Source organism: Mesoplodon bidens, assembly GCF_964165515.1.
Source record: "Mesoplodon bidens genome assembly, contig: HAP1_SCAFFOLD_367, whole genome shotgun sequence".
Lineage (NCBI taxonomy): Eukaryota > Metazoa > Chordata > Mammalia > Artiodactyla > Ziphiidae > Mesoplodon > Mesoplodon bidens.
The window spans coordinates 270,878-342,966 of record NW_027671720.1 but is presented as its reverse complement, the minus strand read 5'-3'; the positions used below and the strand labels follow the sequence as shown (position 1 = coordinate 342,966).

The 72,089-nt window shown below is 42.8% G+C and overlaps 2 protein-coding genes across 2 annotated transcripts; one reads left to right on the top strand and one right to left on the bottom strand.

The window, feature by feature from the left end:
- Positions 1 to 15,403: 15,403 nt before the first annotated feature.
- Positions 15,404 to 28,964, bottom strand: LOC308611121 (U3 small nucleolar RNA-associated protein 25 homolog). Its single transcript, XM_081260029.1, has 5 exons — positions 25,726 to 28,964; positions 24,358 to 24,540; positions 24,109 to 24,221; positions 23,142 to 23,387; positions 15,404 to 16,924 (listed from the first exon to the last, which is right to left on the bottom strand). The coding sequence occupies exons 1-5, from the start codon at positions 25,747 to 25,749 to the stop codon at positions 16,681 to 16,683; spliced, it is 810 nt and encodes a 269-aa protein (XP_081116155.1). The 5' UTR covers positions 25,750 to 28,964; the 3' UTR covers positions 15,404 to 16,680.
- A 5,921-nt stretch (positions 28,965 to 34,885) lies between these two features.
- LOC308611120 (U3 small nucleolar RNA-associated protein 25 homolog) lies at positions 34,886 to 64,382 on the top strand. Its single transcript, XM_081260028.1, is given in 15 exon segments — positions 34,886 to 35,064; positions 36,182 to 36,221; positions 36,926 to 36,946; positions 36,948 to 36,965; positions 36,969 to 37,158; positions 39,284 to 39,454; positions 41,818 to 41,906; positions 43,576 to 43,986; positions 45,951 to 46,170; positions 53,858 to 53,883; positions 53,887 to 54,060; positions 55,246 to 55,428; positions 55,565 to 55,677; positions 56,399 to 56,644; positions 62,862 to 64,382. Coding segments are annotated over 15 exon segments (2,259 nt in total). The 5' UTR covers positions 34,886 to 34,951; the 3' UTR covers positions 63,106 to 64,382.
- The last annotated feature ends 7,707 nt before the right edge of the window (positions 64,383 to 72,089 follow it).

The following is a 72,089-nucleotide window of genomic DNA, read 5'->3' as shown; positions in this document are numbered from 1 at the left end:
GCATGAGACCATTCAGATTCTCCACGGCTCCAGAGATCACTTGACTGGGAGCATCCCTGTGATGTGGCGGGGGGACTCCTACCTTAACAGGACCTGGCTGGGCATCTGGGGAAGGCGGAATAAATGGTTTTATTAATTTACGAGAGCGAGAGACTCACAAAAGCACTGAAAAAGACTTGTACCTGGATTCTTGAGCCAACCCTAAGAAAACTTATCTAGATCTGGAGTAGGGCTCTGGAGGCTGCACTTTTAAGCTTCCTGGGCAGTCCCACCACAGTGCTCCATGGATAGAGTGACCAAATTATTGTGTGTTCTCGGTTGCTTTGGGGAGTCAAAGTGGGCAATATTAAAAACTGCAGCAGGCATACGTATAAACGGAATATTCAAGGCAAACAGAGGTGTATAGTTATTCTATGCATGAATCAGGTTTGGGAAAAGCTAGCCTGGTGGTTAAAAAACACAACCCTTACGACAGGCAGACCAGATTCTGTCCTACTTGCTTGTGTGATTTTGACCCAGTTCTTTTATCTTTCTGACTGTTTCTTCATATGGAAAAGAGCTATGGCTGTACATTTAGCACAATATTCTCTTTTGGCAAAAGTTGCTCTGGGTCCATTTGTGTTCTCTGCAACTGAATCCTTTCCAGTGTGCAAGCATTTTTAAGTTGTTTGGTGAAGTATTACATTTGACTTTCAACTGTTCATTACTTTGGGCAAAGCTTATGTAGTGCTGCAGAGACTAGAACCTATGCAGAGATAGTGAGAGGATGTTATAAGCTTATTCTGCCGGTTGATACAAAAGTTTAACCTTTTCTCCTCTTCCTCCACCTGCCGCTAAGACATGAGAAAGAAGGCAGAGCCTGGAAATGCACACCAGGCAATACTTCTGTGTCAGTTTGCCTTTTATTCCTCTGCCAGTACTTCCCAGAGAGATTTCACCAAAAGTGCCTAAGCTTGCCATGGCCATTGTTGGGAAGAAAGTTTCTCTCTATTGCTAGTCACATCCCCTTTTCCTTCTTCTGGGGGCTTAATGGATGTTTGGGGGCAGGAACTAAAATTTAAACTAAACGGTAAAAAAACAAAGAAACAAAAAACAAAACAAAAAACATGTGTTCTTTTTTTTAACATCTTTATTGGAGTATAGTGGCTTTACAATGGTGTGTTAGTTTCTGCTTTATACCAAAGTGAATCAGTTATACATAAGTTCCCATAACTCTTCCCTCTTGCGTCTCCCTCCCTCCCACCCTCCCTATCCCACCCCTCTAGGTGGTCACAAAGCACCGAGCTGATCTCTCTGTGCTATGCGGCTGCTTCCCACTAGCTATCTATTTTACGTTTGGTAGTGTGTATATGTCCATGCCACTCTCTCACTTTGTCATGGCTTACCCTTCGCCCTCCCCATATCCTCAAGTCCATTCTCTAGTAGGTCTGTGTCTTTATTCCTGTCTTACCCCTAGGTTCTTCATGACATTTTTTTCTTAAATTCCATATATATATATGTGTGTTAGCATACGGTATTTGTCTTTCTCTTTCTGACTTCCTTCACTCTGTATGACGGACTCTAGGTCCATCCACCTCATTACAAATAGCTCAATTTCGTTTCTTTTTATGGCTGAGTAATATTCCACTGTGTATCTGTGCCACATCTTCTTTATCCATTCATCCGACGATGGACACTGAGGTTGTTTCCATCTCCTGGCTATTGTAAATAGAGCTGCAATGAACATTTTGGTACATGACTCCTTTTGAATTACGGTTTTCTCAGCGTATAGGCCCAGTAGTGGGATTGCTGGGTCATATGGTAGTTCTATTTGTAGTTTTTTTTTAAGGAACCTCCATACTGCTCTCCCTAGTGGCTGTACCAATTTACACTCCCACTAACAGTATAGGAGCGTTCCGTTTTCTCCACATCCTCTCCAGCATTTATTGTTTGTAGATTTTTTGATGATGGCCATTCTGACCGGTGTGAGGTGATACCTCCTTGTAGTGTTGATTTGCATTTCTCTCATAATTCGTGCTGTTGAGCATCTTTTCATGTGTTTGTTGGCCATCTTTGGAGAAATGTCTATTTAGGTCTTCTGTCCATTGTTTCATTGGGTTGTTTTTTTGATATTGATCTGCATGAGTTGCTTATCTAGTTTACAAATTTATTTATGTTTATATTTTTTGGAGATGAATCCCTTGTCAGTTGCTTCGTTTGCAACTATTTTCTCCCATTCTGAGGGTTGTCAGAGTCCAGAGTCTTCAGTGTTCCCCCAGTATCCAACTTGGACAAGTGTACAAATAGTGGTGGTCTAAATGATGTAGAGAGATGAATAGCGGAAGTAAGTATTGAAGGTAAAATTAATCGTTCAGTAACATCACATAATTAATTTTAAGTGTCCGTGTTATATTTGGGCAGAGTTGTTCAGTTGGCAATTAGTTAAGTTTGTAAGAGACTCAGGAGAGAGAGATGTACGTTTTAGGTCAAGATCTGTGATATATATGGTGGCTGGAATCACAAGAGTAGATGAGACCATCTATCAAGGGCAGAAGAGAGCTTCTGAGAAATACACATCTCTTGGCAGAGGGCAAAGTGAGAGTGCCCAATGAAAGAGATAAGGATGTCCAGAGGCAGGAGGAAGAAGTAGCAGGTTAAGATGCTACTGTTGTTAAGGTGAAAGATTTTTCTGAGATGACAAGTTTGATCAACAAAATCAAATATTGCTGAAAGGTGACAGAAGGACCAAACAACATTCACTCAATTTAATCACAAATTAAATGTTGGTGAATGCAATTCCAGTGCAGATAAGTAAGAAGAAAAGAGCAAAATTGTGTGAGTCACGAGGTACATAAAGATAAGAAAATACAGACAGTGAGAATAAATACAATTTTTGATAAACTGCACTGTGAAATTAGGAAGAGAGAAAAGGTAACTAGAGAATTACTTGGCATCAAGCAAGAGTAATTTTTAATGGGAGGGGGGCAGCTTTTTAATGGGAGGGGCCCAAAATAAAATCGCTAAAGAGGAAAACCTTAAGAATCCCAATGAGGTGGGAAAATGAATGGAAGATACTGAGGAAGTGAGAATAGGTATTTATAAACTATGTCGAAAAGCTATTCTTGGACGTAAAGAGAAGAAGGTAGTTTGGGGTGTTTTTGCTTTATAGTCTGTGTTTTCTCTGTGAAATAAAAGTTTGATGGGAGGTGATGTCACCTCGAGATAGCACTCATCAAATATCCTATGTGCTTATCTACATTTTTCATCCTCCTTTGTAGTTCAACTGTTTTCCTTTGATTCGTTGTGGCCAGTGGCAAAGAAGCAGAATCAAGTGTATCACTTCTGAGCTGAGGTCATTAGGAGCCAGTGTCCCTCTTGTCTGGTCCTCTGCTATTGTGACATGGGAGGTCAGATAGTCCAGATGACGTGGCTGCAAGATGGATCAGGACCATGTGATCTGTAAGGGCTTTACTCAGTAGAGAAATAACGTACTCGTATTTTCCACTGAGATTCCTGTGTTCAATAGATCTGCCTGTGAGAGCTCAGAGAGCATAGCGAAGGCTGAAATGACAAAGACAGAGGGAGAGATGTTGGTAACAGATGGAAGGCGCCTGGCAGATAATATATTAAATGGTAAACAAAGCTGCTGGAGTAAGAGAGAGAGTATATAAGAGATGAGAAGAAGGCCAACTGTCTGTAGTATCTAACGCTAAGGAGTGAGGAGAGAAACAACTGAAAAATAAAAATAAAAAGAATGATGAGAAAGGAGCTAGGTGGTATGCCAACAGAAATCATAAGATTGCTATAAAACATAAAGGAAGGTAGTTTTCAAAGAAGCACCATTTAACGGAGTCAGTTGTTTCCCAAAGGCAAAATGCTATGGGAACTGAAAATAAAGCATCTGATTGGATGGCTAAACTTTTATGAACAAAAGTGGAACCATTTCAGGAAAGTCATGGGAGAAGATGCTGTGTTACAGTGGGGAGAGTAATCAATGTATTGTGAGGAAAGTTGCCTTCATTTGCAAGAAATGCCAATTAAGAAGTGAAGAGAGCATTTAAAGGGAAGGGATAATGTAAGAAAATTAAAAAAAAATTAAGGAAACTTGAATAATTGGTAGACAAAGAGGGAGGTATTAGTGAAAGACTGAAAATCAGAGAAAGCTATCTTAAGTTGTTGTTATGGACTGAATTGTGTCCCCCGAAAAATTATATGTTGAAGCCCCTCCTAATTTGACTGTAGAAGATAGGAGATAGGTCCTTTAGGGAGGTAACTGAAGTTAACTGAAGTCATAAGGGTGAGGTAATAATCTGACAGGGACTGATGGTGTCCTTATAAGAAGGGGAATAGATTCCAGAGATCTCTCTCCCTCTGCTCGTAGAGGAAAGGCCGTGTGAGGACACTGCAAGAAGACGGCCGTCAGCACGCCAGGAAGATTGTTCTCACCAGAAACCAATTCTTATGGTATTCAATACCTTAATCTTGGACTTCCACCCTCCAGAACTGTGAGAAAATAAATTTCTGCTGTTTAAGTCATTCAGTCTATAGTATTTCACTATAACAGCCCAACCAGACTAATAGAGACCTTCATGTACACTGCAATATACAGAAGCTAAACAATGATTGTGAGCCTGAGATTCCATCTTGAACAGAAGTGTAATGACGCTTGTGGTACTCACAACTTCTCGAATTTTGTCAGAAAGATGTGAAAAAAGTCAGTCAACCAACGGTTCTGATAGTGGATATTTTCTTTATGTGTTTGACATAAAGCAGTGTCTGACAGCCTCCCTGATACCCATCAGTATCACAGTTTTGATTCTGTGGCTCCAGTTCCACATGGCACCAAGGTGCTGTGTACTGTCCATTCTTGGGTTTTTGGGTGCTGTACCTATTGCCAATAGGTGGGTCAAACCACTGGGGCTCTTCTGAAGTCCTCCCTAAATTTGGACCCAGCTTCAGCTCCAAATCCGAGTCTTCAGAGAGCCCAGGCTGAGGCTCGCCTGCCACAGTAGACACATTGGCTAATGGGTTGCACTGCAGCACCCACTCGGACAAGGGCACCATCAGGATGCCACCGTTCTTCTTCTGCAGGGGTGGACCCGTGGACAGTCAGCTTGGCCCCCAGCACAACCAGCTGCCTGTTCACTCTCTCGGCCCCTGTGAGGAAGGTGTTCAGCCCTGGCTTTGAGGTCAGAGTCATGTCCTCTCTGGGTTTGTGTGAATGGAGGAGCCGCAGCCCTGGTCTGGGTGGTGTGTTGGCCCTGGGTTTCCGGGTTTGGAGGAGTCTCTTACCACCTAGACCCCCACCTAGGGCTGAAGAGTTCAGGGGCTGTGGACCGTGGGTTTTGGGGGCAGAGGATATTTAACCTGGCGTTTGAGGAAATGGAGGGAGAAGAGGCTCAGGTTCAAGGGCTCCTGGTTTGAATCTCTTGCTTTAGGTTTGAGGGCCAGGGCAGTCTCTCACCAGAAGCTGCAGGATATCATCAGGAACATTGCGAGTGTTCTTGCACATACCCCGGGCAGCTGAGTGGGAGAAGATGACCGGTGCCTGTGACACTTGTAGGGCTCGCCGTGTCACAGCATCCGAGACATGGGCCAAGTCCACCATCATGCCCAGGCGGTTCATTTCTGCCACCACCTTCTGCCGGGACAGGATGGGGAGAGGGCATGAGGGCTGCTGCATTTATCTTGTGTGTATTTATCTGTAGGGAACAGGCGGGGCTGTACATCCATGTGGGGCAGGGTATGGAAGCCGGGTCCTTACCTCGCCAAAGCCGGTGAGCCGACTGACATTGCTGTAGAAGGGGTGGATACCTTTACTGAGCTCTGTGCCCTGCAGGATAGCCAGGATGCAGTCTGACTGGTGGCCATGACTTGGCTACAAGAGCCTAGAAAGTGGTTCTGTCGAACCGTCTACACCTGCAGCCGTCTACACCTACCACCCGCCCTGGTGGCCAGCAGGCCCGGGGAAGCGGCCCCGGCCCCCGCTCCCACTCCCGCCCCCGGCCATGGCGAAACGGCGGAGGGGGGCCTTCATCCGGAGGGAGCTGTGGAGAGCCACACCGGCGGACAGGTGGCGGCGCCGGGGCAGGGAGCCGGAGGGGGCGGCCAGGTGCAGGTCGAGGGGCTCGCGGGCCGCACGGACGGCACCCGGGCCCGCGGCGGAGTCTGGGTCCGGGTCAGCCACCCCGGGAGCGTCTGGGGTGCGGCCGCCTTTCAGGGCCGCCTTCTGGCCGCATAGAGCGCCCCCTCTGGCGCGCTGTGGTGGGAGGGGCCGGAGGAAGTGGGGCCTGCAGCGGTGCCCGTCGGGGGGGCGGAGCTGGCGGCCACCGCCACGGGCGACTAAAGGAGAAGGCGGAGCCGCAGCGGGAGGCAAAATGCCTATGGCACCCGGTGTTCCCAGGCGGTCTCCCATCCAAGTACTAACCGGGCCCGACCCTGCTTAGCTTCCGAGATCAGACGAGATCGGGCGCGTTCAGGGTGGTATGGCCGTAGACGGGGGCGGGGGATCATTTGAAGGGGGTCTTGAAAGGTAGGAGTTCCACAGTGGCGACAGGGCATTCTGTGCAGAGGAAACAAGACAGACAAAGATCTCTATCCATTGACCTTGCTCTATTTTCTTCCAGCATTTAGCACCATCTGAAATTATATTTTTGTCTAGCTTCTCGTTGTTTATTTTCTGTCTCCCCCATGCACTCTAATTCTCCGAGTGCAGGAAGCAGGTCTATCCTATGTGCCCAAAAGAATTCCTGGCACATGGTGGGTGCACAGTACATATTTGTAGCATGGATGAATCAGTAGGCAGTCCAAGCAAAAGGGAGAGAACGGGATTTGATGAGATCTATAAGTACTTATGTGGTTTCATTTCAACCTCACAATTCTCCTTCCTAAGAAAGATGTCATTATCTCCGTCTTACAAATAAGGAAACTGAGGTAAGACAAAGGCAAGCAACTTGACAAAGGTCACACACCCAGTAAAAGGTAAAGCTGGCATTGAAGCCTAAGCTAGCAGGTTCCAAAGTCTGGACTGTACCACAGGAAGAGGCTAACAAAGGCCTGAACTAAGTAAAGCCGTGGGAAGGGAGTCAGAGAGAAGAGTTCATGCTTAAGAGTTGCTGGGCTTAATAAAATGGACCAGACGTGGCCACAGACTGAAAGAATCCCCTGCAGATTCATCTCCATCTGAGCCGCTAGTCCTGACCTCCTTCTCAATCTCATGGGGATGACAGAAAAAACATGCAGCATTGGCCGCTAACTAGCTGTTTAACTTTGGAAGCCTTAGATATCTAATTTCTCCAAGCATGTTTCCCCCACATGAAAAAAATGGTGACAGATACTAGGTTTACGGTTGTTATGAGATGATGCAGATGAAGCACCCAGGACAGTTCCTGGCCCATAGTAGGTGTTCAATAAATATTAACTTACTTCTCTTTCCCCATGGCCTCCTGCTATCTTTTGGTCTGGGAAATACTATTCCCAAGAGGAGGACCAAAGAGGGAGGAAGTGTTAGGAGGGCATCTGCTCTGGGGCAGGTATGGAAATGGATAGTCTCAAGAAGGTAGTGAGTGACAAGCCAGGCCTGGAAGAGGTGGGTGGATAAGAGGCTAGGAAAGTACCCAGCAGTTTTCTCTATGAGGAAAACTCTGACCCCCCCCCCCTATAATGAAGGTTCAGACAAGCAACCAGAATTCCAAGTCATGTGCCCAGTCTTTTCTCTGCACAAAAGGTGTAGCCAGAGCTTGGTGAAGGGGAAGCAGGGGACCATTTGACTTGGGCCTCATACGTACAAATTTGGTTGGATTCCCAAAGGAAGTTATTCATCAAGTTATTATAATTTGGGGTGTTTAAAATGTTAATTTTTAACAGTTATCTGTGAGTTTAATTATGGATTGCACCTAGTAGTGATTTTCCATTTCTTAAAACATAATGTACACTGCTCTATACAAACTGTTTCCTGAAATAAACATGTTATTTGTGGACTCATTTTTAAAAGGGGTTAACTTATAAACAATTAAATTATACCACAAGTTTTTGTAACTGTCTTTGAATTTTCACATTTCCTATGTGTTGGAATTGTTTCAAAAAGAAGAAGAAGAGAAAAAGAGGCTTGGGTTTCTGGGTCTCTTCAGCTCAAGAGGGCACAGGGCAGTGGCAGCCCAGAGGCAGCCAGAGGGGAGGTGAAGAGCCTGTTACTGAGCTTGTTTACAGCACCACCTGGTGTTTATAACTCATTAAAATGTCACACTTCCTTGTCCTTAAGCCCTGGAATTTGCTGAGTAAAATCCCCACAGCTATTTTCTGAAGCCCTCTCTCTCAAAATTTCTTTTTCACTCACTTAAAAAGAATAAGGCTTATAGACAAGAATAACCCAAAACAGAAGTTGATGCCCCACGACTTTCCTTTGTTTTCTTTTAGCTTTGTGCTGTGGGACGGAAGGTCTGTATGTAATACTAGTTCAGACTGACTGAGCAGTGACTATGTGCCAAGCAGTTCTAAGTACCCTGCATGGATTAAGTAACTTAATTATTATAACAACTCTAGAGACAGGTATTACTATTACCATAAGCCCATTTTACAGATGTGGCTGCTGAGACACAGAGAGTTAAAGGAATTTCATAAAAATCACTAGAAAGTAGCAAAGCAAAGATTTGAACCCAGGCCTGAAGCCTTGCTTCAGTGTCCATGATTTTAAACACTGTTATGCTGCTTTTCCGTGTAGGTGCATGTTTCAAGAAAAGGTATCTTCTTAATTTTTATTTGGCCTGATATTAAGAATTTAATTTCCCTGGGTAAAGCTCGATGGACCAAGGATAAACAGAGCAGCAAACAAGTTAAAAATATGCCTTCAATAATCATCTGCTATATGAGGCATTAAGCTTCTCAGAAGCCTAGACCGCCCTTTAGAATGTCATACAATCCAGAAGGATGGCATACAAAACAACTTAGTGTTTGTTTATAACAAGGCTACCACCACCAAGAAAGCATTATAATCCTCTGTCTTTTTAAGAGTTCAACAATTTCAGATCTCTCCTTTTAAAGGGGTAGTAATAATAATGGCTACAATCTATTGAGTGCTTTTTTGTTTTTGTTTTAGAGAAGCATCAACTAGTGAAAAACAATGTGGGTTTGGGGGAATCATACTACCTGGGTTCAGATCCTGTTATTTTTTTTAATGAATTTTTATTGGCATATAGTTGCTTTACAATGTTGTGTTAGTATCTGCTGTACAGCAAAGTGAATCGGCTATACATGTACATATATCTCCTTTTTTGGATTTTCTTCCCATTTAGGTCACCACACAGCAATGAGTAGAGTTCCTTGTGCTATACAGTATGTTCTCATTAGTTATCTATTTTATACATAGTATTAATAGTGTATATATGTCCAATGGAATATTACTCAGCCATAAAAAGAAACGAAACTGAGTTATTTGTAGTGAGGTGGATGGACCTAGAGACTCATACAGAGTGAAGTAAGTCAGAAAGAGTAAAACAAATACCGTATGCTAACACATATATATGGAATCTAGAAAAAAAATTTTTTTAAATGGTTCTGAAGAACCTAGGGGCAGGACAGGAATAAAGACACAGGCATAGAGAATGGACTTGAGGACATGGGGAGGGGGAAGGGTAAGCTGGGATGAAGTGAGAGAGTGGCATGGACATATATACACTACCAAGTGTAAAACAGATAGCTAGTGGGAAGCAGCCGCATAGCACAGGGACATCAGCTCGGTGCTTCGAGACCACCTAGAGGGGTGGGATAGGGAGGGTGGGAGGGAGACGCAAGAGGGAGGAGCTATGGGGATATATGTATACATACAGCTGATTCACTTTGTTATACAGCAGAAACTAACACACCATTGTAAAGCAATTATACTCCAATAAAGATGTTTAAAAAAGTATTAAAAAAATAGTGTATATATGTCAATCCCAATCTCCCAATTCATCCCACCACCACCCCTTCTCCCTTGGAACCATACATTTGTTCTCTACATCCGTGTCTCTATTTCTGCTTTGCACATAAGATCATCTATACCATTTTTCTAGATTCCACATATGTTAATATATATTTGTTTTTCTCTTTCTGACTTACTTCACTCTGTATGATAGTCCTGTTTTTATTTTTAACATCTTTATTGGAGTACAATTGCTTTACAATGTTGTTAGTTTCTGCTGTATGACAAAGTGAATTAGCTATTCATATACATATATCCCCATATCCCCTCCCTCTTGCTTCTCCCTCCCACCCCTCTAGGTGGTCACGACGCACTGAGCTGATCTCCCTCTCAGAGACAACCTATAGGCGACTCAGGGGTCAAGCAGCAGATTGGACCACAAGACCTCTAAGTTGCTGCCAAACTGGGGATCTGGACCCATTTCCTAGTTTTGCTTTGAAATACACCTGAAGAAATGAAAAACAGGTGGTCGCCAACTTTCAGAGAATTGAAGTCTGTTTTCTTGCCAGTTATTTTTCTGCCACCATCAGTTTCCATAAACCCTATGAGGAGACATATGTCCTCCCTCATTCTTACAGATCCAGTTGGGTTGGAGATGACGGAAGTGATGGCACAAAGCCAGACACGTCTTAGCGCTCACTCCGCACTGTCACCAAATGGCCAGGCGTCAACCTTGAAGCACAGTCTCTATGCTGGTTCCTGCAGAGACAAGAAGAAAGAAGAAAGAATAGGCAGAGCCTTTGGACTTCAGGACTTGTGATCCCATTTTTGTCCTCTGTAGCCGTTAGGACTTGGCAATACAGCCTGAGGCCAACAATACTGCCTGGCCTCAGTGGCTGAAACAAATGAGGGATTTAGGTTTTCACAGAAAAGTGTGAAGAGAGACCATGCAGAGCTGGGATGCAGCTTCAGGATATGACCTGAGAGCCAGGCTCCTTCTGCCCTTTGGCTCCACCATCACTTCTGTGTTGCAGGCAGGAAAAAGGGAAGAACAAGAGGAAAAAGTGGTGTTCCTACCAGTTTCAAAGAGCTCTCCTAAGAGTCTGCCCCAGGGTTAGTGCTCTTTTCCCTGGCCACACCCTACCGCAAGGGGGACTGGGCACTTTGTCACCCAATAAAATCCAGGGTCCTCTTACTAGGGAAGTAGGAGGCGAGTACAGGGCAAACAACAGCAGTCTCTTCTACTTTCTCTCATGTCCCTCTGTCAGGATAGTGGAGATTGTACCCCGCTTTCTAAAGATGAGAAAGCTGAGAGGTGGCCAGGAGGACCTGCACAGAGCCACAGTGGGTTGGTGGTAATGTTGGTGTCAGCACCCAGCTCAGGGCCGGTTTTGAAAAATGATGAACACAAAAGGCAGAAATCCATGAACCTCTGTGGGCAAACAGCAGCTGTGAGCCCAGGGCCATCTCTGTGGGGAGTCAAACTGACAGATGAGAGGGGCTGCAGGGTGCAGTGAGAATGAGGGCTGCAGGACACAGGGCTCCATGTCATTCCCTGGGTTGGCAAGAGCTAGACAGCTTTGGCCTTGGCTCAGTTGGGAGAACAGATGGGCAGGAATTCGGCACAGCTTCCAAATCAGCCAAGCAGCAAAGACTGCCTTCTTTGCCCTTGTCAGCTGAGGCTACAGCTCCCACCAGTCCCAGCCAGCTGCAGAGGCCCAAGCCTGAAGACCATGACAACTTGGCCCGGCCTGTGCCATGCCCCGCCCACTGTGGGAGCCAGGAGGACAAGCAAGTGCAGGTGTTCCACCCAGCAGTGAGGGTGACACCTAGGTGGAGCTGCCCACCAGGTTCAGATTTCTCTGTGCAGGGCGAGCAAGCCTTGTAGCAATCCAGTCTCAGCCCTGACTCCTTTGGCGCATAGGACTCTTAACTATTGAGACAGCCAGCCCGTTTGATTGACGTCCAGACCTCTGTTCTTTCTCATGCTCTCACCTCCCACAGGAATGGTGGCAACGTGGCCAGAGGTGAAAGGCAAATCCAGGAATTATACCGAAATGCAAGCAATGCAGAGAGAACTCCTTCCCACATCTGAAGAAAGGAGGGTCCTCACAGAAACAAGGCAATCGATGAGGGGATAGGAACGCGTGTTCAGCTCAGAAACAGGACATAAAATACATAGAATTTTACTGCAGCTCTGGCTAGAGCATATGGTATAAGAGGAAGAAATACAAGTCTTTAGAAAGAAATGCACCTTGTGCTGTCAGCTAGACGTGGTAGGTTCATTCTCTCTTTCTCCCTCCAAAGACTACATGAATCTTGGATTATCTGTGTATCTACTCCCAATTCACTGACTCTGGTATTAAAAGCAGACTGAAATTTGTTTAGAATTCTACTTAGCTAGAAAAGTTCTTTTTTTGAATGAGACTGAAATTTGTTTAGAATTGTTTAGCTAGAAAAGCCAGAAAAGCTTTTTGTGAATGGTGCAAGGATGACTACCATGACTCCTTTAAAGAGAGAAGCTGGGAAAGAGATGGGAAGGAGAGGCCGGGCCGGCTGTGAGGGCCCCACCCCCAGGAGGATGCTCCCTGAAAGCAGCAGTCTGTGCAGTGCCCACCACACCCCTCCTCCGTGAGGCTCTGGCGCCCTGCAGCCACCTGCAGGTTACACGATGAGGCTCTTCCAATGAGTATAAAGAACCCCCAACCCTGCTCCCTTACCCCAGGACTTCTATAATCTTGAGACCCTAGACTCATCAAAGCTACACTCTGCAGCCTGAAGATCTGTCCACACAGCCAAGGGAAGGCTGGGCAGGAGGCAGCCAGCAGGCTCTCACACCACCTGCCTCCCCTCCTTCCTCAGTGGCTCCCACGAGGGCACAATCAGGGCGGGGAGGCTTCATGAGCCCCCCTTGGCCCTCTGGGATGTGAGGAGTCAGCAGGGATTCATACCCATCCTGCCGGGACCATCTGCACTCAATTATAAGCCCTTTGGAAGCCAGCAGAGGGCTGTTAAGCTGCCGCTGGTTCTCTATGATTAGCTAGTTCTTGTCTTTTGAATACTGCATATGGTGCAGCCAGCTGCAGAAAGCATTCATGACTCAAAGCTTTTTTCCCCTCAAAGAGAAAAGTGCTAAGTTGTTATTACTATGGGAAGAAAAAAAAAAGTTTAAAACTCTTACTTTCTGGTTAAGTTCCTCTTCCTACCTTAAAATTCTACCTCTTCCCAGGATTGGGACCATTCCTTTGTCTGTTTTCTACCAGCACTATATAGGTACTTGCTTGCTGAAGATGAGCCTTGCTAAGAAATATCAAGATTGTGTATAATTCCAGCTCAGGTGTTGTTATCCGTGGTCCAGTAGACCCTCTTCTCTCCCTTATTTTGTGTGAGAGACCTGACGTTAAGGCATGCTTTTGATGAAACCACTCCAAAAAGTCAACTCTTTGCAATCAACTCAGGAGCCAGCGCCACTGCTGAGGCTTACCTTCTTTCCCAGGTGCTGAGCCAGGAACAGAAGCAATACTGCTTGGTTCGCACTTGAAACCCTCAGTGTTCTCTGTAGGCGAGAAGCAGTTAGCTGGCTACAAGCTAGCATTAAAATCAGTAGGGATGCTTAAAAAAAAAACATGTATTTCTGGGGCTATACATAGACTTGAAATCCAGGCTCACATGTGAGTGGAGGTCCAGAGAAGATGGAGATTTGAGAGTCTTGTGAATAGTGATAATGAAAGCCATGAATTAGCTACAATTCACAGGGAAAAGAATATGGAAATAGAAGATGGGGGTAATCAGAGTCCCTTCTTCCTCATATCTCTGAACTAGGCAAATAACTCGTTTCTTTTCTCATAATACACAGGCTCTATGGTAAACACAGCACAAATATGCCAATAACCACAGGGCACTCTATGGATAAGACAATTCTTTGTAGAGTGGATACATGTATAACTGATTTGCTTTGCTGTACACCTGAAACTAATGCAACATTGTAAATCAACTATACTCCATTTTAAAAATATATATTTAAGAAAATGTTCTTTGTACCATGAGTTTGGCTGGCTTAAGCCTATAAATTTGCAAAACTTTAGGAACCCATCTATATATGGAATGAATAGTTCTACTCTCCATGTTGAGAGACAAATAAAAATGCCTATTTAAATATCTAGCAGGAAAAGTACCCCAAAAGTGATTTCACTTTTTTTTTTTTTGATGAGCAATTTTAAGCATGTCCAAGAGGAAGAAAATCTGTACCAATATGGGTTGTTCCACTGAGCCTAATGGGAGCCACATGTCTATCTGACAAGGGAGTTACAAGTTTGGAAAGGGAGAAAACAAAAGGAACCCTGTGTTGTTAGTCTGAAATTGGAGGTAAGGTATAAATTCATGGTTTTCAATATATGGATACAGAAATAAATTTAGATGTCATGGGCACATAGGTATGTGTATACATATACACACATGCAGATATTCCCAAACTCTGACCACTGAGATGGCCTGGGACCAGTGGCTCCACAACAGTACTGGGTACACTTAGCACTCAAATCTTCGCTTTAAGATAATTTTCCACTAAAGCAAGCAGGGCTGGAATAGGGAAAGTACAAGACAAACTTGGAATGTCTTATAGTGTCAGAAAATAAAGAAATGCCCAAGTTAAAGGGGGATGTGTCAAGACGACACAGGAGCCAGCTTGAAGGTGTTCCTGCTGGCCACATCTGAGACCATTTAAGCATCTAAAGGAATAACGATAATAACCAATTACAACCCACTGAATAAAAACTGAAGAATCCATACTTGTAATATTAATATAAATTAATAAAGGGGGAATAAGTGATTCTATAGTGGAAAAGTCTGGCAAGCACCACCTTAAACAAGTGGTCAGTTAGTGTCATAACGATGGGACAGGTGGAAATCATGCACCGCTTGAAGAGATGCAGCGAGGAAGACGCAGCATTGCTTCTATGCTGCTCCTGCCAAAGATGCATAAACTAAACCTAACCTAACCTAATCTGACAGGAAACACCACCCAAAGTAACTGGCCTGTAATCTTCTAAAGTGTCAACGTCCATTACTCAGCCATGAAAAGAAATGAAATTGAATTATTTGTAGTGAGGTGGATGGACATAGAGACTGTCATACAGAGTGAAGTAAGTCAGAGAAAAATACCGTATGCTAATGCATATATATGGAATCTGAAAAAAAAAAGGTTCTGAAGAACCTAGGGGCAGGCTAGGTAGACGGAGGCATAGAGAATGGACTTGAGGACACGGGGAGGGGGAAGGATAAGCTGGGACGAAGTGAGAGAGTACCATGGATTTATAATACACTACCAAGTGTAAAATAGATAGCTAGTGGGAAGCAGCCGCATAGCACAGGGAGATCAGCTCGGTGCTTTGTGACCACCTAGACGGGTGGGATAGGGAAGGTGGGAGGGAGACGCAAGAGGGAGGAGATACGGGGATATATGTATAGCTGATTCACTTTGTTATAAAGCAGAAACACACCATTGTAAAGCCATTATACTCCAATAAAGATGTTTAAAAATTTTTTTTAATTTAAAAATTAAAAAAAAGGTCAAGAAAGCCAAGAAAAAGCTGAGGTACCATTCAGAATAAAGGCCACTACAGAGATATGACAACTCAAAGCAGTATGTAACTCTGAACTGCATCCTTTTGCTATAAAGGTTATTATTGGGACATTTGGCAAAATCTGAATGGGGCCCAAGGATTAGTGGCAATTTCCTGATTTGACGGTTGTTTTGAGGTTACATAGAAAAATGTCCTTGTTTACATGAAATACATACTAAATTCAGGAGTGATTTTTAGGAGTGACAGGCCCAGCAACTTGGCAATTTATTTTCAGATGATTCAGGTTCTGAATTGGTAATTTTTCTGTCTGAGAATAGTTCAATTTTTTTTTTTTTTTGGCCACGCTGTGCAGCTTGCAGGATCTTTGTTCCCTGACCAGGAACTGAAACTGGGCCTCGGCAGTGAAAGCGCCGAGCCCAAACCACTGGACCGCCAGGGAACTCCCTAAAAATGTTTTTAAAAGTGTAACTTCTTTTCCTTTTTATGTTATATGACTTAAAAAATGACTATAGCAATGAAGACAGTGGTGTTGACGATGAATTTGCGACATCAAGAATTTCATAAAATTATTTCTTGAAATAAGGTAGAAATTCATGTTATTTTATATAATGTGACTTTTAAGTATATATTTTCATTAAAACATTTAGGAGTTAAAAAAAGATCAGTGAACGAATGTGCTCTTCTAGGTTGAATTAAAATAGAATATTTAAGGTTTAAAAAAGTTTGGCTGGGGAAAAATAACAGTTTTGCAAAACCTTTGCGATCCAAAACTAAGATGATATTCAACAGCAAGAAGTATTCCAATTTCTCATAACCAGTTCTCACAAGCAAAGAAATGCATGCTTCACTTTAAGAAGGTGTCAAATAGAAACAGGCAAATCTGAAAGAGTTCACCAAGTGTAATAAATTAGAGGTGAAATCACAACAAAAGAATTTATGGTGTACAAAAAAATTCACAAGTAGAAGATTCCTTCTATCAACTTCTCAGAGTTCCATGAGCTCTCCCCTGACCTCTGAAAGATGGGTTTTACCAAAATCTGGTTTACACGGAACTTTTCAGGTATATATGGTCTGAAAAGAAAGGAGTATCTGCTAAGAACCTGCCTGGTGCTCCTTCCTTGTTGCAGCCCTTCTTTGTGTAAGTGATCAGAATCAGGTCCAAGAGACACAGAATCAAGCATGACATATCACACCAAACACCATTTCCTGTCCAACCAATTCTCATCTCTCTCCAGTAATGAAAAGGTGGACGTTCTTCTTGGACTGCAGCATCTGTGCAGCCTGCTCCACCCCGACCACAGCAGACAGCCTCTGGGCATCGTACTTGGAGTAGGGGACAGTGCAGGTCCAGGCAGCTTCCTCTCCTCTGGTGGTGGCTTGCAGCATGTTACAGACTTCACTGTAGAAGTGGGGATATGTTGGCAGTTCATAGAAAATTAGGTTCCTGATGCCTTTTATTGTGTATCTGTTAGAAGGAGAAAGAGAGGCTATGTCTACATGAGAAAGTTTATGGAAAAGCCACCGAAGAGTTTTACAGGGACATAGTCACTCTCGCTGTTTCATGCAAGGAGAAAGACCATGGCACAAATAACACACAGACCAAAAGTTACTCTAATTTGAGCTGGAGGGGCTCATTTTTTGTGACAGTGTATTTGAATTCCTAATGTTTGGCTTAAGATAATGATAAAATGAATTTGCACTTCTTGAGCCTAATCTGAGCAGACTGAGGTAGGGTGGGGAAGAATAGTAGACAAGGATTAGAAATCTGTCGCAGAAAATTTGAAAAGCAGGCATTTCCAATTTAACATTATCCTAATTATAATCAGGCAAAACAGTGTTCTGTAATGGAGCTGAGGTCAGACCAGACCCAGTACATAAAATAAACAGCATAAACTGTAAATGCACTCCCATTAGTCTTTTCTTGTCATTCTGTAGACATGTTAACTCCATGGCAGATGTCCCAAGTTCACCCATTTACAAAATCCTGCCCGAGGACCCATTAGGCATTATGGGAAGGCAATTAATTTCAACAGCTTCCTCGCTTCTTTCCCTGCTGCACAGGGCTGCATGGTGTGGGGGGTTGCAGACCCTAGGGACGCGCCTTACGGTTCGGGTTGAGGTCAATCATTCCCTCTTGGGCTCCATGACCAAAGATTTTATACGTTGACAAGTTTCTGATTTTTCCTGTTAAGACTCTCATACAGGGCTGATGTCAGACTCCCTCGGGAATTTTATTTTATTCATGGACGGTAAGTTTTCCTTGTCTTTTTATCCCTTGGCTCATCCTGATCTCTCTGGAGACCCTCCTCTCCCAAAATATAACTGCAGTCCATTACTTGGATCAGCTTTCCACATCCTCTTTCCATAAAGGAATTTTAATGGCTAATGATGTTGAAAAAACACAGTTCTGCCTCAGTAGTTATCAAAACAGACACAGAGTTCCATTTCTGCTTAGTATGTAGAAAACTCAAGAGAATACTGCTCCCATGCTAACAAGAAAAAGATAATCTACAACAGTGTTCCTTTTCCTGAGCCTAGACAGCTGATGTCACAGGGCAACCAAGTGAACTGATTCAACGGTGCCCTGGTGTGTGTTTAACAACTGATTCTCAGTGGGGGAGGATAGGTGCTGATTTGAAGCATTTGCCAATTTCTGTGGTGTAAATACTCCATTTCAAGCTACCAGTGTCATGTTGCTGAACTTGGAACTGGGAAGAGATGTGCAACCATACCTTAAGAGCTGGTATGAGCCAGCTTCAGCCCATCACTGACTGAATTCCAAAGAGTGACACGATGGTCTGAAGAAAGACAGGACATATGAACCACTTCACCTTCGGCAGAGCACAGTGGGGAAGAGGGCAGCTGCTAAGAAAGTGGGTAGGAAGAAAAAAGCTACACTTTTAACAAGTTCTTAAAGGGCAATTATGGGCTTGCATGACAGTTCAGAATCCCTGGGATTCCCGGACACTCCTTTACTTCACAGTCATGATGGCTTTTCCAAAGGTCTCCACTGGGAGCCCTGGAAAGACTGGACGCAAGGCAGAAGACCTGAGAGACCCCGATGGTGGTGCAGACATGAAAACTCACTCTCTTCCCAGAGCCATGTTGTATATGAAGCTAAAGCCTGAAGCCAGTGAGGGGGCAAAGGTCAACTGCCAGGGTGGAGTCAGAAGCAGCAAAACTGTGTGCCCTAAGGGAGGAGCATTAACCCCTCACCCCATCCCTCCCCACCACAGGACTTACATCCAGTAGAAAGAGCAGTCTGGGGAAAGGGGAAAGGGCATGAAGACTGGGGAAAGGGCGTGAAGCCTGTTCAGCCCAAGATCCTGCACTGATGTAAGCAGATGTTTGCCACCACTGCAGAGATGCAGGGAACTCTTTCCCACCAAGACCCCTCGTAGAACAAGGCAGAGGCTGGCCACCATGGAGGGTGGTGCAGAAGCCCTGAGAAAGCGCCAGCTCCAAAGCCCAGGATGGACAGAACCTGCCTGCATCTGAGCTGGACCAGGAGGAGAACAACTGCCCCACTTCAAGCCTTAGGGGAGGAGCGAGCAGGAGCAGCCTGCTACTGGGGGAGGGGCCGGAGCATGGGAGAGGCTCTCCCTCGGCACAGGGGTGCAGGGCATGGTGAAAGCTGAGAGGGGAGCAGGACACTGAGACAAGGCCCTCCAGCACTGGGCCCCACAGTGGGCCACTGTCTGCTGGAGGAACTGGCAGTTTGTGGTAACTAGAAGGCAACGACGGTAACAACCAAATCCTAACTAGATTCACAACTGCCACGCTAGTGGCCTGACAGAAGAGGCGTCCAGGCCAGCTACTTACTCAGGCACTACGTTCAACTGACAATTACAAAAAACACAGAAAAGCAAGAAGAAGACATTAAAACCATGAGGTATCATTTTGACTATCAAGTCACTGGAAAAAAGGAGAATTTACAGAAATATTTACAGAATTTACAGAAATAGGCTAATGGAGTATAAATTATTGTGAGTGTGTATTTCACCGGGGAGGGGAGAAGATGGGAGTGGCAACACACAGCAAATTTTAAACTGGGTACAGCTTTTGAACAAATAAGTTTTCCTTTCCAAATTTATCCTAAGGAAATGCCTAGGCAACTATGCCATCAACTACGCATATGGATGCTCTTGGCATTATTGTATATAATAACAGAAAACAACAAATCAATATGCCCATTAAAAGGAAACTGGGTTAATTATATACCCATACAATGTAACACTATGCAACCATTAAAAAGGATGCTATACACACCTTAAAAGATTACTTATAATTACACAGAAAAGGTATTTTTACAATGTAAAGATTTAGCAGACCTACCTTGACCAAGTGATTACATTTAGTATCACCAAAAACGGGACAAACTGACACCCTGGGCCTCTTGAGGAGATGCAGGGGGAAGTACACAATATCCTCTATGTAGAATTCTTACTAAAATAATGTTTAAATCTTTGGTCCCCGAACTCTAATGCTCACTGAATCACCTATTTGTTTTTTAAACATACCTGTAATTGGTCCCCATCCCCAAACACCATGATTTAATTGATACTGGGGTATGACCAGGGCATTCAGATTTTTAAAAGCTCCCCAAGGGGATTCTAATATGTAGCAAAGTTTGGGAACACTGATCTAAATAATAAGAAAACAGCCAAATCCAGATGTGGGACATTCTACAGGAAACTGGACTGGACTCTTCAAAACATATCAGTATCACAGCAAGAAACAAAGGCAGAGACTTATTCTAGATCAGGGTTTCTTAACCCTGGCACTACTGCCATTTTAAGCCAGGTAATTCTTTGTTGTAAGGGCTGTCCTGTGCACTGTAGGACGTCTAGCAGCACCCAGGCCTTGACCCGCTTGAACCACTAGACCACTAGAATAACCCTCCAACTGTACCAACCAAAAATGTCTCCAGATATTTCCAAATGTCCCTTGGGGAGCAAAACTGCTCCTGCTTGAGAACTGCTAAAATAGACTAAAGAAACATGTCACGCAAATGCAATGTAGGATTCTTAACTAAATCCTGGATTGGGGTGGGGGGGGTGGTGAGAAACAGCTGTAATAGTCATTTTGGGAACAACTAGGAAAATTTGCATACAGACTAAATACTAGATGGTATTACTGCAGTAATGTCAAGTGGTATGTTAATGGTGTTGTGGTTAGATAAAAGAATGTTGTTTTTAAGCTCTACAGGCTGAAAGATTTAGGAGTTAAGTGTCATGAAGCCTCCCATAATTTACTCTCAAATGGTTCAGGAAGAAAAAATAAGAGATGTGAGTGGAAAGAGAGAAGGAGAGACAGAGAATGTGGGTGCATGAGAATGTGGCAAAATGCTAACAGCTGGTGAAGCCTAAGTGGAAGGAGTTAGAGATGTTCACTGGGATAGTCTTACAATGTCTTTTGAAATGAAATCTTCCCAAATAGAAAGTTGGAGCGGGGGCAGGATATAGTAGAACTATATATATATATAAACTAAAAAATACATCCATAACATACAAGTATATACCAAAATGCTAACTTATTTAAGCTTTTTTTCAATAAGCACATAAAACATTCAAGATAAAAGAAAAAAAAATCCAAATGTGTACACTGTGATCCCAATGTTGGTGTCGTTTTTAAAATGCCTGTGTCTGTGTGTGTGTGCACGTGCACATGTTTTTTACATCAAAGAGACAGGAAAGAAATACACCAAAATGGGTGTTTATATCAGTAAGATGACAGGTGATCCCATTTTTTTAACCTAGATTTTCTAGGTTCTCTACAATAATTGTGTAATACTCTTATAATGAGAGTATTTTTAAAGCAAAATAAAACAACAAAACCAATTCCAATAGGTATTATATTTAAAACCCAAGAAAATCTCTCTTAGTACCAATTCGTGCACAGTAGAGACTAGGCATCTCCTGGAAATAAGAGCACGTGACCAGAACCTCTTCAGAGGGGCAGTTAGTAACAATTCCCATGGTCTTCTGCACCTCTTCCCCTGCCTTCCTCCTCTCCTGTATGTGCTTTGGGTCTTCGGTGACCCCTACAAATATGGCGTAACACTGTGACAGGACCCAAAACTAAGGACATTCCCGATGTCTATGTTACCTGACAACTGTTAAAGATAAATGAGGCAACCACAACTGACTTGCAAGGCTGGCTCCTGCATACAGTCTATAAAGACGAGGTCTGTTACTTCTATAACTGGGGTTCTCCCTGGGGCAGGGAGCACTCAGAAACACCCCACTAGCGTTTCCCACCTCCAGAAATCCTACCTCCAGAGTTTCTGATTGCCCCCTGCTTAAGAATCCTTCCTGTGCTAACCCACTGATGATGCTCAGAGAAAGAACTGTGAACTGTCCTCCCCTCAGGAGGGCCATCATGACCAAATGCCCATCCCATCCTAAGATTCTACTGGTTTCATCCCCCCAAAGAAAACAAATCCTCAGGATGAAAGTTTTTTGCTAGCTCACAAATGAACTGCAATATGTCTAACACGGCCTACTTCCATAGAGAATATAAATACAGAATTTTAAAGCTGGATACTAAAGTGTAAAATACATGTACTTTTCCCAAGGTCAAATGAAAAAATCAAATCACAAAGACACTGCAGATCAAAATACCCATCATCACCTTGGTGACCTCTCAAGCAAAAAAATCTATAGCTGGGAACCTTGAGATAATTGGCAGTTGCAGATTATCTCCATTCAACTTAAACACCCACTAACCTGGTCCAGGGTACAAAGCTAATGGCACGTGTTCGGTTTGTCTTTATAGTGACTTTGGGGACAAAACAGTTTGGTCAATAAATGAACAGTGTAAGACAGAAGACTGTCCTGCCTACTTAAGAGAAAGGGCTCCTTTGACATCATGCCCTCTCCTTGAAAAGCTGCTACTTGAGAGCAGTCCTCATCCCAGCTTAGTTCACACTTGCTACAGACAATCACGCTGGGAAGTTTTCCAATCCATCCACTTCATTTAAAGGACTTGCTTTGACGTATCAAGCTTTTGGAAAACTAAGGGCTCTTTAGACCTGCTGAGTGCAAACTCCCCCAAAATACCATTTCCAACATGAATGAAAACAACAACTCACTGGAACAAAGCAAATAATGATGCCAGCAAGAAGCAAACCCTGAAGCCCTTAAATATTCACCTCTAAGCCCCTCACCTTTTGCTTCTCCTAAACTTCAAGGAGCCCCTTAGTCCTGGTTCTCCTTGGTGCAGAAGTGTGTGTGCACTGCCTCAGGACAAATGAGAGCTTTCTGAACACTGACCCTGTACTCAACTTCCATCTCCACAGACCACACAGTCCCCAGGTGTTTCATCTGTGCTTCTACGACAGGTTCCTCCCTTTCCTGTATTCAGTTGAGAGCTGCTCAGCTCTGTAATGTCCTTCTTGAGGGGTATACCCACAGCTACAGGAGGTACCCTAAGTATGGACCCACTCCAGATCTATATACAGGTTATGCTGTAGTCACTCATTCGTTTCTACCACCTTTTCCAACAATGCCCATTTTGAAAGAAAACCAACCAACCAATCAACAAAAGTCTGTCCAGCCCCCCAAACTCTGGCTTGTCTGCAGGAGGTGAAGCAAGGGAGGACCTTATAACACAGCAAAGCCCACCATGCACTTGGAAGCAGACCCTCCAGAGAGGACACTTGAAACCTGGCCCTATTTTACCTTTTGTAGAAATGGAAGCGCTCTGTGAGGAGCAGGAACTGCTTCTCTCCTTGAAGGAAGAAGCGTCTGGCCCTGGAGACACCAGACTTCTGGGTGTACTCGCAGATATGAGTGAAGTTCAGTTCCTCCTTCTTGAGGTAATTTCGGAGACGCACGAAGTCAAAGTAGGAGGGGACATAGATAAGCGTGTGAGACATGACTGCATCACGATACTGAGGCAAAATCTTGTTGACGAAAAAGTCAAACCTGATTCGGAAAGGCGAAGGGCAGAGTCAGTGGTCTAGAGGTGAGCCATAGTGTCACTGCCAACTGCATGACCCTGGGCAAGTCACAATCTCCTTCTACCTCCCCTAAGAGGCCAATTTGGCCTACCTCATTGCAAAGAGATTCTGTAGGGATAAAACTTGTTAAGCGCATCAAAAAGTAAGTGCCAACACTATTCATCATAAAGAATAGATGTGATGCTGGTATATCCCAGAGAATTATTCTAGGAAGTACGTAACTGTATCATTCATTCATTCAGTTGTCAGTCAGTCAGTCAACAAATAATTACTGAACACCTACCACGTGTTAAGCACCATTCTGCTACCATGGGTCCCCTGACTAAACACAAGGAGAAGACGGGGAAATTACATAGAGAATTAGGAAAACAGTTCTTGCCCTGAAGGGCTTAGAATTAAGTTGTTGACATGAGGCATTAAAAAATTAATGTAATTAAAAAATGCCACAGTCTAGGGGAAAGTACCCTTGATTTACTAACCCTGGCACTATTGGAACTAGGACAACACACCATTTCTCTGGCCTTCAGTGTCCTCCTCTGTCAATGGCATGATTGGATTCAGTTATCTCATTTCATTTCGTAAATGGTAACTAAGAAAGCCAACGTGGAATACAATTCTAAATTTGAATGCCCAAGTAAAATCCCTCTCTGTGACCCCCAGGGATCCAATGGGACAGGGGAGGGTACCTGGCATCAATCACTGAAGCTAGGTTTTCAGGTTCCATCCTCGGGAAGACATGTGGGAGCTGCACCAGGACATGACTGATGCAGCCTGTCATCGGGACGTTCCTCACAGCCACCTGCCAGGTGTCAGTGAGAACATTAGGAAGTGAGCTATCCCCATTGTTGACCAAATGCTGTCCTCTCCTTCTGCCTCATGACCCAAACAATACACAATACTTCATGAAAATTCAGAGAAAGAAGGAGAGAACCCACCTGGCCTTGCACATTGACGCAGTACTTGTTGAACACAGAGTTGATCTGGGCATCCTGCAGGGCCCCAAACAGCAGCGTCTGACGATAGTACTTGGACCGATTATTGAGGTTCCACATGCGCACTCGAGAAAAGTCCACCCCATGTGAGTCCAAGGGCAGTAGGTTCATGTGGCTCATCAAATGCTTTGAGCAGAAGTAATACTCCATTAATACTTATTGAACACTTACCTGCTGGGCGTTGCTAACCTCTCTATAAGCCCATCATCTTATTTAACCCCATGAAGTAGATACTATCATCTCCCAAATTACAGCAAGAAAACAGGCTCAGATGGGTGAGTGACTTGCCCAGAGTCAAGCGAACAAGAAGAAAAGCTCAAACTGGCCACCTTGTGGATCTCTCAAAAAGGATCAAGATGCGACCTATACAGAGTATTTCTTTTCAAGGAAATTCTGAAATGCCACTCTGGTCACTCTGTAAGCAACTCAGTTCCAGACTTGGACAAGAAGGGAAATGACACGGAAAACAGAGCTGCTGTCCTTCCATGACTTGGTTCCCAAAACGTTAGAAAATTCCCTGAGTGACTACATGTGCCTTTTGCTCAAAATAAAGATGACTCAACCATCGACATGCCTGTTCTATTTTAATCATATTTTTACCTTGTAATGTATATTGAAGGGTCACAAGTACCATAAGTTTATTCCCTACTTTATAAATAAGTACTCCCCTTTATCTGTCCCAAACTTACTCCAAGTCCTGGGGTTGTAGAAAAGGTAAATGCTCACATGCCTTATAAAAATAAACCTATAGTTCTGTGATGAGGATTGTTCCAAAGCACAATCCTAAACCCCAAAACATTGCAGAGTATGTTGAGAGGGAGAAAAAAAATTATAGTACAAATTACAGTAGGGGGACAAAAACATCTTACGTTTCTCTGTAAAACATCACAAATTAAGAAATCATGAGCAATGTTTTCCCATCTCCACTGAAGACCAAACAAAAGAGAACGAGCATAAATAGGAGGAACTATTTTAGATAAAAACATTCCTGGTGAGGAGGGATTTCAGTCAGTCAACCAACCAACCAACCAACCAACCAACCAACCACACTAAACTGGTCTATTACTAGAAGCAACTTTTAAGGGGAAGAAATCTTTTCTGGAGATTTGAAAATGTTGACAAGAATTTTAATCTTTCTGGATACTTTACTGACCAACTTGTGGGTAGAAGAGGGGACAACATTTCCCGTTTTCAAATTGGAAAATGTGGAATATTTCCATTTCCAAGCTGAGTTTTAATCTGGACTTTAATAACCATTTCAGACTCAAACCACTGAGCTTCTTGTCTCTAAATGTTAATGACCAGCATTACCAAGACATGCTCCCAGTTCTGCATCAGGTAAATGTCAGCTTGATCAATGATGAGAAGCTCAATACAAGACAAAAAGTCAAAATCTCTCTTCTTCTCTCCTTCTCCACCAATGATGGTCCTCAAGCCCAGGGGGGAGGCAATGAGGATGTCTGACGAATAGAAGGGGGCATAAAGTCAGATGCTTCTCTGCAGTATTGCCACCCCTATACACAAAACAGCCAAGCACACATCAGTTCATGAGTCACCACCAAGCCATTAGCTTCCACCCTCTCCAACTGCAGCCTCCCCTTGTACCTTCCACATCTTCCCCTTTGCATGTAATTGTGCTCAAACTGCTTTAATTATTAAAATCATCATCGTCATCATCATCATCCCTCCTTTGCATCTACGGTCCCTTCTAGCTCCCACCCTCTTCTTTTCCTTCACTGGCAAACCTTCCAAAAAATTATCTCTACTTTAAAATCCCCCACTGACTCCTTAATGTACTGCAATCTGCCTCTGAGTCTCAGGACACCACTGAAATGACTCTTGCCAAGGTCACCAACAGCTCTCAGTTACCAATTCAATGGCACTTTAGTGTTTCTTGTCACGAATGCATAAGCACACCCTCCTTGAAATGTTCTTTTCCTTACTGGTGGTTTCTATCACTTTAACACTTACTTCTATTACTGACCTGGTTCTTATCTATTTTTCCATATTCAAAGAGCTCTTCAACAAATCCCTGGATTCACCCACAAGTTCTCTTTCACTCTACATAAAGCTTTGGATAAATATATTCACTAATTATGGCTTTAACATTATCATCACAAAAATTTATATTTCCTGCCCACATCTCTTTCCTAAGCAACAAGTAGCAGTCTGTAAAGAGCCCAGATCATATGTGAAGGAGATTCACTTGCTAATCTTAAAGCATCTACCAGAGGGGCAGAAGTTGGCTGGGACTCTCTCTGGGGACAGAATGCTGGCAGATGCCATTTTTACAAATTCCCTCTACCTTGATGGCACTGGTGGGTGCCACTTTTTTGCACTCTCACTCTAAGTTGCTAACAGTGGTGGTGGGTGAGTACCCCCTACCCCACGGCCCTGCACTGCCTGTGTGCAGCACTGACAAACATGGACAACGAGCAGCCACGCCTACCCCATCTCATGCCACTCGCGGGACATGACCTGAGGCAACAATCGCATGTAGCCCACACAGGGGACACTCCTTGAGCACCAGGCTCAGGCAGATGGGGGTGGGACTGCATTTCTAGACTCCATGGGAGTGAAACAAACAGAGAGAGTTTATAAGATGACCAAGAACTAGGAAAAAGTTAAAAATACAGTTCATCTCCCACACAGGGCCACTCCTTCAAGACGGGGCAGTAACTGTTTTGCATAATACACAGAAACAAAGACGGAGAGTCAAGCAAAATGAGGAAGCAGAGGAACATGTTCCAAATGAAGGAACAAGATAAAACCCCAGAAAAAATATTTAATGAAACAGATGTAAGTGATTTATCCGATAAAGAATTCAAAGTCATAGTCCTAAAGATGCTCACCAAACTTGGAAGATGAATGAACGAACACAGTGAGAAACTCAAGAAAGAGACAGAATATAAGCAAGTTCTAAACAGAACTCACACAGCTGAAGATTATAATAATTGAACTGAAAAATACACTAGAGGGAATCAACAGCAGACTAGATGGTAGAAAAGAACAGATCAGTGACCTGGCAGACAAGGTAGCAGAAATCACCCCAACAGAACAGCAAAGAGAAAAAATATTTTTAAAATATGAGGACAGTTTAAGGGAACTGTGGGACAACATCAAGTGTACTATCATCGGTGTTAAGGGGTCGCAGAAGAAGAGAGAGAAAGGGGCACTAACACCCACATTATAGGGGTCCCAGAAGGAGGACAGAGAAAGAAAGGGGCAGAAAACTTATCTGAAGAAATAATGGCTAAAAATGTCCCTAACCTGGTGAAGGAAACAGACATTCAGGTCCAGCAAGAACCAAGAGTCCCAAACAAAATGAACCCAAGGAGATTCATACCAAGACACATTATAATTAATACGTTAAAAGTCAAAGGTAAAGAGGGAATCTTAAGCAGCAAGAGAAAAACAACTAATTACAGACAAGGGAATCCCCATAAGAATATCAGCTGATTTTTCATCAGAAACTTTGTGGTCCAGAAGGAGATGGCATGATATGTTCAAATATGCTGAAAGGAAAAAACTTCCAACAAAGAAGGAAGGAAATAATAGAAGTCAGATGAGAAATACTGAATAAATGAAATGGAGACAAAAAAAAAGATCAATGAAACTAAGAGCTGGTTCTGTGAAAAGATAAACAAAATTAACAAACCTTTAGTCAGACTCAATAAGAAAAAAAGAGAAGGGGCCCAAATAAAATCAGAAATGAAAGAGAACCTATAACTGACACTACAGAAATACAAAGTATCATAAGAGACTACTACGAACAATTATACACCAACAAGTCAGATAACCTAGAAGAAATACATAAATTCCGAGAAACACACAATCTTCTAAAACTGAATCATGAAGAAAAAATGTGAATAGATCAATTACTAGTAATGTGATTGAATCAGTAATCAAAAAGCTCCCCAAAAACAAAAGACCAGGACCAGAGAGCTTCATGGTGAATTCTACGAAATACTTAAAGAAGATTTAATACCTATCCTTCTCAAACATATTTCAAAAAACTGAAGAGGCGGAAACACTTCCAAACTCATTTTATGAGGCCAACATAACCCTGATACTGAAACACCACAAAAAAAGAAATGTACAGGCTACTATGCCTGATAAACACAGATGCAAAAATCCTTGACAAATTATTAGCAAACTGAATCCAACAATACATTAAAAGGACCATACACTATAATCAAGTAGAATTTATTCCAGGGATGCAAGGATGGGTTGACAAAGTGGGTATAGAGGGAACGTATCTCAACCTAGCAAAGGCATATACGATAAACCCACAGCTAACATCATATTCAGTGGTGAAAAGCTGAAAGCATTTCCTCTAAAATCAGGAAGAAGACAAGGATGCACACTTCTGCCACTTTTATTCAACATATTATTGGAAATCCTAGCCACAGCAACTAGGCAAGAAAAAGAAATAAAGGATACCCAAATTGGAAAGGAGGAAGTAAAACTGACTATTTGCAGATGACATGATACTTTATGGAGAAAACCCTAAAGACTCCACCAAAAAACTGTCAGAACTAATAAATAAATTTAGTAATGTTGCAGGATACAAAATTAACAAAAATCTGTTGTGTTTATATACATTAATAAGGAACTATTAGAAATTAAGAAAACAATCCATTTACAATAGCATCAAAAAGAATAAACTACCTAGAAAAAATCTAACCAAGAAGGTAAAAAACTTGTACTTGGAAAACTACAAGGTATTGATGAAAGAAATTAAAGATGACAGAAACATGAAAAAATACACCATGCTCATAGATGGGAAGACTTAGTACTGTTAAAATGTCCATACTGGACACCAAGGGGGGAAAGTGGGGGTGGGGGTGGGGGTGTGATGAATTGGGAGATTGGGACTGACATGTATATACTAATATGTATTAAATGGATAACTAATAAGAACCTGCTGTATAAAGAAATAAATAAAATTCAAAAACAAAGTCCATACTACCCAAAGAAATCTACAGATTTAATGCAATCCTTATCAAAATACCCATGACATTTTTCATAAAACTAGAATAATCCTAAAATTTGTACAGAGGATCCTGGGGATTTGTGCAAAGGATCCTGAATAGCCAAACTGATTATGAGAAAGAAGAACAAAGCTGAAGGTATAACACTCCCTGATTTTAAACTACACTACAAGTCTACAGTAATCAAAATTGTACGGTAATAGCACAAAAACAGACACAGATCAACAGAACAGAGAGCCCAGAAATAAATCCATATTTATATGGTCACTTCATCTATGACAAAGGAGACAAGAATATACAATGCAGAAAAGACAGTCTCATCAACAAATGGTGATGGGAAAACTAGACAGCTACATGCAAAAGAATGAAACTGGACCACTAGCTTACACCATCTACAAAAATCAACTCAAAATGGATTAAAGACTTGAACATAAGACCTGAAAACCACAGAACTCCCAGAAGAAAACATAGGCAGTAACTTCCCTGACAACAGTCTCAGCAATATTTTTTTGGATCTGACTCCACAGGCAAGGGCAATGAAACCAAAAATAAACAAATGGGACTACATCAAACTAAAAAGCTTGTGCACAGCGATGGAAACCATCAATGAAACAAAAAGGCAATCTACTGAATGGGAGAGGATATTTGCAAATCTAGTAAGGGGTTAAGATCCAAAATATATAAAGAACTCATGTAACTCATTATCAAAAAACCCCAAACAGGGCTTCCCTGGTGGCACAGTGGTTGAGAGTCCGCCTGCCGATGCAGGGGATATGGGTTCGTGCCCTGGTCCGGAAAGATCCCACGTGCCGCGGAGCGGCTAGGCCCGTGAATGGCCTGGGGAGGGAGACACGATAAAACACATTTGGTCAATCAGTCTTACTGAACAGAAGTCCAGTTTTTCGTCTCACTGACACCCAATGATCCTGTATCCCCAGATAACTCATTTTTCTGAAGTCAACACATTCTCCATTGCTCGTGGAGATCGCCCTGCCCCTAGCCCTGTGCCAGGAGCTCCTGACTTACAGGAGTTCCTGTCTGGCCTGCGCCTTGCTGCCCTCAAGGACTTGACTGAGGCCTGGAGAGAATGATTTACAGGAGGAAACAAAAAGCCGATAATAGCAGTGAGAAGCCCTCCCATCCACACAGCACTTGTCCAATTTCAGAGAGCTTTCATATCCACGATCTCATATCATAGCCATAGATAATCAAAGGATAGGTAGTTTGGTGCTGACCAAAGTCAAAATCAGGACACTGCTCTGTCCCAACAGGGAAACATATTTGAAATCAGGACTATGAACCCTCACGCTCATGGTACTTGTAACTTCTTGTTTGTCTCTTTTATCTGCAGGTCCAGTGACAACTTTCTTTGCCAGGGGAGATGGAAGTGGGCTGTTAGATTGGTGCTGAAGGGAAGAAGTTTGGAGGGAGGGCCCCAGGTGGGCAGCGTACTTCCAAGGGAGTTAGTGAGCCTTCTTTTTCCTCCTCCTCCTCTTATACAGATCCAAGTTTGGAATAAAGAAAGCTGCTTCTCTGAGAACACTTACCAGTGCTCAGCTTGGTCCAAGGATAAGAAGAGAGTCAGAAACAAGTAATTCTGAACATGTTAGTGGAGAATTCTCCTAAAGTCCCAAGCCAAAGTCTGTTTCATTGTCTGGGTTGGAAAGTGAGATAGATTCATTTATGGATTTCTGCCAGCACTCTCAGGAAGAGGCTGGATGGCTTTGGGGTGTATACAGACATGTATGCATACATGTGGTGGAGGAGACTGTCTGATTTGAGGCATCTAGGAGGAGACAGATGTGTGGGTGCACACACACCTTCCCCAGAATCTTCCCAAATCAGTAGCTGAGGTGTCGGAGCTTTCATAATTAGAGAGTCATACCTTTGGATTATTTATGGCTCCCTGTCAACATATCTTGAATACATGTGCCCTTGTTACCACGTATATTATCACATAAATTTCAAAACTCAAACTTCCCCAGCATCTGATCTGTATCCTCAAATTGTGCTCCTTCCCCACCTTCCCATTCCTGCTCTGTTGAGAATCTCAGATAGACTCCCGTTTACTTTCTGTGGTTTGTATTAGGACATAGTTTGTCTTTTCAAATACATCACTATATGTCAAATAAGCTCTTTCCAATCATGTACACCATAATATTTGCAAGGGATTAAAACACATCAATTTGTGTAATTCCATGAGTTCATAATGATACTAAAAATTAAAAAAAAGTTGATTGGTCAACATTAGAAGATCCAGTGAATTGACTCCTTGTGTTGAAAATTAGTAAATGAAGGGAGAGAATCAAGCATTTCTTCTGCTTTTCCTATACAAACAGTACCACTGGGTAAGCAAAATTTAGGGGAAGGAAAAGCTTGCTTTCATAGAAATAGTCCAGCAAGTAAGTGAAGAAGAAATGATAGAATTAGAATATCACCTCATGATAGAATTAGAATGTGACCTCTAATGAATTAACGAATTTAGACATTGACTACCAATGACTGGTAACATCACAAAATGAAAGGCAACCAGATGGTATACGCCTCCTGATGGAAGTATAAAATATCAGCTATCATGAAATCTGATCAAAGTTCTAAATCCCACAATGTATTCGCGAGAAACACAGAGAATAGCAGAACATGTTCAACTAACAGTGTAAAAAAAAAAAGACGACATTTATGAGACAATCAGAAATCTGAATACTGACTGGTTACATGATGATATTAAATAATTGTTATCATCTTTTTTTTAGGTGAAATAGTGCCATTGTAGCTATGTTAAAGAAAGAACCCTTATCTTTTAGATATTTAGAAATAAGTATTTACAGATAAAATAATACAATGTCTGGGATTTGCTTCAAAAATAATACAGGGGCGGGAGTTAGGGGTAGTGGGTGGGCATATAAATGAAACAAGATGGCCTTGCATTGAAGCCAAGGGATGGGAACATGGGAGTGCATTATACTCTTTTGTCTACTTTTGTATATACTTGAAATTTTCCAAAGAAAAAGTTTTTAATAAAGAAAAACTAACACTTTTCTGAATATTCTGACCATCTTGTCTTAAGGGACAGCCACCGCCCTCCCACCCCTTGAGATCGTTATCCTAGGGAGTCTCCCTGAATTGAAATACCCAAGTAACATTAATTCATCAGCCTCTCTTTACAAACTAGTATAAAAGATTATTTCCTGGATTGTTTTTACCCCTGAAAATACTGAGTCCCTGAGGGCAAAGGGCAAAGAAAACCCTGCAGGATGGAAAAGGAAGGGCTGAGCATGGGAAGAAGAAAGGGAAGAACAAATTTTGCCTTTATTACAATTTTCCCAGGGCCTTCACTAGTTGGCACATGCATCTTCTTTGTGTGGGTTTTACTAAGAGAACTTTCACTGGAGGCATGAAAAATATGTTTAAATTGCGAAGTCTCAGGTTAAAATTTCACAAAGCATCCCCTTTTATGTTGTCAAAGGCTAATATAAATATTTTCAGAAGCGGGCTCAGTGAGCCAATGATGAGACCACTTGGGTGGAGCTAGGGCACAGTTGTGTCTGAACCTGGGAACAGTCTAGACCTGTCCATAGGACTACAATGACATGGAAAGCAGGAGAGAGTAAAGAGTCACATCAAGTGCTCATGAGTATAGCTTTTTATAGCAGATCTCTGGAAGAACACCAAGAAACTGGTTGCCTCTGGGGAGGGAAGCTGGGGCACTTGGAATAGGGTGGGAGGAGAAAAAACATTGTAGGACTTTATTGTCATAGCCAGGTTATACTGTGGTTAGTGCCTTAGTATGTATGATGAGATTTGCAAGCAGCCTTTTGTTTACGTAAGTGACTGTACTTTTTATGTTGAAATGAGACAGAAGACAGATGTGTGTTTGTTTCTGGGTTCCTTGGCTGGGCCATCAGCTGGCACTACCTGCTGTTTGCATATTTTCTTGATCCTCCCTCCCCCTTGCCTCCCTCCCCCACCCTAAGCTCCCAGAATCTAATTAGGAGTAGATGGTCCCCAGAAGGAGAAAACTAGGATTTGAATAGTTGTAGTGTGACTTGTATAGGTGTGACATGGTATTGGACAAAGGTCCAGTTCTCTCACAGACGCTCGTCTAATAGCAGAGGCAGTGAACACTATCTTTGATGGCTCCTATTTTACCTTAAATATTCAGGTGAATTCTGTGGTTTATGATTGACATTGTAAGTTACTATTAGAAACAAAGTGCCTCTGTGTTTATGCTGTGGTTTTTGTTTTGTTTTGTTTTTTCGGTACGCGGGCCTCTCACTGTTGTGGCCTCTCCAGTTGCGGAGCCTTGCGGAGCCCAGGCTCCGGACGCACAGGCTCAGCGGCCATGGCTCACGGGCTTAGCCGCTCCGCGGCATGTGGGATCTTCCCAGACCTGGGGCACGAACCCGGGTCCCCTGCATCGGCAGGCGGACTCTCAACCACTGCGCCACCAGGGAAGCCCTATCCTGTGGTTTTTAAGTATCCCTGCACACTCTGCCTGTCTCTAGAGTATTAAGTCCAGTTGCGCTGTTTTTTCCCTCTTTTGTTTATTGAGGTTATTATTTACTTGCATTAAAATGTACCAATTTTAAAGGTACAGTTTGATTAATTTCGGTAATTGTATACAAGGTGTAACCACCACCACGACCCAGATATAGAAAAGTTACTTACCCTTTAAAAGTTTTCCATCCCAATTTGCCCCAATTCAGTTTTGAGACACTTTATTGAGTTTTACTGCTTTCTGTAACATCGACTCTCCAGGTGATTTAGGAAAGTCACTTTACCTCTCTGGATGTGTTTTTGCTTTTATAACATGAAAAGTGCCAGAACAAATTTGTTACCAAGGGCCCTTGCAATCCTTTCAGAAAGTGAGGGGGTAGGGTAAAGGGCGGGAATCTCAGCCTTGCGTCCTCATTCTTCACATGGCACACGCATGTGGCAGATCCTAGTGGGAAAAGCCTGTGCTCGCATCAGAGAGAATTAGGTTTCCATCTCCTCTCTTGCTAGTGTGTATGTAACCTTTTGTAAGCATCAGCTTTCTCATCTCCAATATCAGGCTTATTAACAAGGCCTATTTGTTTACTGTTGTTGTGAGGATGAACTGAGATGCACCGGCAGCCTTAAATGTTAGTTGGTATTTGTATTATGGCATAATATAAAGGCACTGCATTCAACCATCTCAGTCACTACACGTTTATGCAGGCTGATTCTCACAGCCAAAACAGACGCACAAAGTACACCCACCCATTTACCCACCTGGGGAAGCCCGAAGCCTCCCTGCCTGCCTGCCTGCCTGCCTTCCTTACGGGGCTCAGAGAAAAGCTGCGCATGCGTGCACGTGCTTCCAAAGAGCCTCGCTAGGGGGCGGAATGGGAAACAGGAAGTTCTAACGCCTGTCGTACAAGCGCGACGTAAAGCGGGTCTGCTTTATGGCACCCTGCTTCCGCCGTAAAGCGCCGTTGGCAAGCCCGCGTGAGTGGGTTGACGAGACTACTTCCGGGTGCAAAACGCGATTCTTGGAGGTTGGCTGAATTGCCGTCTTCCCCATGGGCAAACGCGGGAGCCGGAGCCGGAGCCAGAGCCAGCTGCTCAGCTCCCTAACTAAAAAGCAGAAGAAGCATCTAAGGGATTTCGGCGAGGAGCATCCCTTCTATGACACGTATGGAGAGGCAAGGCTGGGACCGGCGCTGCCGGCGTCCTTTCCCGGTGGGAGCCCGCGTGTCCCCGCGTTTGGTCCACCGGTGCCCCGGGGGTAGTGACAGGGCAGCTCCCGCCGCGTCCCACGCTGCCCCGGCGCCGGCCTAGCTCGCCCGGGGATCCTGACGGCTTCCCGCCTGAGATGGGGTTCTTCACCGGACTTCCTACCCTTTGTTGAGCCTGTAGTTTTATGCTAGACGGCACGCCTCCCGTGTGGCGACTGGGCGGAGATTTTATAAGCTTGTTTTCGTTTTATATGCTTTTAAAGAATTGCTTGGGGGGCTTCCCTGGTGGCGCAGTGGTTAAGAATCCGCCTGGCAACGGAGGGGACAGGGGTTCGAGCCCTGGTCCAGGAAGATCCCACATGCCGCGGTGCAAGTAAGCCCATGCGCCACAACTATTGAGCCTGCACTCCAGAGCCCGCGAGCCACAGCAGCTGAGCCAGGGTGGTGCAACTACTGATGCCCGCGAGCCTAGAGCCCCTGCTTTGCAACAAGAGAAGCCACCGCTCGCCGCAACTAGAGAAAGCCCGGGCGCAGCAACGAAGAGCCATAGCAGGCAAAAATAAATTAATTAAATAAGTTAAAAAAAATAGAATTGCTTGGGACCCTCGACATCACCTATGTATTCAGTGACCATGAGGAAACTAATGTTTGGGTAGTTGTGGGTTCCTCTATAAGTGTCCAGACTCTCAGTTATGATCTTAGTGCTCATCCCACCCCTTTGGGCTGCTTTATCAACAGTTAGAGGAATAATCTACTTAAGAAATTTGCTAGAAAAGGTGAACCCCGAGGGCTTGTATTTGCCAAAATTTCCCATCTTTTGGATGAGAGCCTGTTACTGTGTGACTGTAGTATTTGTCATGTGGTCTTGTTAGACCTTTTCATTCGTCTATTATTATCTATTTGGCATATCCTTACAAAACCTGTCCAAATGCATATGGAGTTTTTAACTTGACAATAGATATAATGTATTTATAACGGTATAGTCTGCCGTGTTCATTTAAAGTTGTATCATTAGGCTTTTCCTAATTGCTACATACTAGCAGTTAAAGTTTAACATTGCCTGTTTCTTCTCAGGGTTTCCAGAAAGGAAGCAAAACCACAGACTTGTCAACTGGTAATGCTTTATACCTTCTTTATGATAGTAGATTCTGGACGGTTACTTTTAAGATTATATATGGTAATAATGTTTGGCTACATTTCCACTCTTTCTGATTTTAGATGTAAGCTATATTTTAGTAATATTGCTTAGTTTTAAGTGCAGATGTCTGTTAAGATGCCATTGTGATAACTAATATAGTATAGAGTAGGAAACTGTCCTGAGAGAGTAGCCTGTTAGAACCTGTTAAGGAGGCTTACCAGAGGGCTCTTGGTGAATCCTAAGAGGGAATGTTATGTTTGCTTAACATAAAATAGAGTGCAAAATCATCAAAGGTCTTATTTCATTACCACGGACTCAGAAATAAAGTACACTTTTTTGTTGTAAGTTTTCCTGTTGCTCCTTTAAAGGTGCCAAGTGGCTGACACATAGGTTAGATCGCCTTATAACCTAAAGCTCCATGTGTTTAGTTTGCTGTCTTCCCACGTAGAACATTAGCAGTTCAAAGAAGAGGAAGAGCTTCTAGAATCATAGCTAGATTAGCTGTTTTAAACAAATTTGGTGCTAGGTTTGGTTGAATAGATAGGATTGCATATTTGCAGAAAAGCTGGTTTTTATTTAGAAAAGTCTGAACTTGGTTCCACTGTGGGCCTGATGATAGTCGTGGGGTAGCAACAAGAACAATATAATTTTTGTTTTTAAAATCCCCATTTTCCTTTTAGTCAGAGGGTTTAGATACTTCCAAGTTCTGAAAGTGAAGCATAGAGTGAACCAGAACAAGTTTCTGGTTACAACAGACTACTTGCCACGTTAAAGGATGTTTCCAAGGAAGATGAGGAGGAAGAAGAGGAAGAAGACAGTGTTATAGATGAGACAGAAATGAATCTTGAAGACGGCGATAGTGACATCGTTGTGGAGGAAGAGACGGCAGTAGAGTCTACTGACATGCGGAAGAGTAAGTGTCTTTGATGTGGGTTTATCATCTTTGCAGGGACCACAGACAGATTGCCCCAGGGGCAGGGTGCCTTGTACCATAGAGCTGGGTGAAAGCACATGGATTCAAAGCAGAGATTCTTAACATTGTTGGGCTCTGTGATATCTTCAAGAATCTGATGAAAACACAGGACCCTCTGGCCATAAAAATGCAGAAATGACGTTTTTGCTTATGATTTCCAGGATTTCATCAATCCTACTTCAAATTCCCCTGATTGAGAGGAAAGGGAACATAATTATGTTTTTGTAATGGTCTCAATTTATGAAAGAGATGATTGTTCCTGCCTTAGAGGAACCAAGTTTAGTGGAAGATAGACATAAAATATACAAAACTTTTCAAGCATCAAATCTGAATGGAACCGATAAATATAAGGTGTTAAAGACGTGCAAAGTGGTCACATGCTGCCAGGGTACATGAGGGGAGGCTTCAGAGAAGAGCTGGGATTGAAAGCTTAAAGGAACTCTGTCTCACTCGAACATCTAGGTGACTTTTTTTTTTTTTTTTTTTTTTTGCGGTATGCGGGCCTCTCACCTCTGCGGCCTCTCCCGTTGCGGAGCACAGGCTCCGGACGCGCAGGCTCAGCGGCCATGGCTCACAGGCCCAGCCGCTCCGCGGCATGTGGGATCTTCCCGGACCGGGGCACGAACCCGTGTCCCCTGCATCGGCAGGCGGACTCTCAACCACTGCGCCACCAGGGAAGCCCCTAGGTGACTATTTTTTAAAAAATTATTATTAATTCATTTATTTTTGGCTGCATTGTGTCTTTGTTGCGGTGCGCCGGCTTCTCACTGTGGTGGCTTCTCTTGTTGTGGCGCACGAGCTTAGTTGCTCTGCGGCATGTGGGATCTTCCCAGACTAGGGCTTGAAACCACGTCCCCTGCATTAGCAGGCGAATTCTTAACCACTGTGCCACCAGGGAAGTCCCCATAGGTGACTTTTTAATTTAACTTTAAAATCAACTTTATTGAAGTATGAATTACATTCAACAAGGTGTACCCATTTTAAGTATGTAATTTGATGAGTTTTGACAGATGTGTCTGTCTATATTGTCATCGCCAAAGTCAAGATACAGAACACTTCCAATACCTGCAAAAAGTTCCTTCTTGTCCTTTTACAGTCAGTTTCCCAGGCCTGGCATCAGGCAACCACTGACATGCTTTCTTTCACTATGTATTAGTGTTTTCTATTCTAGAAATTCATTTGAATGGAAGCACACAATAAGTACCCTTTTGCATGTGGCTTCTTTGGCTCCTCATGTTGTTGTGACTCATCCGTGTAGTTCATATTAGTAATTCATTTCTTTTTATTACTGGAATAGTAGTCCATTGTCTGAATATATCTGGGTAACTTTTTATATTCTGTTATCTTAATGCCTATTTGCCTTACTGTATTTTTGTCTCTACTTTAAGGTGTCACACACCATTCTTAGTATTTTCATTCATCACTTGTACTCGGATAAAAAAAATCGTTGCCTCAGACTTAGGGACTTTTAAAATTTTGTTGGTTTTCCATTTTTCTTTCATGTTTTAGGTTTTTAAAAATGAAAAGTTTGGTTTTTTAAATTATAAAAGTAATATATATTTACTGTAAAAATTTAAGAGGGTAATATAGTTAACGTATATCTCCTCCACCCTGGGATGAACACCTTTAACATTTTATAGAACCTTCCAGGCTACTTTTTTATGGATATATGAGTGAATATATATTTGTGTGTATGTGCATAATGGCCTCATACATTTCTGTAAGTTACTTTTTTCTTTAATGATATAACGTGTGTAACTGTGGGTTCACATTAGCTTAATCACATAGTATTCCATTGTAAATAATATGTGGTAATTTAATTAGTACCCCTTCGATAGAAATGACGAAATCATTTTTTCTAGTTATTTGTTATATCAACGCTGATTTGAACATCTTTACATGTACTAGGTCAGCAGTCAAGCTCAGTTTTGAAACTTATGTCTTCTACCTGAATTTGCTTAAAAGTAAATGATAGCCTAAGGAATTAGATTTCATTTGTCAACAGAAGTGTAATTATATTTATGAGTAGTAAATAATTTCACAAAATGTTTTATCAAAACTGCAGATGCGGCCTTACCTGCTGACCCTAAGGGAAAAGATGGGCACGGGCCACCTGGCACAGCAGAGGAATCCCCAGAGGAGTTTACAGATGCAAAACATGAGTCACTCTTTAGCCTAGAAACCAAGTTTCTCGAAGAGGAAAGAGGAGGCAACTGTTCTCTGAAAGCATCACAAGGTCAGAGCACAGCTCATGTTGTTTGAATTCAGCTGGTGCTTAGTATGGGTGGTTGTGGTCTAATACCTGTTAAATCTCTTGTTATTGGAATGAGCAGTAATAGAAACAGATAGTTTAGCAGCTAGATGTAGAGCTGGAAAGAAATGCTTCTCCGAGATCTTTTGTGTTTTTCAGGGTTAGGCAGTGTTGCGAGTGGGCGCGGCTGTTCATGAGGACAAACAGTTGAACAATGATAGCAGGGAAGGCCAGTTCCTCAAAGCTCACGATCCACAGCTGGGGTCAGGGGAAGACTTCTGATTTTTTTCCCCAAGCAGGGAAGGGAGAGAAAGAGGAGAAAAGTACTTTGCATTTTTCTGTCTATCCTTCACTTGCTCTTCCTTACTGGAGCGGTAATTTTACAGATTTGTGAGACCTGGCAGTGGCTAATCTGATTGGTCCTTATTACTAGGAAGCACCTCAGAAGCCAGAAAGCTCCACCCTGTCTCCCCAGTCTCTCTCTTTATTTTTGGCTGCATTGGGTCTTTGTGGCAGTGTGTGGGCTTCTCACGGTGGTGGCTTCTCTTGTTGTGGAGCGCAGGCTCTAGGCACGCGGGCTTCAGCAGTTGTGACACGCAGGCTCAGCAGTTGTGACACATGGGCTCAGTAGTTGTGGCTCACTGGCTCTAGAGCTCAGGCTCTGTAGTTGTGGTGCATGGGCTTAGTTGCTCCACGGCATTGGCAGGCGGATTCTTTTTTTTTTTTTTTTTTTTTGCGGTACGCGGGCCTCCCACTGTTGTGGCCTCTTCCGTTGTGGAGCACAGGCTCTGGACACGCAGGCTCAGTGGCCATGGCTCACAGGCCCAGCCGCTCTGCGGCATGTGGGATCTTCCCCGGACCGGGGCACGAACCCGTGTCCCCTGCATCGGCAGGCGGACTCTCAACCACTGCACCACCAGGGAAGCCCGGCAGGCGGATTCTTAACCACTGTGCCACTGGGGAAGTCCCCATAGGCGACTGTTTAATTTAACTTTAAAATCAACTTTATTGAGGTATGAATTACATTCAACAAGGTGTACCCATTTTAAGTATATAATTCGATAAGTTTTGACAAATGTGTATATTTATATTGTCATCGCCAAAGTCAAGATACAGAACACTGGGCCATGCCTCTGTCCCCATGACTGTTACTTAGACAAGCCTGTGGTAGGCTGAGGCAGGGCTCTGCTGTCTCTCAGGTCCTGTGTCTTAGCCTGTGCCTGGGTGGGCACGTCAGGTTGGTCTCATTCTGGGTCCTGACTGCCTTTTTTGGTCCCAGTGCCATTCTTCAACCAGCGGTGCCACTGAAGTTGAAATTTTAATCCTCATTTGGTTCTGTTAGCTATTCTAGACAAGAGGAAGAAGTAGCAGGTAGAATTTGGGCAAAAACCACGTTCTGAACTCAAAAGAAGTTAAAAAAAACCCTGGAGGAAACATTAGGAGGCTTGACTATCCTAAAGTTTCTCTGGTTGTTTGGTCTGTACTGATATATTATCACCTAGAATTCTTATTTCCTATTGTTCACCTTTATCTTAGGTCTTAATATAAGGTGCACTGCATTTGAAGTTTTACTACCTGGGTCCCTGAATGGGTCATTTAACTTTGCTTCTTACATGAGTGGGGCTGGAAGAGAAGGTTGGGTGGCCAGTGCAGAGCACTGACCCTGCCATTTTGATCATTTGTTCACCTCAGTTGAGTGTTGAGCATTTACATTTGTCTTCCAGTGCAGGTTAAATCAGACGTGGTACCTGCCCTCAGGGATCTTGCAGTCTAGTTAGGTGAGGTAGTACATGCACATATATGTGTTGGTGTGGATAACTGAGGGCAGGGTGGGGCGCTTGAGAGAAAGTGATGACTGTCTATAGGGGACCAGAGATGGCTTCTTTGGAGCCAGAACTGTGCCTGACACAGTAGGCTCTTGGGAAATAGTTATTTATTGTGAGTCAGGGGGTAACATTCAACAGATACTATTTGGATATATAGAAATGCGGTGAACAAGAGGATAGAATTTTCAGTTAAAGGAAGGAAAGCCACAGTGGCAGAAGAATTTGAGAGCCATGTAATTCAAAAATTACATTAGAGAGGTAGGTTAGAGGTGTATGTTGAATTTCAGTCCAAGAAGTTTCTTCAAAGGTTTTTGAGGTGGGGAATAATGTGATTAAAGAAATGCTTTAGGGAGATGAACCTGTCAGAAACTTTTAAGCTCTGGACTGGGATAAATGATGGGGAAAGTTGATGGGGAAAAAGATGAGTTAACATCATGAAAACAGGATGTCATTCATAGGGGAAGACTGGAAAATCCCTGTCATTTGCCCTAAGTGTTCTAATATTCTTTATTTCTGAATTAGATCCATTTGCACAACATGTAAACAAAGAACTGAAAGAAAAAGAAATCCAGGCTGTTGCCACAAATCCCAAAACTACCCACCAGCTAAAAGTAAGCAGTGGTCTTGGGTTTTAGTGGTCTCCCTGAATGTATGATACACACCCGTGGCAGATGGCTTGATAGGGAGCAAGATAGAGGAAGACTGGAAGAGCCCAGTAAGGCACAGGCATAGCTAGAAAAGGCACTGGGAAGCTGGAAGGTGGGGACCAATAAGATAAGAATGCTTTGGAGACAGGTACACCAGGGTTTAGACCAACGTCTGCAAGGGGCTATCTCATGACCTAAGGCAAGTTAATCTACCTTTTTAATCTTCACTGTTCTCATCTGTTAGAGGGGGACAGTAATGCCTGCATCAAAATAAAGTAATTTAGTTTACTGGAAGACATGTACAAAGTGTTCAGTCAGACAGTAGCTACTGCTGTTCATTTGTTTGAAATATCTGAGATAAGTTCACACCTAAATTATTCAGTATGGAGCAGTTTTTGCTTCTTTTTTCGGTGATTTTTTTTTCACCACTGATGCTATTCATAAGAATTGGTCATCCTTGTTTCATTGAAATTTTTATTGAGGTAATAATTATAGATGCAGTTGTAAGAAATAATACAAGGGTATCCCATGTGCCCTTTGCCCGGTTTCCCCCAATGGTAGCATCTTACAAAACTGTAGTACAATATCACAAGTAGGAAATTTCCACTGATACAACCTACCTGTCTTATTCAGATTTCCTCACTTTTGCTCCTGCTCCTTTGTGTTATTTAGTTCTATACTGTTTTATCACGTGTAGGTTGCCCTGGCCACCACCACAGTCAACATACAGAGCATTTCCAGCACCATCAAGATCCCTCCTCTTCCCTGGTGCCATTTTATAACCACACCCACCTCCCTTCCCCCATTCCTAACCCTTGGTAACTGCTAATCTGTTCTCCATTTCTATAATTTTGTTATTTCAAAAGCGTTATATAAATAAAATCATACAGGTTGGCTTTTTTCACGCAGCATAATTCCTTGGAGATTCATCCCAGTTGTTGGCATATATCAATAGTTAATTCTTTTTTATTGCAGAGGTCATCCTTTCTTTATTGCTAAGATCAGCAGTTTTGTTACAGTGCAAAAATTCCCAAACTGGTATTCCACAAAATACTATTCTTTTCAATTCTAATATATGTCTCCCCCCCAAAAAAATATCCAAAACAACAACAAAAACCTTGTTCCACGTCCAAGTAAATTTGGAAAACTCTGGGTCAAACGAAGTGGAACGGAGTCCTTGTTACAGGACTCAGCAGAACCTTTAGTGTCCGATCTGCATGTGACTCTCCCTGAGGGGGATTAGGTTTTGTGGTGGTTACCGAAGTTATTTGACCGTTGGGCCCCCTTTTCTTTTGTCTAGAGTAAATTTTGACTTCCTACAGTGTGGTCCACAGGACAGTTTGTGACCCACTGATCTAGTGAAGAGCTCACAAGGTTTCTAAAGTCAGAAACCTTGGGGTCTAACCCTTAGTTCTGTTCTCCTGTTTGTCTGAATCCTATAACCTCTGAACCTCAGCATTTCCTAAACTGCAAGAAGAGCATTATAGTGTTTAGCTTGTAAGGTTGTTGTGAGGATAAAGTGAGAGGATCTGTAAAAGGATCTGTGAAAGGCCTTGGTAAATTATAAAGCACTATATGAATGTAAGGTAGTATAATTCATTTCTAACTTAGTTCTTGATCATTTCTCCCACAGTGGCCCATCCTGGGCCAGCTTGCCTTTTCATCCAGGTTTCAACAGTTGGAAACCTTTAAACCCCCAAAGGACATTGACTTAAAGTCACTTCATCTCCAGAAGCCTCTGGAATCCACCTGGATCAAGACCAACAGCCAGTTCCTCTCTGGTCCCCCAAATTCAAGTAGCCCCTTCACACCCCTCCAGAAAGAGCTCTTCTTAATTATGAATTCTTACCGGGACCTGTTCTACCCAGAAAGGACTGCCCTGAAGAAAGGGGAAGAGATCCGCCACGTGTACTGCCTGCATGTGATAAATCACGTTCTCAAAGCCAATGCCCAGGTGCTTGCCAACAACAGCAGATGCCGAAGCCAGAAACTTGGGTTGGGTGATGATGATGACTTCAGGGACCAAGGGCTAACGAGGCCCAAGGTGAGTGGCAGCAGCAGAACTTTGCCCTCAAGGAGGCTGTAAGGCTCTAACATATGGGTCCTGGCACTTAGCAGGTTCTCAGACGGTTTAATGATTGGAATCATGAATGAGTCCAAGAATGAGCATATTAGATGGGCCAGGTAATGTCACAGCAGTGCTGCAGACAGCTCAGTGGACCGTCTCTAACAGCAGATGTAACTGGAAAGTGGAGTAGGAGGTACCTCCATGATAATTCTCTCCTTAAAGATAAACCCTGATCCTACATAAGTAACACTCCACTATAAATGTCTTCTTTGTGATTGTCAGAGCTGGATGGGACCTTAAGGAGCCTTTTATTCAATCCCTACATATTACACCTGTGGACAGAGACCCAGATTCTTAGAGGACCTTGCTAAAGAGAACCAGAGAAAAAGTAGCAGAGACAGGACTAGAACCAAGGATTCTCTTCACTAAGCCACATAAATATGTAAACCTTGGAAAACAAAATCCCTGTTTTGGCATTGTATCCTTATTACTGCTTAAAGTGATGATTACATTTATGTGGCTCATAAGCCTAAGCTCCAGTGGACTGGGAGCTTACGTCGTTGAATTCTGTCTACATTTTTCATGATGTGCTGGAGCTAGATACTGTGCCACCCATACCCCCTTACCCCTTAGCCTCTGTGTCTATATTGAAGAAGCCTCATCTTCTTAGATTCTTCTCATTGGGCTTAATAGGATTTTAGGATTTTGATACTGATATGGCTCTTAGAGATTTCTTAGTCCAACCCTCTTGTTTGATAGTTGGGGAAACCAAAGCCTAGACACTTACTTAGTGTGACAGCCGGGACAGTAACTTGGCCCTCTTCAAAACTGATCCATCATCCCTGCACTGTACCAAACTGAATCACTACACCCCTCTGGCTGTGCTGGTTGCCTTTCTGAGAAACTATCTCAGAATCTTGAACATCAGGATAATAAGATTATCTGTTTCCATTTAGAATTGCAAAATAGAATATGAGGTAGATTACCCATGAATCACATTCAGAATTTGGTGAACTGCCTGATCTGACTGGGGTTATATCCATTGACTGTATTGTTTACACAAGGGTAGTTAGAAGGTAATCATTTGTTAAGCATCTTCTGTTTTTTTCCTCAACAGTTAAAATTGAGCACTTTTGGAAATGTTTGGAAAACTGAATCCTGTATTTCCCATTGAAATATCATCTTATTTCAGAAATCCTTTATCATCATTTCTGAAAAATGTACTAGGAAATGTACTAGAAAAGTAATGATGCTTTAGTCCTTTCCTTACTAACTTTATTCTCTACTTAATACATCTAATTCATTTGTTCAGCATATTCCTTGGGTCTTACGGATCAAAATACTGAACTAAGTTCTGTGGGAGACAGAAATGAGTAACATTTCTTGTCCTCAAAGAGCTTTGTGTGTTTATGCCCTTGGGTTTTTGCTAATGGACACCTCTGTTAACGGCATTGACTTACCTCAAAGAGTATTTCTGGGCTTCCCTGGTGGCGCAGTGGTTGAGAGTCCGCCTGCCGATGCAGGGGACACGGGTTCGTGCCCCGGTCCAGGAAGATCCCACATGCCGCGGAGCGGCTGGGCCCGTGAGCCATGGCCGCTGAGCCTGCGCGTCCGGAGCCTGTGCTCCGCAGCGGGAGAGGCCACAACAGTGAGAGGCCCGCGTACCGCAAAAAAAAAAAAAAATTCTACATTCTGCTTAAGAATTAACCCCCCCCACCCCAAGGAGCCATGAGATTGAAGTCCATAGGACATGGTGCTGTGGGTCGGAAAGATGCTCAGCCTTCAGTACTGAGCCAGGTCCTATGTAAAGGGGGTGACACGGATGTGGTCCTTGGCCAGGGGCTGTGGAACGGAGGGCTCCTTAGGTCCCCAGCAGGCTCACCTCGAGCTGTCCTTCCTTCCCCTTGCCCCTCCAAGGCTGCCCATCACTCCCTCCACAGGTGCCGATAGTGGTGCCATTCCAGGAAGCTGCTTTGCGGGTGGTACAGCTCTTCATCAGTCTTCTTGAGGGCGACAGCAAGAAGAAAATAATTGTAAGCAACAAAAAGAGGTTTAATGGAGAGTATGGCTCAGATCCCAAGGAGAGACCACCCAACCTGAAGAGGCCTGAGGATTATGAAGCTGTATTTGTCGGCAACATCGATGACCACTTCAGGACTGGTAATTCCTCCTTGTCAAAACTGAGACCCTGAGGGACCTGAGGTGTGAGGTGCACATAGCTGGAAGCTAGAAGCCTGGAATTAGGCATTCTTTCAGAGGGTCACTGTCTCAGCCTCCTAGCAGAACCAGGACGCATTTGAGACCACTCGTCTGCCAGGGGAGAGTCTTGCCTTGGCTAATGGGGTACATACTTGGCTAATGGGATGGAGTGTCTGTGAAGGCATGTATGAAAGGCACCTGCATGTTTATAACAAATGTCTCAGCATGCCTATAGCTGGTAGCTCACAGTCAATGCTACAGGGCTTCTTGGGGGAGTTGGAGCTGATGGGGCTGGGTGGGTCAGTCTGGGGAAGATGAATAAACTAGAGCATCTGTACGTAATGGACTTCCCTCCTGCCTGCCATGTGGAGTGCCCACACCTGAATTATCTCCACTCTGGACTTACTGACTCCCACCCAGCTTTGCACATTTTTGCTTGTTTGTCATTCAGCTCCCATGTACTTGGTTGCTTGTTCATTGAAAAAGTTCCTGGAAAATATTTATTAGTCACGTATGCCCATTTACCACTTATTAAGCATCTACTATGTGCCAGGCACTGTTAAGCTGGAGATATGGAATTAAAAGTTACTGTTAAGCAAGTCCAGCCTTAAGACAAATCAGACAGTATGGGATGAGATGTCTTACTGTTAGAGGATAGTGGGTGTTCTAGTTAAAAGTATTTAAAGCAAATATCCTTACTCAAAATGGGCTCAGGACTGTTAGGGAAGGCCTTCTGTTGGAGGTACCATCCATACTAAGTTGAAACCTGAGTCAGATTTAGCCAGGTACAAAGTGGAGCGATGAGAGTGGAAGAAAAAGTTTCAGACAGGAAATGGCAAGTGTGGAGGCATCAGGGTGAATAAACCGGCATGACTTAGGATTCAGAGGCTTTAGCATGGCCAGAGTGTGCAGTGCAAGGGGATTAGAGCTTGTGGTTAGTTTTAAACATGCAGGCGGCCAACAAGGAGCTGATAAATCAGTCTTTTGTTTAATTGATATATAATTGACATATTAGTTTCAGGTGTACAACATAGTGATTCAATGTCTATATACCTTACAAACTTATCACAACAATAAGTAAAGTTACCGTTTGTCACCATACAAAGTTAATGCAATATTATTGACTATATTCCCCATGGCATACATTGGATCCCTGTGACCTGTTCACTTTATAACTGGAAGTTTTATACCCTCCTGATCTCCCCCATCCATTTTGCCCACCCTCCAACCCCGCCCTCCCTGCTGGCAACCACCAGTCTGTTCTCTGTATCTATCCGTCTGGTTTTTTGTTTTTTAGATTCCACATATAAGTGAAGTCACATGCTGTGGATATTTGTCTTTGTCTGACTTATTTCACTTACTGTGATACCCTCAAGGTCTATCCTTGTTGTCGCAGATGGCAAGATTTCATTCATTTATGGCTGAGTAATATTCGTGTGTGTGTGTGTGTGTGTGTGTGTGTGTGTGTGTGTGTGTGTGTGTGTGTGTGTGAGTGTGTGTGTGTGTGTGTGTGTGTGTGTGTGTGTGTGTGTGTGTGTGTGTGTGTGTGTGTGTGTGTGTCCACCACATCTTTATCCATTTGTCATCTGTGGACACTTAGGCTGCTTCCATATTCCATATTTTGGCTATTATAAATGTTGCATTGAACGTAGGAGTGCATATATCTTTTTGAATTAGTGGGTTTTTTCTTTGGATAAACACCCAGAAGTTGAATTGCTCAATTGTATGGTGATTCTATTTTTAATTTTTGAAGAACATCCATACTGTTTTCCATAGTGGCCGCACCAATTTACATTTCCACTAACAATGCACACGGGTTCCCTTTTCTCCACATCTTTGCCAGCATTTGTTATTTCTTGTCTTTTGGATAAGACCTATTCTGACAGGTTTGAGGTGATATCTCATTGTGGTTTTTTTTCTCTCTGTGCTTTGGTTAATAGCAACTTATAATACATGGTGGCTGTAAGAATTTATAACTCCAAAATCACAGCCTATCATTTTATATTATTTCATTTTGATCACAGCACTTACTAGCCACCTGATACATTCTTCTTTTTTTTTTTAATTGGAGTAGGTATAGTTGATTTACAATGTTGTGCTCATTTCTGCTGTATGGCAGTGACTCAGTTATACACATATATACATCCTTTTTTATATTCTTTTGCATTACGGCATATCCCAGGAGATTGGATATAGTTCCCTGTGCTATACAGTAGGACCTTGTTGTTTACCCATTCTAAAGGTAATAGTTTGCATCAACTAACCCCAGACTCTCAGTCCATCCCTTTCCCCACCCCTGACCTTGGCAACCACAGGTCTGTGAGTCTGTTTCTGTTTTGTAGATAGGTTCATTTGTGCCATATTTTAGATTTCATATATACGTGATATCATATGGTATTTGTCTTTCTCTTTGACAGACTCCTCTTAGTATGATAATCTGTAGTTGCATCCATGTTGCTGCCAAATGGCATTATTTTGTTCATGTTTATGACTGAGTAGTATTCCATTGTATATATGTATCACATCTTTATCCATTCATCTGTCAATGGACATTTAGGTTGTTTCCATGTCTTGGCTATTGTGAATAGTGCTTCTGTGAACATAGGGGTGCATGTATCTTTTTGAATTATAGTTTTGTCCAGATATATGCCCAGGAGTGGGATTGCTGGATCATATGGTAATTATATTTTTAGTTTTCCAAGGAAACTCCATACTGTTTTCCATAGTGACTGCACCAACTTACATTCCCACCAACAGTGTAGGAGGGTTCCCTTCTCTCCACACCCTCTCCAGCATTTGTTATTTGTAGACATTTTAATGATGGCCATTCTGACCAGTGTGAGATGGTACCTCATTGTAGTTTTGATTTCTCATTGTGATTTTGATTTGCATTTTCCTGATGACTGATGTTGAGCATCTCTACATTTGACTGTTGGCTATCAGTACGACTTCTTTGGAAAAATGTCTATTCAGGTCCTCTGCTTTTTTTTTTTTTTTTTTGCTGTACGCGGGCCTCTCACTGTTGTGGCCTCTCCCGTTGCAGAGCACGGGCTCTGGACGCGCAGGCTCAGCGGCCATGGCTCATGTGCCCAGCCACTCCACGGCATGTGGGATCCCCCCGGACCGGGGCACGACCCCGTGTCTCCTGCATCGGCAGGTGGATTCTCAACCACTGCGCCACCAGGGAAGCCCCCTCTGCTATTTTTTAATTGGATTGTTTGGGGGTTTTTTTTTGCGGTTTTTCTTTTTTTTTTTGCAGTACGCGGGCCTCTCACTGTTTTGGCCTCTCCCATTGCGGAGCGCAGGCTCCGGACACGCAGGCTCAGCGGCCATGGCTCATGGGCCTAGCCGCTCCGCGGCACGTGGGATCTTTCCGGACCAGGGCACGAACCCATATCCCCTGCATCGGCAGGCGGACTCTCAACCACTGTGCCACCAGGGAAGCCCTGTTTGGGGTTTTTTGATAATGAGTTACATGAGTTCTTTATATATTTTGGATCTTAACCCCTTACTAGATTTGCAAATATCCTCTCCCATTCAGTAGATTGCCTTTTTGTTTCATTGATGGTTTCCATCGCTGTGCACAAGCTTTTTAGTTTGATGTAGTCCCATTTGTTTATTTTTGGTTTCATTGCCCTTGCCTGTGGAGTCAGATCCAAAAAAATATTGCTGAGACTGTTGTCAGGGAAGTTACTGCCTATGTTTTCTTCTGGGAGTTCTGTGGTTTTCAGGTCTTATGTTCAAGTCTTTAATCCATTTTGAGTTGATTTTTGTAGATGGTGTAAGCTAGTGGTCCAGTTTCATTCTTTTGCATGTAGCTGTCTAGTTTTCCCATCACCATTTGTTGATGAGACTGTCTTTTCTGCATTGTATATTCTTGTCTCCTTTGTCATAGATGAAGTGACCATATAAATATGGATTTATTTCTGGGCTCTCTGTTCTGTTGATCTGTGTCTGTTTTTGTGCTATTACCGTACAATTTTGATTACTGTAGACTTGTAGTGTAGTTTAAAATCAGGGAGTGTTATACCTTCAGCTTTGTTCTTCTTTCTCATAATCAGTTTGGCTATTCAGGATCCTTTGCACAAATCCCCAGGATCCTCTGTACAAATTTTAGGATTATTCTAGTTTTATGAAAAATGTCATGGGTATTTTGATAAGGATTGCATTAAATCTGTAGATTTCTTTGGGTAGTATGGACTTTGTTTTTGAATTTTATTTATTTCTTTATACAGCAGGTTCTTATTAGTTATCCATTTAATACATATTAGTATATACATGTCAGTCCCAATCTCCCAATTCATCACACCCCCACCCCCACCCCCACTTTCCCCCCTTGGTGTCCAGTATGGACATTTTAACAGTACTAAGTCTTCCCATCTATGAGCATGGTGTATTTTTTCATGTTTCTGTCATCTTTAATTTCTTTCATCAATACCTTGTAGTTTTCCAAGTACAAGTTTTTTACCTTCTTGGTTAGATTTTTTCTAGGTAGTTTATTCTTTTTGATGCTATTGTAAATGGATTGTTTTCTTAATTTCTAATAGTTCCTTATTAATGTATATAAACACAACAGATTTTTGTTAATTTTGTATCCTGCAACATTACTAAATTTATTTATTAGTTCTGACAGTTTTTTGGTGGAGTCTTTAGGGTTTTCTCCATAAAGTATCATGTCATCTGCAAATAGTCAGTTTTACTTCCTCCTTTCCAATTTGGGTATCCTTTATTTCTTTTTCTTGCCTAGTTGCTGTGGCTAGGATTTCCAATAATATGTTGAATAAAAGTGGCAGAAGTGTGCATCCTTGTCTTCTTCCTGATTTTAGAGGAAATGCTTTCAGCTTTTCACCACTGAATATGATGTTAGCTGTGGGTTTATCGTATATGCCTTTGCTAGGTTGAGATACGTTCCCTCTATACCCACTTTGTCAACCCATCCTTGCATCCCTGGAATAAATTCTACTTGATTATAGTGTATGGTCCTTTTAATGTATTGTTGGATTCAGTTTGCTAATAATTTGTCAAGGATTTTTGCATCTGTGTTTATCAGGCATAGTAGCCTGTACATTTCTTTTTTTGTGGTGTTTCAGTATCAGGGTTATGTTGGCCTCATAAAATGAGTTTGGAAGTGTTTCCGCCTCTTCAGTTTTTTGAAATATGTTTGAGAAGGATAGGTATTAAATCTTCTTTAAGTATTTCGTAGAATTCACCATGAAGCTCTCTGGTCCTGGTCTTTTGTTTTTGGGGAGCTTTTTGATTACTGATTCAATCACATTACTAGTAATTGATCTATTCACATTTTTTCTTCATGATTCAGTTTTAGAAGATTGTGTGTTTCTCGGAATTTATGTATTTCTTCTAGGTTATCTGACTTGTTGGTGTATAATTGTTCGTAGTAGTCTCTTATGATACTTTGTATTTCTGTAGTGTCAGTTATAGGTTCTCTTTCATTTCTGATTTTATTTGGGCCCCTTCTCTTTTTTTCTTATTGAGTCTGACTAAAGGTTTGTTAATTTTGTTTATCTTTTCACAGAACCAGCTCTTAGTTTCATTGATCTTTTTTTTTGTCTCCATTTCATTTATTCAGTATTTCTCATCTGACTTCTATTATTTCCTTCCTTCTTTGTTGGAAGTTTTTTCCTTTCAGCATATTTGAACATATCATGCCATCTCCTTCTGGACCACAAAGTTTCTGATGAAAAATCAGCTGATATTCTTATGGGGATTCCCTTGTCTGTAATTAGTTGTTTTTCTCTTGCTGCTTAAGATTCCCTCTTTACCTTTGACTTTTAACGTATTAATTATAATGTGTCTTGGTATGAATCTCCTTGGGTTCATTTTGTTTGGGACTCTTGGTTCTTGCTGGACCTGAATGTCTGTTTCCTTCACCAGGTTAGGGACATTTTTAGCCATTATTTCTTCAGATAAGTTTTCTGCCCCTTTCTTTCTCTGTCCTCCTTCTGGGACCCCTATAATGTGGGTGTTAGTGCCCCTTTCTCTCTCTTCTTCTGCGACCCCTTAACACCGATGATAGTACACTTGATGTTGTCCCACAGTTCCCTTAAACTGTCCTCATATTTTAAAAATATTTTTTCTCTTTGCTGTTCTGTTGGGGTGATTTCTGCTACCTTGTCTGCCAGGTCACTGATCTGTTCTTTTCTACCATCTAGTCTGCTGTTGATTCCCTCTAGTGTATTTTTCAGTTCAATTATTATAATCTTCAGCTGTGTGAGTTCTGTTTAGAACTTGCTTATATTCTGTCTCTTTCTTGAGTTTCTCACTGTGTTCGTTCATTCATCTTCCAAGTTTGGTGAGCATCTTTAGGACTATGACTTTGAATTCTTTATCGGATAAATCACTTACATCTGTTTCATTAAATATTTTTTCTGGGGTTTTATCTTGTTCCTTCATTTGGAACATGTTCCTCTGCTTCCTCATTTTGCTTGACTCTCCGTCTTTGTTTCTGTGTATTATGCAAAACAGTTACTGCCCCGTCTTGAAGGAGTGGCCCTGTGTGGGAGATGAACTGTATTTTTAACTTTTTCCTAGTTCTTGGTCATCTTATAAACTCTCTCTGTTTGTTTCACTCCCATGGAGTCTAGAAATGCAGTCCCACCCCCATCTGCCTGAGCCTGGTGCTCAAGGAGTGTCCCCTGTGTGGGCTACATGCGATTGTTGCCTCAGGTCATGTCCCGCGAGTGGCATGAGATGGGGTAGGCGTGGCTGCTCGTTGTCCATGTTTGTCAGTGCTGCACACAGGCAGTGCAGGGCCGTGGGGTAGGGGGTACTCACCCACCACCACTGTTAGCAACTTAGAGTGAGAGTGCAAAAAAGTGGCACCCACCAGTGCCATCAAGGTAGAGGGAATTTGTAAAAATGGCATCTGCCAGCATTCTGTCCCCAGAGAGAGTCCCAGCCAACTTCTGCCCCTCTGGTAGATGCTTTAAGATTAGCAAGTGAATCTCCTTCACATATGATCTGGGCTCTTTACAGACTGCTACTTGTTGCTTAGGAAAGAGATGTGGGCAGGAAATATAAATTTTTGTGATGATAATGTTAAAGCCATAATTAGTGAATATATTTATCCAAAGCTTTATGTAGAGTGAAAGAGAACTTGTGGGTGAATCCAGGGATTTGTTGAAGAGCTCTTTGAATATGGAAAAATAGATAAGAACCAGGTCAGTAATAGAAGTAAGTGTTAAAGTGATAGAAACCACCAGTAAGGAAAAGAACATTTCAAGGAGGGTGTGCTTATGCATTCGTGACAAGAAACACTAAAGTGCCATTGAATTGGTAACTGAGAGCTGTTGGTGACCTTGGCAAGAGTCATTTCAGTGGTGTCCTGAGACTCAGAGGCAGATTGCAGTACATTAAGGAGTCAGTGGGGGATTTTAAAGTAGAGATAATTTTTTGGAAGGTTTGCCAGTGAAGGAAAAGAAGAGGGTGGGAGCTAGAAGGGACCGTAGATGCAAAGGAGGGATGATGATGATGACGATGATGATTTTAATAATTAAAGCAGTTTGAGCACAATTACATGCAAAGGGGAAGATGTGGAAGGTACAAGGGGAGGCTGCAGTTGGAGAGGGTGGAAGCTAATGGCTTGGTGGTGACTCATGAACTGATGTGTGCTTGGCTGTTTTGTGTATAGGGGTGGCAATACTGCAGAGAAGCATCTGACTTTATGCCCCCTTCTATTCGTCAGACATCCTCATTGCCTCCCCCCTGGGCTTGAGGACCATCATTGGTGGAGAAGGAGAGAAGAAGAGAGATTTTGACTTTTTGTCTTGTATTGAGCTTCTCATCATTGATCAAGCTGACATTTACCTGATGCAGAACTGGGAGCATGTCTTGGTAATGCTGGTCATTAACATTTAGAGACAAGAAGCTCAGTGGTTTGAGTCTGAAATGGTTATTAAAGTCCAGATTAAAACTCAGCTTGGAAATGGAAATATTCCACATTTTCCAATTTGAAAACGGGAAATGTTGTCCCCTCTTCTACCCACAAGTTGGTCAGTAAAGTATCCAGAAAGATTAAAATTCTTGTCAACATTTTCAAATCTCCAGAAAAGATTTCTTCCCCTTAAAAGTTGCTTCTAGTAATAGACCAGTTTAGTGTGGTTGGTTGGTTGGTTGGTTGGTTGGTTGGTTGACTGACTGAAATCCCTCCTCACCAGGAATGTTTTTATCTAAAATAGTTCCTCCTATTTATGCTCGTTCTCTTTTGTTTGGTCTTCAGTGGAGATGGGAAAACATTGCTCATGATTTCTTAATTTGTGATGTTTTACAGAGAAACGTAAGATGTTTTTGTCCCCCTACTGTAATTTGTACTATAATTTTTTTTCTCCCTCTCAACATACTCTGCAATGTTTTGGGGTTTAGGATTGTGCTTTGGAACAATCCTCATCACAGAACTATAGGTTTATTTTTATAAGGCATGTGAGCATTTACCTTTTCTACAACCCCAGGACTTGGAGTAAGTTTGGGACAGATAAAGGGGAGTACTTATTTATAAAGTAGGGAATAAACTTATGGTACTTGTGACCCTTCAATATACATTACAAGGTAAAAATATGATTAAAATAGAACAGGCATGTCGATGGTTGAGTCATCTTTATTTTGAGCAAAAGGCACATGTAGTCACTCAGGGAATTTTCTAACGTTTTGGGAACCAAGTCATGGAAGGACAGCAGCTCTGTTTTCCGTGTCATTTCCCTTCTTGTCCAAGTCTGGAACTGAGTTGCTTACAGAGTGACCAGAGTGGCATTTCAGAATTTCCTTGAAAAGAAATACTCTGTATAGGTCGCATCTTGATCCTTTTTGAGAGATCCACAAGGTGGCCAGTTTGAGCTTTTCTTCTTGTTCGCTTGACTCTGGGCAAGTCACTCACCCATCTGAGCCTGTTTTCTTGCTGTAATTTGGGAGATGATAGTATCTACTTCATGGGGTTAAATAAGATGATGGGCTTATAGAGAGGTTAGCAACGCCCAGCAGGTAAGTGTTCAATAAGTATTAATGGAGTATTACTTCTGCTCAAAGCATTTGATGAGCCACATGAACCTACTGCCCTTGGACTCACATGGGGTGGACTTTTCTCGAGTGCGCATGTGGAACCTCAATAATCGGTCCAAGTACTATCGTCAGACGCTGCTGTTTGGGGCCCTGCAGGATGCCCAGATCAACTCTGTGTTCAACAAGTACTGCGTCAATGTGCAAGGCCAGGTGGGTTCTCTCCTTCTTTCTCTGAATTTTCATGAAGTATTGTGTATTGTTTGGGTCATGAGGCAGAAGGAGAGGACAGCATTTGGTCAACAATGGGGATAGCTCACTTCCTAATGTTCTCACTGACACCTGGCAGGTGGCTGTGAGGAACGTCCCGATGACAGGCTGCATCAGTCATGTCCTGGTGCAGCTCCCACATGTCTTCCCGAGGATGGAACCTGAAAACCTAGCTTCAGTGATTGATGCCAGGTACCCTCCCCTGTCCCATTGGATCCCTGGGGGTCACAGAGAGGGATTTTACTTGGGCATTCAAATTTAGAATTGTATTCCACGTTGGCTTTCTTAGTTACCATTTACGAAATGAAATGAGATAACTGAATCCAATCATGCCATTGACAGAGGAGGACACTGAAGGCCAGAGAAATGGTGTGTTGTCCTAGTTCCAATAGTGCCAGGGTTAGTAAATCAAGGGTACTTTCCCCTAGACTGTGGCATTTTTTAATTACATTAATTTTTTAATGCCTCATGTCAACAACTTAATTCTAAGCCCTTCAGGGCAAGAACTGTTTTCCTAATTCTCTATGTAATTTCCCCGTCTTCTCCTTGTGTTTAGTCAGGGGACCCATGGTAGCAGAATGGTGCTTAACACGTGGTAGGTGTTCAGTAATTATTTGTTGACTGACTGACTGACAACTGAATGAATGAATGATACAGTTACGTACTTCCTAGAATAATTCTCTGGGATATACCAGCATCACATCTATTCTTTATGATGAATAGTGTTGGCACTTACTTTTTGATGCGCTTAACAAGTTTTATCCCTACAGAATCTCTTTGCAATGAGGTAGGCCAAATTGGCCTCTTAGGGGAGGTAGAAGGAGATTGTGACTTGCCCAGGGTCATGCAGTTGGCAGTGACACTATGGCTCACCTCTAGACCACTGACTCTGCCCTTCGCCTTTCCGAATCAGGTTTGACTTTTTCGTCAACAAGATTTTGCCTCAGTATCGTGATGCAGTCATGTCTCACACGCTTATCTATGTCCCCTCCTACTTTGACTTCGTGCGTCTCCGAAATTACCTCAAGAAGGAGGAACTGAACTTCACTCATATCTGCGAGTACACCCAGAAGTCTGGTGTCTCCAGGGCCAGACGCTTCTTCCTTCAAGGAGAGAAGCAGTTCCTGCTCCTCACAGAGCGCTTCCATTTCTACAAAAGGTAAAATAGGGCCAGGTTTCAAGTGTCCTCTCTGGAGGGTCTGCTTCCAAGTGCATGGTGGGCTTTGCTGTGTTATAAGGTCCTCCCTTGCTTCACCTCCTGCAGACAAGCCAGAGTTTGGGGGGCTGGACAGACTTTTGTTGATTGGTTGGTTGGTTTTCTTTCAAAATGGGCATTGTTGGAAAAGGTGGTAGAAACGAATGAGTGACTACAGCATAACCTGTATATAGATCTGGAGTGGGTCCATACTTAGGGTACCTCCTGTAGCTGTGGGTATACCCCTCAAGAAGGACATTACAGAGCTGAGCAGCTCTCAACTGAATACAGGAAAGGGAGGAACCTGTCGTAGAAGCACAGATGAAACACCTGGGGACTGTGTGGTCTGTGGAGATGGAAGTTGAGTACAGGGTCAGTGTTCAGAAAGCTCTCATTTGTCCTGAGGCAGTGCACACACACTTCTGCACCAAGGAGAACCAGGACTAAGGGGCTCCTTGAAGTTTAGGAGAAGCAAAAGGTGAGGGGCTTAGAGGTGAATATTTAAGGGCTTCAGGGTTTGCTTCTTGCTGGCATCATTATTTGCTTTGTTCCAGTGAGTTGTTGTTTTCATTCATGTTGGAAATGGTATTTTGGGGGAGTTTGCACTCAGCAGGTCTAAAGAGCCCTTAGTTTTCCAAAAGCTTGATACGTCAAAGCAAGTCCTTTAAATGAAGTGGATGGATTGGAAAACTTCCCAGCGTGATTGTCTGTAGCAAGTGTGAACTAAGCTGGGATGAGGACTGCTCTCAAGTAGCAGCTTTTCAAGGAGAGGGCATGATGTCAAAGGAGCCCTTTCTCTTAAGTAGGCAGGACAGTCTTCTGTCTTACACTGTTCATTTATTGACCAAACTGTTTTGTCCCCAAAGTCACTATAAAGACAAACCGAACACGTGCCATTAGCTTTGTACCCTGGACCAGGTTAGTGGGTGTTTAAGTTGAATGGAGATAATCTGCAACTGCCAATTATCTCAAGGTTCCCAGCTATAGATTTTTTTGCTTGAGAGGTCACCAAGGTGATGATGGGTATTTTGATCTGCAGTGTCTTTGTGATTTGATTTTTTCATTTGACCTTGGGAAAAGTACATGTATTTTACACTTTAGTATCCAGCTTTAAAATTCTGTATTTATATTCTCTATGGAAGTAGGCCGTGTTAGACATATTGCAGTTCATTTGTGAGCTAGCAAAAAACTTTCATCCTGAGGATTTGTTTTCTTTGGGGGGATGAAACCAGTAGAATCTTAGGATGGGATGGGCATTTGGTCATGATGGCCCTCCTGAGGGGAGGACAGTTCACAGTTCTTTCTCTGAGCATCATCAGTGGGTTAGCACAGGAAGGATTCTTAAGCAGGGGGCAATCAGAAACTCTGGAGGTAGGATTTCTGGAGGTGGGAAACGCTAGTGGGGTGTTTCTGAGTGCTCCCTGCCCCAGGGAGAACCCCAGTTATAGAAGTAACAGACCTCGTCTTTATAGACTGTATGCAGGAGCCAGCCTTGCAAGTCAGTTGTGGTTGCCTCATTTATCTTTAACAGTTGTCAGGTAACATAGACATCGGGAATGTCCTTAGTTTTGGGTCCTGTCACAGTGTTACGCCATATTTGTAGGGGTCACCGAAGACCCAAAGCACATACAGGAGAGGAGGAAGGCAGGGGAAGAGGTGCAGAAGACCATGGGAATTGTTACTAACTGCCCCTCTGAAGAGGTTCTGGTCACGTGCTCTTATTTCCAGGAGATGCCTAGTCTCTACTGTGCACGAATTGGTACTAAGAGAGATTTTCTTGGGTTTTAAATATAATACCTATTGGAATTGGTTTTGTTGTTTTATTTTGCTTTAAAAATACTCTCATTATAAGAGTATTACACAATTATTGTAGAGAACCTAGAAAATCTAGGTTAAAAAAATGGGATCACCTGTCATCTTACTGATATAAACACCCATTTTGGTGTATTTCTTTCCTGTCTCTTTGATGTAAAAAACATGTGCACGTGCACACACACACAGACACAGGCATTTTAAAAACGACACCAACATTGGGATCACAGTGTACACATTTGGATTTTTTTTTCTTTTATCTTGAATGTTTTATGTGCTTATTGAAAAAAAGCTTAAATAAGTTAGCATTTTGGTATATACTTGTATGTTATGGATGTATTTTTTAGTTTATATATATATATAGTTCTACTATATCCTGCCCCCGCTCCAACTTTCTATTTGGGAAGATTTCATTTCAAAAGACATTGTAAGACTATCCCAGTGAACATCTCTAACTCCTTCCACTTAGGCTTCACCAGCTGTTAGCATTTTGCCACATTCTCATGCACCCACATTCTCTGTCTCTCCTTCTCTCTTTCCACTCACATCTCTTATTTTTTCTTCCTGAACCATTTGAGAGTAAATTATGGGAGGCTTCATGACACTTAACTCCTAAATCTTTCAGCCTGTAGAGCTTAAAAACAACATTCTTTTATCTAACCACAACACCATTAACATACCACTTGACATTACTGCAGTAATACCATCTAGTATTTAGTCTGTATGCAAATTTTCCTAGTTGTTCCCAAAATGACTATTACAGCTGTTTCTCACCACCCCCCCCACCCCAATCCAGGATTTAGTTAAGAATCCTACATTGCATTTGCGTGACATGTTTCTTTAGTCTATTTTAGCAGTTCTCAAGCAGGAGCAGTTTTGCTCCCCAAGGGACATTTGGAAATATCTGGAGACATTTTTGGTTGGTACAGTTGGAGGGTTATTCTAGTGGTCTAGTGGTTCAAGCGGGTCAAGGCCTGGGTGCTGCTAGACGTCCTACAGTGCACAGGACAGCCCTTACAACAAAGAATTACCTGGCTTAAAATGGCAGTAGTGCCAGGGTTAAGAAACCCTGATCTAGAATAAGTCTCTGCCTTTGTTTCTTGCTGTGATACTGATATGTTTTGAAGAGTCCAGTCCAGTTTCCTGTAGAATGTCCCACATCTGGATTTGGCTGTTTTCTTATTATTTAGATCAGTGTTCCCAAACTTTGCTACATATTAGAATCCCCTTGGGGAGCTTTTAAAAATCTGAATGCCCTGGTCATACCCCAGTATCAATTAAATCATGGTGTTTGGGGATGGGGACCAATTACAGGTATGTTTAAAAAACAAATAGGTGATTCAGTGAGCATTAGAGTTCGGGGACCAAAGATTTAAACATTATTTTAGTAAGAATTCTACATAGAGGATATTGTGTACTTCCCCCTGCATCTCCTCAAGAGGCCCAGGGTGTCAGTTTGTCCCGTTTTTGGTGATACTAAATGTAATCACTTGGTCAAGGTAGGTCTGCTAAATCTTTACATTGTAAAAATACCTTTTCTGTGTAATTATAAGTAATCTTTTAAGGTGTGTATAGCATCCTTTTTAATGGTTGCATAGTGTTACATTGTATGGGTATATAATTAACCCAGTTTCCTTTTAATGGGCATATTGATTTGTTGTTTTCTGTTATTATATACAATAATGCCAAGAGCATCCATATGCGTAGTTGATGGCATAGTTGCCTAGGCATTTCCTTAGGATAAATTTGGAAAGGAAAACTTATTTGTTCAAAAGCTGTACCCAGTTTAAAATTTGCTGTGTGTTGCCACTCCCATCTTCTCCCCTCCCCGGTGAAATACACACTCACAATAATTTATACTCCATTAGCCTATTTCTGTAAATTCTGTAAATATTTCTGTAAATTCTCCTTTTTTCCAGTGACTTGATAGTCAAAATGATACCTCATGGTTTTAATGTCTTCTTCTTGCTTTTCTGTGTTTTTTGTAATTGTCAGTTGAACGTAGTGCCTGAGTAAGTAGCTGGCCTGGACGCCTCTTCTGTCAGGCCACTAGCGTGGCAGTTGTGAATCTAGTTAGGATTTGGTTGTTACCGTCGTTGCCTTCTAGTTACCACAAACTGCCAGTTCCTCCAGCAGACAGTGGCCCACTGTGGGGCCCAGTGCTGGAGGGCCTTGTCTCAGTGTCCTGCTCCCCTCTCAGCTTTCACCATGCCCTGCACCCCTGTGCCGAGGGAGAGCCTCTCCCATGCTCCGGCCCCTCCCCCAGTAGCAGGCTGCTCCTGCTCGCTCCTCCCCTAAGGCTTGAAGTGGGGCAGTTGTTCTCCTCCTGGTCCAGCTCAGATGCAGGCAGGTTCTGTCCATCCTGGGCTTTGGAGCTGGCGCTTTCTCAGGGCTTCTGCACCACCCTCCATGGTGGCCAGCCTCTGCCTTGTTCTACGAGGGGTCTTGGTGGGAAAGAGTTCCCTGCATCTCTGCAGTGGTGGCAAACATCTGCTTACATCAGTGCAGGATCTTGGGCTGAACAGGCTTCACGCCCTTTCCCCAGTCTTCATGCCCTTTCCCCTTTCCCCAGACTGCTCTTTCTACTGGATGTAAGTCCTGTGGTGGGGAGGGATGGGGTGAGGGGTTAATGCTCCTCCCTTAGGGCACACAGTTTTGCTGCTTCTGACTCCACCCTGGCAGTTGACCTTTGCCCCCTCACTGGCTTCAGGCTTTAGCTTCATATACAACATGGCTCTGGGAAGAGAGTGAGTTTTCATGTCTGCACCACCATCGGGGTCTCTCAGGTCTTCTGCCTTGCGTCCAGTCTTTCCAGGGCTCCCAGTGGAGACCTTTGGAAAAGCCATCATGACTGTGAAGTAAAGGAGTGTCCGGGAATCCCAGGGATTCTGAACTGTCATGCAAGCCCATAATTGCCCTTTAAGAACTTGTTAAAAGTGTAGCTTTTTTCTTCCTACCCACTTTCTTAGCAGCTGCCCTCTTCCCCACTGTGCTCTGCCGAAGGTGAAGTGGTTCATATGTCCTGTCTTTCTTCAGACCATCGTGTCACTCTTTGGAATTCAGTCAGTGATGGGCTGAAGCTGGCTCATACCAGCTCTTAAGGTATGGTTGCACATCTCTTCCCAGTTCCAAGTTCAGCAACATGACACTGGTAGCTTGAAATGGAGTATTTACACCACAGAAATTGGCAAATGCTTCAAATCAGCACCTATCCTCCCCCACTGAGAATCAGTTGTTAAACACACACCAGGGCACCGTTGAATCAGTTCACTTGGTTGCCCTGTGACATCAGCTGTCTAGGCTCAGGAAAAGGAACACTGTTGTAGATTATCTTTTTCTTGTTAGCATGGGAGCAGTATTCTCTTGAGTTTTCTACATACTAAGCAGAAATGGAACTCTGTGTCTGTTTTGATAACTACTGAGGCAGAACTGTGTTTTTTCAACATCATTAGCCATTAAAATTCCTTTATGGAAAGAGGATGTGGAAAGCTGATCCAAGTAATGGACTGCAGTTATATTTTGGGAGAGGAGGGTCTCCAGAGAGATCAGGATGAGCCAAGGGATAAAAAGACAAGGAAAACTTACCGTCCATGAATAAAATAAAATTCCCGAGGGAGTCTGACATCAGCCCTGTATGAGAGTCTTAACAGGAAAAATCAGAAACTTGTCAACGTATAAAATCTTTGGTCATGGAGCCCAAGAGGGAATGATTGACCTCAACCCGAACCGTAAGGCGCGTCCCTAGGGTCTGCAACCCCCCACACCATGCAGCCCTGTGCAGCAGGGAAAGAAGCGAGGAAGCTGTTGAAATTAATTGCCTTCCCATAATGCCTAATGGGTCCTCGGGCAGGATTTTGTAAATGGGTGAACTTGGGACATCTGCCATGGAGTTAACATGTCTACAGAATGACAAGAAAAGACTAATGGGAGTGCATTTACAGTTTATGCTGTTTATTTTATGTACTGGGTCTGGTCTGACCTCAGCTCCATTACAGAACACTGTTTTGCCTGATTATAATTAGGATAATGTTAAATTGGAAATGCCTGCTTTTCAAATTTTCTGCGACAGATTTCTAATCCTTGTCTACTATTCTTCCCCACCCTACCTCAGTCTGCTCAGATTAGGCTCAAGAAGTGCAAATTCATTTTATCATTATCTTAAGCCAAACATTAGGAATTCAAATACACTGTCACAAAAAATGAGCCCCTCCAGCTCAAATTAGAGTAACTTTTGGTCTGTGTGTTATTTGTGCCATGGTCTTTCTCCTTGCATGAAACAGCGAGAGTGACTATGTCCCTGTAAAACTCTTCGGTGGCTTTTCCATAAACTTTCTCATGTAGACATAGCCTCTCTTTCTCCTTCTAACAGATACACAATAAAAGGCATCAGGAACCTAATTTTCTATGAACTGCCAACATATCCCCACTTCTACAGTGAAGTCTGTAACATGCTGCAAGCCACCACCAGAGGAGAGGAAGCTGCCTGGACCTGCACTGTCCCCTACTCCAAGTACGATGCCCAGAGGCTGTCTGCTGTGGTCGGGGTGGAGCAGGCTGCACAGATGCTGCAGTCCAAGAAGAACGTCCACCTTTTCATTACTGGAGAGAGATGAGAATTGGTTGGACAGGAAATGGTGTTTGGTGTGATATGTCATGCTTGATTCTGTGTCTCTTGGACCTGATTCTGATCACTTACACAAAGAAGGGCTGCAACAAGGAAGGAGCACCAGGCAGGTTCTTAGCAGATACTCCTTTCTTTTCAGACCATATATACCTGAAAAGTTCCGTGTAAACCAGATTTTGGTAAAACCCATCTTTCAGAGGTCAGGGGAGAGCTCATGGAACTCTGAGAAGTTGATAGAAGGAATCTTCTACTTGTGAATTTTTTTGTACACCATAAATTCTTTTGTTGTGATTTCACCTCTAATTTATTACACTTGGTGAACTCTTTCAGATTTGCCTGTTTCTATTTGACACCTTCTTAAAGTGAAGCATGCATTTCTTTGCTTGTGAGAACTGGTTATGAGAAATTGGAATACTTCTTGCTGTTGAATATCATCTTAGTTTTGGATCGCAAAGGTTTTGCAAAACTGTTATTTTTCCCCAGCCAAACTTTTTTAAACCTTAAATATTCTATTTTAATTCAACCTAGAAGAGCACATTCGTTCACTGATCTTTTTTTAACTCCTAAATGTTTTAATGAAAATATATACTTAAAAGTCACATTATATAAAATAACATGAATTTCTACCTTATTTCAAGAAATAATTTTATGAAATTCTTGATGTCGCAAATTCATCGTCAACACCACTGTCTTCATTGCTATAGTCATTTTTTAAGTCATATAACATAAAAAGGAAAAGAAGTTACACTTTTAAAAACATTTTTAGGGAGTTCCCTGGCGGTCCAGTGGTTTGGGCTCGGCGCTTTCACTGCCGAGGCCCAGTTTCAGTTCCTGGTCAGGGAACAAAGATCCTGCAAGCTGCACAGCGTGGCCAAAAAAAAAAAAAAATTGAACTATTCTCAGACAGAAAAATTACCAATTCAGAACCTGAATCATCTGAAAATAAATTGCCAAGTTGCTGGGCCTGTCACTCCTAAAAATCACTCCTGAATTTAGTATGTATTTCATGTAAACAAGGACATTTTTCTATGTAACCTCAAAACAACCGTCAAATCAGGAAATTGCCACTAATCCTTGGGCCCCATTCAGATTTTGCCAAATGTCCCAATAATAACCTTTATAGCAAAAGGATGCAGTTCAGAGTTACATACTGCTTTGAGTTGTCATATCTCTGTAGTGGCCTTTATTCTGAATGGTACCTCAGCTTTTTCTTGGCTTTCTTGACCTTTTTTTTAATTTTTAAATTAAAAAAAATTTTTAAACATCTTTATTGGAGTATAATGGCTTTACAATGGTGTGTTTCTGCTTTATAACAAAGTGAATCAGCTATACATATATCCCCGTATCTCCTCCCTCTTGCGTCTCCCTCCCACCTTCCCTATCCCACCCGTCTAGGTGGTCACAAAGCACCGAGCTGATCTCCCTGTGCTATGCGGCTGCTTCCCACTAGCTATCTATTTTACACTTGGTAGTGTATTATAAATCCATGGTACTCTCTCACTTCGTCCCAGCTTATCCTTCCCCCTCCCCGTGTCCTCAAGTCCATTCTCTATGCCTCCGTCTACCTAGCCTGCCCCTAGGTTCTTCAGAACCTTTTTTTTTTCAGATTCCATATATATGCATTAGCATACGGTATTTTTCTCTGACTTACTTCACTCTGTATGACAGTCTCTATGTCCATCCACCTCACTACAAATAATTCAATTTCATTTCTTTTCATGGCTGAGTAATGGACGTTGACACTTTAGAAGATTACAGGCCAGTTACTTTGGGTGGTGTTTCCTGTCAGATTAGGTTAGGTTAGGTTTAGTTTATGCATCTTTGGCAGGAGCAGCATAGAAGCAATGCTGCGTCTTCCTCGCTGCATCTCTTCAAGCGGTGCATGATTTCCACCTGTCCCATCGTTATGACACTAACTGACCACTTGTTTAAGGTGGTGCTTGCCAGACTTTTCCACTATAGAATCACTTATTCCCCCTTTATTAATTTATATTAATATTACAAGTATGGATTCTTCAGTTTTTATTCAGTGGGTTGTAATTGGTTATTATCGTTATTCCTTTAGATGCTTAAATGGTCTCAGATGTGGCCAGCAGGAACACCTTCAAGCTGGCTCCTGTGTCGTCTTGACACATCCCCCTTTAACTTGGGCATTTCTTTATTTTCTGACACTATAAGACATTCCAAGTTTGTCTTGTACTTTCCCTATTCCAGCCCTGCTTGCTTTAGTGGAAAATTATCTTAAAGCGAAGATTTGAGTGCTAAGTGTACCCAGTACTGTTGTGGAGCCACTGGTCCCAGGCCATCTCAGTGGTCAGAGTTTGGGAATATCTGCATGTGTGTATATGTATACACATACCTATGTGCCCATGACATCTAAATTTATTTCTGTATCCATATATTGAAAACCATGAATTTATACCTTACCTCCAATTTCAGACTAACAACACAGGGTTCCTTTTGTTTTCTCCCTTTCCAAACTTGTAACTCCCTTGTCAGATAGACATGTGGCTCCCATTAGGCTCAGTGGAACAACCCATATTGGTACAGATTTTCTTCCTCTTGGACATGCTTAAAATTGCTCATCAAAAAAAAAAAAAGTGAAATCACTTTTGGGGTACTTTTCCTGCTAGATATTTAAATAGGCATTTTTATTTGTCTCTCAACATGGAGAGTAGAACTATTCATTCCATATATAGATGGGTTCCTAAAGTTTTGCAAATTTATAGGCTTAAGCCAGCCAAACTCATGGTACAAAGAACATTTTCTTAAATATATATTTTTAAAATGGAGTATAGTTGATTTACAATGTTGCATTAGTTTCAGGTGTACAGCAAAGCAAATCAGTTATACATGTATCCACTCTACAAAGAATTGTCTTATCCATAGAGTGCCCTGTGGTTATTGGCATATTTGTGCTGTGTTTACCATAGAGCCTGTGTATTATGAGAAAAGAAACGAGTTATTTGCCTAGTTCAGAGATATGAGGAAGAAGGGACTCTGATTACCCCCATCTTCTATTTCCATATTCTTTTCCCTGTGAATTGTAGCTAATTCATGGCTTTCATTATCACTATTCACAAGACTCTCAAATCTCCATCTTCTCTGGACCTCCACTCACATGTGAGCCTGGATTTCAAGTCTATGTATAGCCCCAGAAATACATGTTTTTTTTTAAGCATCCCTACTGATTTTAATGCTAGCTTGTAGCCAGCTAACTGCTTCTCGCCTACAGAGAACACTGAGGGTTTCAAGTGCGAACCAAGCAGTATTGCTTCTGTTCCTGGCTCAGCACCTGGGAAAGAAGGTAAGCCTCAGCAGTGGCGCTGGCTCCTGAGTTGATTGCAAAGAGTTGACTTTTTGGAGTGGTTTCATCAAAAGCATGCCTTAACGTCAGGTCTCTCACACAAAATAAGGGAGAGAAGAGGGTCTACTGGACCACGGATAACAACACCTGAGCTGGAATTATACACAATCTTGATATTTCTTAGCAAGGCTCATCTTCAGCAAGCAAGTACCTATATAGTGCTGGTAGAAAACAGACAAAGGAATGGTCCCAATCCTGGGAAGAGGTAGAATTTTAAGGTAGGAAGAGGAACTTAACCAGAAAGTAAGAGTTTTAAACTTTTTTTTTTCTTCCCATAGTAATAACAACTTAGCACTTTTCTCTTTGAGGGGAAAAAAGCTTTGAGTCATGAATGCTTTCTGCAGCTGGCTGCACCATATGCAGTATTCAAAAGACAAGAACTAGCTAATCATAGAGAACCAGCGGCAGCTTAACAGCCCTCTGCTGGCTTCCAAAGGGCTTATAATTGAGTGCAGATGGTCCCGGCAGGATGGGTATGAATCCCTGCTGACTCCTCACATCCCAGAGGGCCAAGGGGGGCTCATGAAGCCTCCCCGCCCTGATTGTGCCCTCGTGGGAGCCACTGAGGAAGGAGGGGAGGCAGGTGGTGTGAGAGCCTGCTGGCTGCCTCCTGCCCAGCCTTCCCTTGGCTGTGTGGACAGATCTTCAGGCTGCAGAGTGTAGCTTTGATGAGTCTAGGGTCTCAAGATTATAGAAGTCCTGGGGTAAGGGAGCAGGGTTGGGGGTTCTTTATACTCATTGGAAGAGCCTCATCGTGTAACCTGCAGGTGGCTGCAGGGCGCCAGAGCCTCACGGAGGAGGGGTGTGGTGGGCACTGCACAGACTGCTGCTTTCAGGGAGCATCCTCCTGGGGGTGGGGCCCTCACAGCCGGCCCGGCCTCTCCTTCCCATCTCTTTCCCAGCTTCTCTCTTTAAAGGAGTCATGGTAGTCATCCTTGCACCATTCACAAAAAGCTTTTCTGGCTTTTCTAGCTAAACAATTCTAAACAAATTTCAGTCTCATTCAAAAAAAGAACTTTTCTAGCTAAGTAGAATTCTAAACAAATTTCAGTCTGCTTTTAATACCAGAGTCAGTGAATTGGGAGTAGATACACAGATAATCCAAGATTCATGTAGTCTTTGGAGGGAGAAAGAGAGAATGAACCTACCACGTCTAGCTGACAGCACAAGGTGCATTTCTTTCTAAAGACTTGTATTTCTTCCTCTTATACCATATGCTCTAGCCAGAGCTGCAGTAAAATTCTATGTATTTTATGTCCTGTTTCTGAGCTGAACACGCGTTCCTATCCCCTCATCGATTGCCTTGTTTCTGTGAGGACCCTCCTTTCTTCAGATGTGGGAAGGAGTTCTCTCTGCATTGCTTGCATTTCGGTATAATTCCTGGATTTGCCTTTCACCTCTGGCCACGTTGCCATCATTCCTGTGGGAGGTGAGAGCATGAGAAAGAACAGAGGTCTGGACGTCAATCAAACGGGCTGGCTGTCTCAATAGTTAAGAGTCCTATGCGCCAAAGGAGTCAGGGCTGAGACTGGATTGCTACAAGGCTTGCTCGCCCTGCACAGAGAAATCTGAACCTGGTGGGCAGCTCCACCTAGGTGTCACCCTCACTGCTGGGCGGAACACCTGCACTTGCTTGTCCTCCTGGCTCCCACAGTGGGCGGGGCATGGCACAGGCCGGGCCAAGTTGTCATGGTCTTCAGGCTTGGGCCTCTGCAGCTGGCTGGGACTGGTGGGAGCTGTAGCCTCAGCTGACAAGGGCAAAGAAGGCAGTCTTTGCTGCTTGGCTGATTTGGAAGCTGTGCCGAATTCCTGCCCATCTGTTCTCCCAACTGAGCCAAGGCCAAAGCTGTCTAGCTCTTGCCAACCCAGGGAATGACATGGAGCCCTGTGTCCTGCAGCCCTCATTCTCACTGCACCCTGCAGCCCCTCTCATCTGTCAGTTTGACTCCCCACAGAGATGGCCCTGGGCTCACAGCTGCTGTTTGCCCACAGAGGTTCATGGATTTCTGCCTTTTGTGTTCATCATTTTTCAAAACCGGCCCTGAGCTGGGTGCTGACACCAACATTACCACCAACCCACTGTGGCTCTGTGCAGGTCCTCCTGGCCACCTCTCAGCTTTCTCATCTTTAGAAAGCGGGGTACAATCTCCACTATCCTGACAGAGGGACATGAGAGAAAGTAGAAGAGACTGCTGTTGTTTGCCCTGTACTCGCCTCCTACTTCCCTAGTAAGAGGACCCTGGATTTTATTGGGTGACAAAGTGCCCAGTCCCCCTTGCGGTAGGGTGTGGCCAGGGAAAAGAGCACTAACCTTGGGGCAGACTCTTAGGAGAGCTCTTTGAAACTGGTAGGAACACCACTTTTTCCTCTTGTTCTTCCCTTTTTCCTGCCTGCAACACAGAAGTGATGGTGGAGCCAAAGGGCAGAAGGAGCCTGGCTCTCAGGTCATATCCTGAAGCTGCATCCCAGCTCTGCATGGTCTCTCTTCACACTTTTCTGTGAAAACCTAAATCCCTCATTTGTTTCAGCCACTGAGGCCAGGCAGTATTGTTGGCCTCAGGCTGTATTGCCAAGTCCTAACGGCTACAGAGGACAAAAATGGGATCACAAGTCCTGAAGTCCAAAGGCTCTGCCTATTCTTTCTTCTTTCTTCTTGTCTCTGCAGGAACCAGCATAGAGACTGTGCTTCAAGGTTGACGCCTGGCCATTTGGTGACAGTGCGGAGTGAGCGCTAAGACGTGTCTGGCTTTGTGCCATCACTTCCGTCATCTCCAACCCAACTGGATCTGTAAGAATGAGGGAGGACATATGTCTCCTCATAGGGTTTATGGAAACTGATGGTGGCAGAAAAATAACTGGCAAGAAAACAGACTTCAATTCTCTGAAAGTTGGCGACCACCTGTTTTTCATTTCTTCAGGTGTATTTCAAAGCAAAACTAGGAAATGGGTCCAGATCCCCAGTTTGGCAGCAACTTAGAGGTCTTGTGGTCCAATCTGCTGCTTGACCCCTGAGTCGCCTATAGGTTGTCTCTGAGAGGGAGATCAGCTCAGTGCGTCGTGACCACCTAGAGGGGTGGGAGGGAGAAGCAAGAGGGAGGGGATATGGGGATATATGTATATGAATAGCTAATTCACTTTGTCATACAGCAGAAACTAACAACATTGTAAAGCAATTGTACTCCAATAAAGATGTTAAAAATAAAAACAGGACTATCATACAGAGTGAAGTAAGTCAGAAAGAGAAAAACAAATATATATTAACATATGTGGAATCTAGAAAAATGGTATAGATGATCTTATGTGCAAAGCAGAAATAGAGACACGGATGTAGAGAACAAATGTATGGTTCCAAGGGAGAAGGGGTGGTGGTGGGATGAATTGGGAGATTGGGATTGACATATATACACTATTTTTTTAATACTTTTTTAAACATCTTTATTGGAGTATAATTGCTTTACAATGGTGTGTTAGTTTCTGCTGTATAACAAAGTGAATCAGCTGTATGTATACATATATCCCCATAGCTCCTCCCTCTTGCGTCTCCCTCCCACCCTCCCTATCCCACCCCTCTAGGTGGTCTCGAAGCACCGAGCTGATGTCCCTGTGCTATGCGGCTGCTTCCCACTAGCTATCTGTTTTACACTTGGTAGTGTATATATGTCCATGCCACTCTCTCACTTCATCCCAGCTTACCCTTCCCCCTCCCCATGTCCTCAAGTCCATTCTCTATGCCTGTGTCTTTATTCCTGTCCTGCCCCTAGGTTCTTCAGAACCATTTAAAAAAATTTTTTTTCTAGATTCCATATATATGTGTTAGCATACGGTATTTGTTTTACTCTTTCTGACTTACTTCACTCTGTATGAGTCTCTAGGTCCATCCACCTCACTACAAATAACTCAGTTTCGTTTCTTTTTATGGCTGAGTAATATTCCATTGGACATATATACACTATTAATACTATGTATAAAATAGATAACTAATGAGAACATACTGTATAGCACAAGGAACTCTACTCATTGCTGTGTGGTGACCTAAATGGGAAGAAAATCCAAAAAAGGAGATATATGTACATGTATAGCCGATTCACTTTGCTGTACAGCAGATACTAACACAACATTGTAAAGCAACTATATGCCAATAAAAATTCATTAAAAAAAATAACAGGATCTGAACCCAGGTAGTATGATTCCCCCAAACCCACATTGTTTTTCACTAGTTGATGCTTCTCTAAAACAAAAACAAAAAAGCACTCAATAGATTGTAGCCATTATTATTACTACCCCTTTAAAAGGAGAGATCTGAAATTGTTGAACTCTTAAAAAGACAGAGGATTATAATGCTTTCTTGGTGGTGGTAGCCTTGTTATAAACAAACACTAAGTTGTTTTGTATGCCATCCTTCTGGATTGTATGACATTCTAAAGGGCGGTCTAGGCTTCTGAGAAGCTTAATGCCTCATATAGCAGATGATTATTGAAGGCATATTTTTAACTTGTTTGCTGCTCTGTTTATCCTTGGTCCATCGAGCTTTACCCAGGGAAATTAAATTCTTAATATCAGGCCAAATAAAAATTAAGAAGATACCTTTTCTTGAAACATGCACCTACACGGAAAAGCAGCATAACAGTGTTTAAAATCATGGACACTGAAGCAAGGCTTCAGGCCTGGGTTCAAATCTTTGCTTTGCTACTTTCTAGTGATTTTTATGAAATTCCTTTAACTCTCTGTGTCTCAGCAGCCACATCTGTAAAATGGGCTTATGGTAATAGTAATACCTGTCTCTAGAGTTGTTATAATAATTAAGTTACTTAATCCATGCAGGGTACTTAGAACTGCTTGGCACATAGTCACTGCTCAGTCAGTCTGAACTAGTATTACATACAGACCTTCCGTCCCACAGCACAAAGCTAAAAGAAAACAAAGGAAAGTCGTGGGGCATCAACTTCTGTTTTGGGTTATTCTTGTCTATAAGCCTTATTCTTTTTAAGTGAGTGAAAAAGAAATTTTGAGAGAGAGGGCTTCAGAAAATAGCTGTGGGGATTTTACTCAGCAAATTCCAGGGCTTAAGGACAAGGAAGTGTGACATTTTAATGAGTTATAAACACCAGGTGGTGCTGTAAACAAGCTCAGTAACAGGCTCTTCACCTCCCCTCTGGCTGCCTCTGGGCTGCCACTGCCCTGTGCCCTCTTGAGCTGAAGAGACCCAGAAACCCAAGCCTCTTTTTCTCTTCTTCTTCTTTTTGAAACAATTCCAACACATAGGAAATGTGAAAATTCAAAGACAGTTACAAAAACTTGTGGTATAATTTAATTGTTTATAAGTTAACCCCTTTTAAAAATGAGTCCACAAATAACATGTTTATTTCAGGAAACAGTTTGTATAGAGCAGTGTACATTATGTTTTAAGAAATGGAAAATCACTACTAGGTGCAATCCATAATTAAACTCACAGATAACTGTTAAAAATTAACATTTTAAACACCCCAAATTATAATAACTTGATGAATAACTTCCTTTGGGAATCCAACCAAATTTGTACGTATGAGGCCCAAGTCAAATGGTCCCCTGCTTCCCCTTCACCAAGCTCTGGCTACACCTTTTGTGCA

Excerpts from the sequence above, each read along its gene's own strand:
- LOC308611121 (XM_081260029.1), bottom strand. The coding sequence starts at position 25,749 with ATGCAGAACTGGGAGCATGTCTTG. Across the intron at positions 24,541-25,725 it reads AGAACTGGGAGCATGTCTTG|CATTTGATGAGCCACATGAA; the intron begins GTAATGCTGGTC and ends TTCTGCTCAAAG. Across the intron at positions 24,222-24,357 it reads GCGTCAATGTGCAAGGCCAG|GTGGCTGTGAGGAACGTCCC; the intron begins GTGGGTTCTCTC and ends GACACCTGGCAG.